Genomic DNA, 72,089 nt, shown 5'->3' on the forward strand with positions numbered 1-72,089 from the left:
ATGGATTACTGGACAGCGGTCAAAAGTTATCCTTAATAACTAGTGGACTAAGGAACTTTTCTCGATTATGGAGCTGTTAAGAGAGTTCGTCGTAAAGGGTTACGCTGATGCAAGATTTGACACTAATCCGAAAAATTCTGAGTACTAAACCGGATTCGTATAGTGGAGCAGTCATTTGGAATAGTTCCAAAATGGCACGTTGGTAGCAGCACCTACAGGATGACATAGAGATCTGTAAAGCACACACGGATCTGAAAGGTTCAGACCTATTGACTAAAAACCTCTCTCACAAGCAAGATATGATCAAACCCCATGGGTGTTAGGTTCATTACAATCACATAGTTATGTGAACTAGATTATTGACTCTAGTGCAAGTGGGAGACTGTTGGAAATATGCCCTAGAGGCAATAATATATTATTATATTTCTTTATTCATGATAATCGTTTATTATCCATGTTGAAATTGTACTGATTGGAAACTCAAAATACATGTGTGGATACATAGACAACACATTGTCCCTAGTGAGCCTCTAGTTGACTAGCTCGTTGATCAAAGATGGTCAAGGTTTCCTGACCATAGACAAGTGTTGTCACTTGATAATGGGATAACATCATTGGGAGAATGATGTGATGGACAAGACCCAAACTATGAACGTAGCATGTGATCGTGTCAGTTTATTGCTACTGATTTCTACATGTCAATGTATCTATTCCTATGACCATGAGATCATGCAACTCCTGCACATCAGAGGAATACCTTATGTGTTATCAAACGTCGCAACGTAACTGGGTGACTATAAAGGTGCTCTATAGGTATCTCCAAAGGTGTCTGTTGGGTTGGCATGGAACAAGACTGGGATTTGTCACTCCATGTGATGGAGAGGTATATCAGGGCCCACTCGGTAATACAACATCACAATAAGCCTTGCAAGCAATGTGACTAAGGAGTTAGTCATGGGATCTTGTATTACGGAACGAGTAAAGAGACTTGCCGGTAACGAGATTGAACTAGGTATAGAGATACCGACGATCGAATCTCGGGCAACTAACATACCGAAGGACAAAGGGAATAGCATACGGGACTAACTGAATCCTTGACATAGAGGTTCAACCGATAGAGATCTTCATAGAATATGTGGGAGCCAATATGGACATCCAGGTCCCACTATTGGTTATTGACCGGAGAGTGTCTCACGTCATGTCTGCATAGTTCTCGAACCCGCAGGGTCTGCACACTTAAGGTTCGGTGACTTTTCGGTATAGTTGAGTTATTGGTGTTGGTGACCGAAGGTTGTTCGGAGTCCCGGATGAGATCCCGAATGTCACGAGGAGCTCCGGAGTGGTCCAGATGTAAAGACTGATATATAGGAAGTCCTGTTTTGGTCACCGGATAAGTTTCGCGCTCATTGGTAGTGTACCGGGAGTGCCGGGAGGGGTGCCGGAGACCATCTGGAGGGGTGTCACGCCCCAAGGGGGCTCATGGGGCTGTGGGAAGAGATAAATCAGCCCCTAGTGGGCTGGAATAAGTTCCCACTAAGGCCCATAAGGTTTGAGAAGGAAAAAACACAAGGTGGAAAGAGTTTCCAAGTGGGAAGGAGGAATCCTACTCCAAATGGGATTGGAGTAGGACGCCTCCTCTCTCCCTTGCGCAAGATTGACAAAGAAGGCTGCCCTAGGGCGCAGCCCTCTCCCTCCTCTCCTCCTATATATACTAAGGGTTTTGAGGGTTTTTGACACAACAGAAAACTGCCACGTGCTGCCCCCTCTCTCTAGATCTGTTTCTCCTCTAGCTTCAGCGGTGCTTAGGCGAAGCACTGCTGGAATAGCATCACCACCACCACCACCACGCCGACGTGCTGGAGAACTCATCTACCTCTCCGCCCCCTCTTGCTGATCAAGAAGGTGGAGATCGTCATCGAGCTGTACGTGTGCGGAACGCGGAGGTGCCGTCCGTTCGGCACTTGATAGGTACAGATCGTGAGACGGTTCATGGGATGGTTCGTGGGACGGATCATGAAGACATACGACTACATCAACCGCATTTATTAACGCTTCCTCTTAGCGATCTACAAGGGTATGTGGATCCTATCTCCCTCTCGTAGATGATCATCACCATGATAGGTCTTCGTGTGCGTAGGAAATTTTTTGTTTCCATGCAACGTTCCCCAACACTCAGGGCATGCGGCCCACCTGGGAGGGAACCGGCCCAGGCTGGGCGCTGGCGAAACCAGCGCAGGCTCGTCCTCCTCCCAATCCCGCCTGGATCGAGGGAGTTTGGACCGGCGGCTGCACGGGGCGCCAAGGGGGTGGTCGGACTGTGACAGCCCGATGCAAACGTTCCAGAAGATTCCCTTCTATTCCATTTTCGTTGTGTGTCTATTTTGTTTGTCGCATCATCATCGCATCATGCGCATCATCAGCATTGCATCGGCATCCCGTTGCCCCCAGTTTTCAAAACTTGCATCCGTTATTAGTTGCCGGTTCTCGTTGTTGTCCGTTCTGAGCCCGACCACACACGCACGCGCCCGCGGCATCGTTCGAATCTTGTTTTTAAAAGTGTGTGAAAAACTTTCTCTGATTGGGTTGAAATTTGATATGCGGTGTTATTAGTTATAGCTAGGCCGCCTATCGAATTTCGTTGCGGTCGGAGTCCGTCTAGTACCCGAACGGTCGACCGTAGCGGCACCGTATTTGGTATATCCTCGGACGTCTGTCGGTGTTTTAAAAATCGTTGTCGTGCCGCCCATTCTCCCTCTCATCTCCGGATAACCACTCTACACGGCCTCGTAACCGTTCCCGCGTTCGGAATTATCCGAATCCGACCGCGCGGTTGGAACCGGGCGGAATTCCGGTTAACCTAGCCCCCGGGTATTATTTTTTTGACAAACCTCTTCTTCCAGCTCGAAATCTGTGCCAAACCCTAACCCTCTCTCTCCCCTCAGCCTCCCACCAGCCTCGCGGGCCCGCCGAGCCCATCCGAGGCCCGCCCGCGCCCGAGCCACCGCTGTCCATGTTCTGCCTCCCGAGCTCCTCCCGAGCGCTCCAGCCTCCTGCCCGTGCAGCCCCGAGCGCCACCAGCCGACCGTGCACCGCGCCTCGAGCCGCCGGCCACCGCCTGCCCGGGTCGCCGCCGCCGGCCTTCCCCTGCCCCGTACCTCGCGCCTTGCCCCGCCGCCTGTAGCTCGCCTTGCCGGAGCCCATGCCCGCCGCCAGATCCCGTCTCCGCCGAACTTTTCTCGATACCACCGGGAACGGAGCCCCGGTGGTCGGATCCATTCCCGCCGCGGGTTCCTCACCGGGATCCCCTCGCCTGCTGAGCGCCCTCGCCGGTGTCTCTTCCCGGCCGTCGCAATGGCTCCTCACGGGAGGACGAGGGAGCCCCCGGGAACGACGACCGAGCCTCCCGCCTGGGCCCCGCAACCGCCCAGATCGGCCTCCCGCAAGGCCCAGCATCGGCAGCCAGGCTGCCTCGCCCCCTCGGCCCATTCTCCCTCCTGCAGGCCGGTCCCAAGGTAACCTCGGCCTCTATATTTTGCTTAGGCGCATTTTAGTTGTTATGCGCCTCAGGTTCGGCCCGATAGAGCTTAGTAGATTTTTTTCGATTAGTAATATTTCAGGAAATAGACGTATAATAAAATGTCCATATATTTTAAACCGTGAGTCAGTTCGCGATGAATTACATATAGTTTTGGTGTAGAATTTCGTGTAGAATACGATTTTGCAACTTGCATATTTTTTTGACGTTGTTTGACGTGTCGAAGGCATAGGTTTATGTGCTGTCCCAATAGGATATAGCCCGTAATATTTTTTCGCGCAAGACCGAATTGCTCGAATGTCGTAGTAGAAATGTTCATGTTTTAGGAACCACTTTTCCATGTATTTCAGAGTAGACGTTGGTATTTTTGCGTGTAGGGATTTGCCGCTAGATTATTTTCCGTGTCTAGGCCATTATCTCGCATTTATGTGTGGTATTATTTTTGTTGTGCAACCCCACATATTTTATATGTTTTCGGGGTAGAAAAATCCATGGGATTTTTCTATGCAACTAGTTTTAGCTTTTGAGCAAGTTAGTTCGCGCGATATTTTTGCCATGTTGCCCTCTTGTTTTTTCGTAGGATTTATTCCGTGCTTCGTTTGATTAAGTTGTCAACTAGGGAGTTATTCTTTGATGTTTAATCTAGCCCCTGGTATTTTTAGTTGCAATAGAAATGCATGTTTAGGTGTGGTTTGCTTGCTCTCAAGTTGCTAGAAATAGTGCTGATTTGGAGGTGCTGAAATATTTCTAAGTCTGAATCTGTTATATTTTGTTGTTGTCTTGTCTTGCTTGTATCTTGTGATTTGTAGCTCTTTTGATGTTCGTGCAATGGAGTAAGTTGTAGACCTTGTGATTCTCTAGCAAGCTGTGAATTTTCATGCCATTTGGAGTCCTGTAGCTTATGGTTTTGCTGCTGTCAATATGGCTTCAGATCGAAAACTGCACTTTCATGAGGTGTAATTTTCACTAAGTCTGAAATAGTGTGTGGGAAGCCATGTTGTGACTTCTTTCCCTAGTGATCCATGATGCCATGCTAGTTGTTGTTGGTTGTATGTTGTAGTGCTTCTTGCCCTCTTTCGTGTCATGTCTTGGTTGATTATATTTGAGTTGAGTAGCTCGTAGTTGTGGGGTGTAGAAAATGCTATGTGGCTGTTTTTGGCACATTGTAGTGATATCTTGTTTTGCTCGTAGTTTTTGATCCGTAGCTCCGATTTGATCGTCCTACGTGAAACTTGGTTAGAATCTCGTGTAGTTTCATTTTTCTCTTGCTGGTTGTATGTTGTGAAGTGCTCGTGACCGTCTTTGCAAACATATTGCATTCATGCCATCATATCTTGCGGTGCTTGTATCTTTTGAACCGTACCTCCGTTGGAGAAGTTATCTATGTGTAAATTGCTTGTAACGACGCGTAGAATCACGTGAACCTATTTGTTTTGCTGTTTAACAACTAATTAAATGTGTTAGTTCAGATCTGGACATAATTGTAAATTAACATGTGAGGTCGTTTCTTAGGTGCTATATGTCATTTCCGACCTCATTTAAAATGCCTAGATAGGTAGATTAATTTACGCTTCACCTCTTGCCATGTTTGACAATATTTAATATTACCATGTGTATAATCGGGATAGAACTAAATAAAGTAACGTGGAGTTTCGTCAATGTGCAACTCGTTGCATATTCAACTTCACTTAATGTGTAGTGTTTGAGTGCGTGAATTGTCATGACGTGTCTTGCATGTGTTCAGCTATCCATGCATCATATGTGTTATGTATCATGTGGTGAAAATCGTGTGTTGATTTGTGTTTCCGGTTTCCTTCCTCTCGATAGAGTTCCGCAAGTGTGTCGGATTGTGAGGACCCGTTCGACTACATCGGTTCGTCTGCTTCACGGAGGCATTCTTCTTCCAAGAGGGATCTCAGGCAAGATGACCATTTCCCCAGATACCATTACTATCATTGCCATGCTAGTTATTTCGATGCTATCGATTATGTCTCGTTGCCTACCACATGTTAAATATCAGCCTCTCAACAATGCCATGAAAACCTTCAACCTGTTCGACCTAGCAAACCACTGATTAGCTATGTTACTGCTTGCTCAACCATGTTGTTAGCGTTGCTAGTTGCAAGGGCAGTTGCTTCCATGTGAAAACATGGGTTCCTTGTTATATCACCATATTAATGCTATTTAATTTAATGCACCTATATACTTGGTAAAAGGTGGAAGGCTCGGCCTTTCTAGCCTGGTGTTTTGTTCCACCTTTGCCCCCTTAGTTTCAGCTACCGGTGTTATGTTCCATAATTGAGCGCTTCTAACAAGATCGGGGTTGTTATGGGGACCCCCTTGATAATTCGTTTTAGATTAAAGCTGGTCTGGCAAGGCCCAACATCGGTACTACATTTTCCCAACATAATAATTCTGTTAAATTGAAATGCATAGGGAGTTAGCGCTACCCGAGGAGTAATTCTACATAATACAGGGAGAGTGAGTGCTGATGGTGCTGGTCCAAAATAGAGCACCCTGCGGGGCCAACCCGGGGCAACTCGGGAGATTTCGATCAGGCCACCGTACGCTTCGCTTATCCGTCGTGTCCTGAGAACGAGATACGCGGCTCCTATCGGGATCGTCGACACGTCGGGTGGCCTTGCTGGATTAGTTTTACCTTTGATGAGATATCTTGTGCATCGGGATTCCGGTGATGCTTTGAGTAATCTCAGAGTTGAGGTTTTCCAGTAAGGAATCCGACGAGATCGCGAGTGTCATGATCGAGGATTTCTATGCGGCTTGTGGTAATTTGTGATGGACTAGTTGGAGCACCCCTGCAGGGTTAAATCTTTCGGAAAGTCGTGCCCGCGGTTATGTGGCAACGTGGAAACTTTGTTTAACACTGGTTCTAGATAACTTGAAGTTAACTTAATTAAAATATGCCAACTGTGTGCGTAACTGTGACTGTCTCTTTCGTGAGTTCCTTCTCCGACCGAGGACACGGTGGGGTTATGTCTGATGTAGGTAGGTGTTCAGGATCATCCCTTTGATCATCAGTAGTTCACGTACGCTATGCGTAGACCTTCCCCCTCTTATTTCTTGTACTCATAAGTTTAGCCACCAAATATATGCTTAGCCGTTGCTGAAACCTCACCACTTAACCATGCCTCACCTAATAAGCTTTGCTAGTCTTGATATCTTTGGAAATGAGATTGCTGAGTCCCCTGTGGCTCACAGATTACTACAACACCAGTTGTAGGTACATGTAAAGGTTACTTGACGCGAGCGTGTTGATTGTTCATTTGGAGTTGCTTCTTCTTCTTCTTCTTCGATCTAGGATGGGTTCCAAGCCGACAGCCTGGGATAGCAAGGATGGACGCCATTCTTATTTTTCTCGTTTGTTTTCGTCCGTAGTCGGACCCTGCTCTTACTCTTGATGTTTATGTAATGTACCGAAGTGACTCTGATGTAGCTTGTGGCGAGTGTAAGCCAATTCTATATATATATATATATATATATCTTCTTTTCAATACATGTACTTGTAACGATATCCATTCTTGCGACACGACGAGATGCGCTTCTATCCCTGACGAGGCCTTCGTGCCAAATTAAGGATAGGGTCGCATCTTGGGCGTGACAAGTTGGTATCAGAGCAGTACCGACCTAGGAGCCCCCTTGATTGATCGAACTTGGCCGAGTCGAGTCTAGTGAAAAAACTACTTTGAGTCTAGTTATATATCAGAGAGTAGGATTCTTTTTTCTCCTCTTCTATGCTCTGGTGAGGAATCTTGACGTAATAATTTATTCTACTCCTCTTCCCACCCAAAAAAAATTTAGGATCACGCGGATATTTTTGGAATCTATATGATGCCGATGTGACGGAGTTCTGTCTTGGTGCCTCCTGTCTGACTTGATTTTCTTCCGGGGAGTTGAGCTCCAGGGGATTCTTGAGCACATCGTTATCATTCAGATTTCTTAGTATCTCATAACGAAGGATGTTCGTAATTGCTTCAATACTAGTAGTGGCGAGATAACCCTAATGTCCCCCGTACTCGTGCAGATTGTTCGGGAGTACTGTCATACTTTGTATCGTTGTGATCACGAGGGTCTGTAGTAGATGAAGGTCCGAGATTCTGGTCGTGTGTTGACGGATGTGATACAGGTGACGGGTTAGTATAGGAGTTGTGTGATATTACTCCTTGTATCCGTGTACCAGATTGCATGACCAGATATTTCGGGAATTCGTAGGTGGGAATTCAAGTAGTTGCTTATAGGACAATCTTCCAACAAATGCATGATGTTAGGTTGGGGTTCGACATCTAGTGGATTCGTTTGTTGACGGTCGACTTACAGCAGTACACGTTGTGTCTTAAAGAGTCCTTGTAGCTTGCTACGACTTGGGAACGCTTCGTATGTCGGGTGCACTACCTTGCACTTGATGGCTACTGTAAGGTTTGAGCCCGTGGGATCCTGTCCACAAAAATATTAGACGAAATCTTTCTCATGAGTTTGTTCTGGCTATTTGCAAGCCTCACCCGTTGTTTTGTTGGAATATGGTCATCCAAGTTGCTTCGATGTCAAGTGGTCATTTCAGATCTTTCCAAGAGGTGTTCTCATATTTTTATGTGAATGCTAATTCTTTTGCTCAATCAATTGTCTTATCAATTCTTGTCAATCGGAGTCGCCATATTAATTCTTTTTCAACCGGCGTGTTTCTCTCCAAGTGGATTCAATCCTCTTCAATTTTTGCAAGATCATTCTCTCATTTTATTCCGGAGTTCATCTCATCTAGCCCAAGTTATCTTTGTTTTTCCCCACCCTTCTGCCCTTTTTCTCAGTGATTCAATTTCCATCCAAGAGTTTTCTTTTCATTGTGCTTCCGCTGTGTGTTCTTTTCTCTCTTACCCGGTGATTCATTGTGAAGATTCTCAGGAGCTTCGTGTTCATATTTATTCATTCTTGTCATCTTTTCCGGTGAATTCAATGCAGTTATCCATGTTCATCATATCCTTTTCATCCTCTAATTCTTTCCTGTTTTGGAGATTCTTATCAACCTATCTTGTTACTCTTTCATCTATGATCCATCCAAGGTGTTGAAGATATCTCAGAGGTTCTTGTTTCCTATTCTTTCAATTATTTCGAGGTGCTCAACCTCATCAAGTTTTCATTGTACCGGTGCGGTATCTTTCTTTGTTAGCTATTGTTTCAACCGTGATTTCTTTGAGTGGGCCCATAACCCGCAGGTTTTCCCAGGATCTTATCTGGTCTTGTATTCTTTCCTGGAGATCCTTAATTATTTTCAACTATGACGTAAGTATGATTTTCATCAGTCATATTCCTTCGTCAAGATCAATTTGAATTAATTCTCTTATTTGGCTCAACCTTTCATTCTTCTTGGTTCCGGAGTGTCTCAGTAATTCTTGGTGTTGTTTCTCGTCATCATTCTCGCCTTGCGAATTCGAAGGAGTGTTTCTCTCAAATCTTGGTCCATTCTCTTGAAGATATCATTTCAGCTTCGTGTTGTCTTCTCAATTGTTGTCAATCATGAGTAATCCCTTTCTTGCTATCCGATGCATTTCTGAGTTGTTTTCATTCTCGATCCTCCGAAGGCCATCATTTCAGAAGATTCTTCGTTCTCAGCTTTCAGCTTTCATCCTCGATTCTTCTCAATTGTTGTCTCTTCGTTCGTCTCTCGATTATCCGGTGCCTTGTTCTAGTTTTCTCTCAGGTGTCTCATGATCTCTTCTTTCTCATGTATCTCCAGTCATTCATGGTTGCCTCATTCATTTCTAATTCTCACTGGTGCCTTTTTCAAGATTTCTTCTAGTTTGTGCTCATATCTCTCCTTAATCATTTCAAGAAGAATAAGTTGTATGCTAGATCCATTGCTTGTCATCAATTTAATTTGATGAAGGATGGGCACAACATAATTCTTATTATTGTCCCTCCAAGAGATTACAATTCTTCTTCCGGAGGGCTCATGATATCAATTCTTTTCTCAAGTGCCTATCTTTGTTTTCCGGAGTTCCAAGTTCATTTAAGTATCTCTTTGTGAGGCTTCATCTAAATTTTGGCAAGGTCATAATCTTATTCTTTTCTACCTTCATATCGTTGCATCATTCATTTGTATACGGTGGTCGTTCATGGTGGTTCATCAAGGTTTCAATCCATTCTCAAGTGTTCTTCAAGATTCTTATTGGAGAACCTCAAGTTTTCTTCTCTTGCATCTCCAAGTGCAATTGTTCTTCCTTCATCCTTTGAGGTGGTATTATAGCTTTTTTGTTAGTGTAGGAGCCTCTAAGAGTTTTCCTTTCAAGAATGAGATAATTAAACCCAATAATTCTATGATCATGAGTTATGTTTCAACCCATGATTTCTTCATTGAGCTATCTTGGTTTGGATTTCACCTAAAGCTTTTCCATGGATTGTTGCTATCATGGTGCTTGTCATTAATCCAAGTTCTCAATGTATCCTCTTGGTGTAAGTAATTGTCCATATCTTGTTTCTCCCAATCAATCCTTGTTTCTGTTAGTGGTTGGTTGTCACTTCATTAGTTTGAAAAGGTTTCCATAAGCCCACTTCTATCTTGTTCTTTTCGTTGTTGTTTTTCCAACAACTTCGTTCAATTCTTCTTGCAAGGATGCTTGATAAGTTCATTTGAGATAGTAGTTGTCATTCTTTTCTTCATTCTCTTCTTCCGTATGAGCTAGTTCATATTCTCTTCTTCCAGAGGCATTGTGATGTTGCTCTTTTGGGTCAATCTTGTTGTTCTATCAAGATCATGGTGTTCCCCTTGTTCTATTTACTTGTTTGTTATGAATATTGTCTAATTCTCCTACCCTTTTCGAATTTTTTGTCCCATTTTCCTACCGAAGTGCTGCCGAAATTTTCCGTGAATTCTTGCTTCTTTCTCATATCAGTCCTCATCTCTTTGCAACCTTCAAGGATCGTTGGTTTCACTCGTTTGTCAAAGAAGCGACTAAGTTTTTACCTCTTGTTCTTTCTCATCCTCTCCCCCTTTCATTCTTGGATCTCGGGGCGAGATCCTCTTGTAGTGTAGGAGAGTTGTGACAGCCCGATGCCGACGTTCCAGAAGATTCCCTTCTATTCCGTTTTCGTCGTGTGTCTATTTTGTTTTGTCGCATCATCATCGCATCATGCGCATCATCAGAATTGCATCGGCATCTCGTTGCCGCCAGTTTTCAAAACTTGCATCCGTTGTTAGTTGCCGGTTCTCGTCATTGTCCGTTCTGAGCCCGACCACACACGCACGCGCCCGCGGCATCGTTCGAGTCTTGTTTTTAAAAGTGTGTGAAAAACTTTCTCTGATTGGGTTGAGATTTGACATGCGGTATTCTTAGTTATAGCTAGGCCGCCTGTTGAATTTCGTCGCGATCGGAGTCCGTCTGGTACCCGAACAGTCGACCGTAGCGGCACCGTATTCGGTATATCGTCGGACGTTTGTCGGTGTTTTAAAAATCGTTGTCGCGCCACCCGTTCTCCCTCTCATCTCCGGATAACCACTCTACACGGCCTCGTAACCGTTCCCGCGTTCGGAATTAGCCGAATCCGACCGTGCGGTTGGAACCGGGGCGGAATTCCGGTTAACCTAGCCCCCCATTTGTCTATAAATAGACCTCCGGGTATTATTTTTTTGACAAACCTCTTCTTCCACCTCGAAATTTGTGCCAAACCCTAACCCTCTCTCTCTCCCCTCAGCCTCCCACTAGCCTCGCGGGCCCGTCGAGCCCATCCGAGGCTGGCCCGGGCTCGAGCCGCCGCCGTCCACGTTCTGCCTCCCGAGCTCCTCCCGAGCGCTGCAGCCTCCTGCCCGCGCAGCCCCGAGCGCCACCAGCCGACCGTGCACCACGCCTCGAGCCGCCGGCCACCGCCTGCCCAGGTCGCCGCCGGCGGCCTTCCCCTGCCCCGTGCCTCGCACCTCGCCCCGCCGCCTGTAGCTCGCCTTGCCGGAGCCCATGCCCGCCGCCAGATCCCGACTCCGCCAAACTTCGCGACCGGCTGCTGCCTCGAGCCGCCACCACCGGGAACGGAACCCCGATGGCCGGATTCATTCCCGCCGCGGGTTCCTCGCCGGGATCCCCTCGCGTGCTGAGCGCCCTCGTCAGTGTCTCTTCCCGGCCGCCGCCATGGCTCCTCACGGGAGGACGAGGGATCCCCCGGGAACGACGACCGAGCCTCCCTCCTGGGCCCCGCAACCGCCCAGATCGGCCTCCCGCAAGGCCCAGCATCGGCAGCCAGGCTGCGTCGCCCCCTCGGTCCATTCTCCCTCCTGCAGGCCGGCCCCAAGGTAACCTCGGCCTCTATCTTTTGCTTAGGCGCATTTTAGTTGTTATGCGCCTCAGGTTCGGCCCGATAGAGCTTAGTAGATTTTTTTTCGATTAGTAATATTTCAGGAAATAGACATATAATAAAACGTCCATATCTTTTAAACCGTGAGTCGGTTCGCGATGAATTAGATATGGTTTTGGTGTAGAATTTCGTGTAGAATACGATTTTGCAACTTGAATATTTATTTGACGTTGTTTGACGTGTAGAAGGCATAGGTTTATGTGCTGTCCCAATAGGATATAGCCCGTATTATTTTTTTCGCGCAAGACCGGATTGCTCGAATGTCGTAGTAGAAATGTTCATCTTTTAGGAACCACTTTTCCATGTATTTTAGAGTAGACGTTGGTATTTTTGCGTGTAGGGATTTGCCGCTAGATTATTTTCTGTGTCTAGGCCATTATCTCGCATTTACGTGTGGTATTATTTTTGTTGTGCAACCCCGCATATTTTATATGTTTTCGGGGTAGAAAAATCGTTTTTCTGTGCAACTAGTTTTAGCTTTTGAGCAAGTTAGTTCGCGCGATATTTTTGCCATGTTGCCCTCTTGTTTTTTTCGTAGGATTTATTTCGTGCTTCGTTTGATTAAGTTGTCAACTAGGGAGTTGTTCTTTGATGTTTAATCTAGCCCCTGGTATTTTTAGTTGCAATAGAAATGCATGTTTAGGTGTGGTTTGCTTGCTCTCAAGTTGCTAGAAATAGTGCTGATTTGGAGGTGCTGAAATATTTCTAAGTCTGAATTTGTTATATTTTGTTGTTGTCTTGTCTTGCTTGTATCTTGTGATATGTAGCTCTTTTGAGGTTCGTGCAATGGAGTAAGTTGTAGACCTTGTGATTCTCTAGCATGCTGTGAATTTTCATGCCATTTGGAGTCCTGTAGATTATGGTTTTTCTGCTGTCAATATGGCTTCAGATCAAAAACTGCACTTTCATGAGGTGTAATTTTCACTAAGTCCGAAATAGTGTGTGGGAAGCCATGTTGTGACTTCTTTCCCTAGTGACCCATGATGTCATGCTAGTTGTTGTTGGTTGTATGTTGTAGTGCTTCTTGCCCTCTTTCGTGTCATGCCTTGGTTGATTATATTTGAGTTGAGTAGCTCGTAGTTGTGGGGTGTAGAAAATGCTATGTGGCTGTTTTTGGCACATTGTAGTGATATCTTGTTTTGCTCGTAGTTTTTGATCCGTAGCTCCGATTTGATCGTGTCCTACGTGAAACTTGCTTAGAATCTCGTGTAGTTTCATTTTTCTCTTGTTGGTTGTATGTTTTGAAGTGCTCGTGACCGTCTTTGCAAACATATTGCATTCATGCCATCATATCTTGCGGTGCTTGTATCTTTTGAACTGTAGCTCCGTTGGAGAAGTTCTGTATGTGTAAATTGCTTGTAACGACGCGTAGAATCACGTGAACCTATTTGTTTTTCTATTTAACAACTAATTAAATGTGTTAGTTCAGATCTGGACATAATTGTAAATTAACATGTGAGGTCGTTTCGGAGGTGCTATATGTCATTTCCGACCTCATTTAAAATGCCTAGATAGGTAGATTAATTTACGCTTCACCTCTTGCCATGTTTAACAACATTTAATATTGCTGAGTATCCAATCGGGATAGAACTAAATAAAGTAACGTGGAGTTTCGTCAATGTGCAACTCGTTGCATATTGAACTTCACTTAATGTGTAGTGTTTGAGTGTGTGAATTTTCATGACGTGTCTTGCATGTGTTCAGCTTTCCATGCATCATATGTGTTATGCATCGTGTGGTGAAAAATTGTGTGTTGATTTGTGTTTCCGATTTCCTTCGTCTCGATAGAGTTCCGCAAGCGTGTCTGATTGTGAGACCCCGTTCGACTACATCGGTTCGTCTACTTCACACAGGCATTCTTCTTCCAAGCGGGATCTCAGGCAAGATGACCATTTCCCCAGATACCATTACTATCATTGCCATGCTAGTTATTTCGATGCTATCGGTTATGTCTCGTTGCCTTCCACATGTTAAATATCAGCCTCTCAACAATGCCATGAAAACCTTCAACCTGTTCAACCTAGTAAACCACTGATTGGCTATGTTACTGCTTGCTCAACCATGTTGTTAGCGTTGCTAGTTGCAGGTGCAGTTGCTTCCATGTGAAAACATGGGTTCCTTGTTATATCACCATATTAATGCTATTTAATTTAATGCACCTATATACTTGGTAAAAGGTGGAAGGCTCGGCCTTTCTAGCCTGGTGTTTTGTTCCACCTTTGCCCCCTTAGTTTCGGCTACCGGTGTTATGTTCCATAATTGAGCGCTCCTAACACGATCGGGGTTGTTATGGGGACCCCCTTGATAATTCGTTTTAGATTAAAGCTGGTCTGGCAAGGCCCAACATTGGTAGTACATTTTCCCAACATAATAATTCTGTTAAATTGAAATGCATAGGGAGTTAGCGCTACCCGAGGAGTAATTCTACATAATACAGGGAGGGCTAGTGGTGATGGTGTTGGTCCAAAACAGAGCACCGTGCGGGGCCAACCCGGCGCAACTCGGGAGATTTCTATCAGGCCACCGTACGCTTCTCTTATCCGTCGTGTCCTCAGAACGAGATACGCGGCTCCTATCGGGATCGTCGACACGTCGGGTGGCGTTGCTGGATTAGTTTTACCTTTGATGAGATATCTTGTGCATCGGGATTCTCGTGATGCTTTGAGTAATCTCAGAGTTGAGGTTTTCCACTAAGGAATCCGACGAGATCGCGAGTGTCGTGATCGAGGATTTCTATGCGGCTTGTGGTAATTTGTGATGGACTAGTTGGAGCACCCCTGCAGGGTTAAATCTTTCAGAAAGCCGTGCCCGCGGTTATGTGGCAACGTGGAAACTTTGTTTAACACTGGTTCTAGATAACTTGAAGTTAACTTAATTAAAATATGACAACTGTGTGCGTAACCGTGACTGTCTCTTTCGTGAGTTCCTTCTCTGATCGAGGACACGGTGGGGTTATGTCTGACGTGGGTAGGTGTTTAGGATCATCCTTTTGATCATCAGTAGTTCACGTCCGCTATGCGTAGACCTTCCCCCTCTTATTTCTTGTACCCGTAAGTTTAGCCACCAAATATATGCTTAGACGCTGCTGCAACCTCACCACTTAACCATGCCTCACCTAATAAGCTTTGCTAGTCTTGATACCTTTGGAAATGAGATTGTTGAGTCCCCTGTGGCTCACAGATTACTACAACACCAGTTGTAGGTACAGGTAAAGGTTACTTGACGCGAGCGCGTTGATTGTTTTGCTTCTTCTTCTTCTTCTTCTTCGATCTAGGATGGGTTCCCGGCCGGCAGCCTGGGATAGAAAGGATGGACGTCATTCTTATTTTTCTCGTTTGTTTTCGTCCATAGTCGGACCCTGCTCTTACTCTTGATGTTTATGTAATGTACTGAAGTGACTCTGATGTAGCTTGTGGTGAGTGTAAGCCAATTTTATATACATATCTCTTCTTTTCAGTACATGTACTTGTAACGATATCCATTCTTGCGACACGACGAGATGCGCTTCTATCCCTGACGAGGCCTTCGTGCCAAATTGAGGATAGGGTTGCATCTTGGGCGTGACACGGACCTTGGCCGGAGGCGGGCCAGCGGCGAAGATCCACGGCGGAGGCGGAGTAGACTGAGGCACGGGGCAGGGTGCTGCATGCGGGGGCACCGAGGGAAGGCTCCAGCGGCATGGGCCATGGCGCACCGGCGACCTGCGGCCGCTGGCGGGGCGCAGAGACGGCGGCGTGGGGACCTGCGAGAAGAGCTGCGGCTCGTTTCTTGGGGAAGCTGGGGCTTCTACTGCTTCTCGGGACCTCGGGTTGCAACGCAGGAGCTGCTCGGGGGCTCCTCCCCTCGGGCAGCAGCTCGGGGAAGCCGACGGTGGCTGGTGCTGGCCCGGATCGGGCCCGGGCGGGCCAGATCTGGGTCCGGCGGGCTGGATTGACTGGAGGAGGTGGGAGAGGCTGCGCTGCTAGGGTTGGTGGGGCGCAAAAACCGAGGGGTTAGGGTTTGGGTCCGAAATAGGCAGGGATGGCTCCCTATATATAGACACGGGGGGCTAGGTTAGGGGTTTTGGGTGTTTTCGACCCTCCGATCAGAGAGGTGGTTTTGTTGGGTTGTAGTGGCTGTGTTAGATAGGCTAGGTGGGGACGAGAGGGAGACTGGTGGCCCAGCGACAGAGTTTTAAAACACCAAACGTCCGACAATTAAACCGACTATAGTGCTGCTATATAATAACGGTACGGGCATCAAACAAGCTCTGATTACAACGAAAATTGGCAGGCGGCCCACCTACATTATATAGAGACCGCACGCCAAGTTTCGACCCAATCCGAGAATATTTTTCGGACACTTTAGAAAACAATATTTTAACGATGTCGCGGGCGGGTGCGTGTGTGGTTGGTCTCGAAATGGTCAACGACGAAAACGGAGAGAACCAGGAACTAATAGCGGATGCAGGTTTTGTAAACTAGCGGCAACGGAGTGTCGATGCAATGCGGATGATGCGAATGACGCGAAGATAAATGCAACAAACAAATATTAACCTGGCGACAACGGAATAAAAGGGGAATCTTCTGGAGCGTCGGTCTCGGGTTGTCACACATGTCCTACACCTATGGTCCTCGCATGTTATTGATACGTCTCCAACGTATCTGTAATATTTGATTGTTCCATGCTATTACATTATCATTCTAGGATACTTTTTGGGAGTTTATTTACCAATTAATATTATTTTTATCACTAACCTATTAACCCAGTGCCAGTTCTACTTGCTGTTTTCTGCATGTTTTTGGCTTTTCAGTACCAAACGAAGTCCAATTGCTACGAAACTTTTTGATGATTTTTTCTGGACCAAAAGACGACCTGGAAGCTTCGGAAGGAGTCCATATGCCTCACGAGCGAGGCACGAGCCAACATGGCGCAACCAGGGGTAGGGCGCACCCTCTTGCCTCGTGCTCCCCTCGGCTGCCTCCTGGCATTCCCCTTCGTCCAATAAATTCACATATATCCCAAAACCCCTAGAGATCCACCCAAAACACTTTTTCCGCCGCCACAAGTCTATGTTCCATCGCGCGCCCATATGGAGCCCTATTCATACTTGTGATCTGCGTTGGGCTTTTCGTGAAGAGGAACGGGTAATTAGAGTACAATACGGGTAAGTATTTCCCTCAGTTAAGAAACCAAGGTTTATCAAACCAATAGGAATATCAATCCTCAAGCGTGTTCAGCAGCTGCACACAAAAGAGTAAACAACTCGCACCCAATCCAGGCAAGAGGGTTGTCAATCCCCTTGATCTCGTTATTTGCAAGCGAGTGAGGTGTGTAAATAATTATAGATAATTGTAAAATGCAAAATAAAAAGGAAGACAAATAAAGGTAGCAAGGTAAAGATAAGTTTTGTAAATATATAAGAGAATAGACCTGGGGGCCATAGTGTTCCCTAATGGCATCTCTCATGAAAGCAACATATGGTGGGTAAACAAATTACTGTTGGGCAATTGAGAGAATAACGGATAGTTATCATTGTTCACGGCAATGATCATGTGTATATAGGCATCACGTCCATAAGAAAATAGGTCGAATCATGCCTTTACCTACTACTATTACTCCACTTCAGGAGCGCTTCTATGCTTGCCCCTCTACATATTAAGTTCATGACAACAGAGTAATGCTTGGAGAACGATGACATGATGTAGACAAAGTAAACTCAATCAATATGAATAAACCCATCGTTTTATCCTTAGTAGCAACAACACAAAGATGTATCTTGTCCTCTTCTATCATTGGGATATAGAAACCCGTCAGGTTGAACCCACTACAACTCACCCCTCTCACTAAAGAACTATCAATCTATTTGACCAAAGCAATTCAATAGATCAGAGAGTTTTATGAAGTTATGATGATCATGCAATTAAGAATCATAATAATCATAGGTGACTCAAATACTTTTCATGAATAATCTGGACATAAACCCACAATTCATCGAATCCCAACATACGCACCATACAAAAGTATTACATCGGATGGATCAAAGCGAGATGTGATGATCATTGTATTAAAGATCAAGAGAGAGAGAGAGAGAGATCTGTCTAGGTACTAACTACAGACATGTAGGTCTGTGGTGAAGTACTCACACATCATCATGAGGGCAGCAAGATTGATGAAGAGGCCCTCCGTGATCGATCCCCCTTCGGCAGGGTGCCGAAATGGAACTCGAGATGAGATCACCGTGGAATAGAGACTTGCACCGGAGTAAAAAGTGTTTCAATGATGTCCTTTAGGGTTTTTGGAATATATGTGAATTTATAGGCGAGTAAACGAGGGTAGGAGGGCCATCAGGGAGGGATAAGCCATCATGGCGCGGTGACCCCCTGGTCACGCCCTGTTGGCCTGTGCCTCCCTCGTGTGGCCTCCGGTCTTCTTCCAAAGCTTCCAGGTTTTCTTTTCGTCCAGGAAAATCATAAAAAAGTTTCTAGGCAATTGGACTTCGTTTGGTACTATAAACCTAAAAAGTAAAAAACACGTAGAAAATAGCAACTGACATTAGGCACTGGGTCAATAGGTTAGTGCTCAAAAAAATATAAATTGGTAAATTATTGATTAAAAACTATCCTAGAATGATAATATAATAGCATGGAATAATCAAAAATTATAGATACGTTGGAGACGTATCAAGCATCCCCAAGCTTAATTCCTGCTTGTCCTCGAGTAGGTAAATGATAAGAACATAATTTTTGATGTGACATGCTACCCAGTATGTAATCTTTTGCATTTATGTTCACTGAGAAACGGTGAATTAACAAACATCAACATAGTAATATTTATAAGCACAAGCAACAAAATCATGAATCTTTCAAAGTATAGGATCCTAAAAGAATGTTTACCCCTATTCATCTGATCATATTAGCAAGGCATGGCTCCATCTTCACCACATTAATAGAAAAGTCAAACACCACGGTGTCCAAGTTAGGCAATTGGATCGTACTTTTTCAATGTGCATCAACTTTTTATTCTTCACGCAATACATGAGCGTGAACCGTGGGTATAGCATAAAGGTGTAATAGAATATGGTGGTAGATATCAAAGGGGTAAAACGTGGAGAAGATAGTCTCAAATCAACTAGCCGTACCGACGGGCTATGGAGATGCCCACCGATGGATGTTAATGCAAGGAGTAGGGATTGTCATGCAAATGATGCACTAGAGTTATAAGTGTATGAAAGCTCAACTGAAGCTAAGTGGGGTGTGCATACAACTTGCTTGCTCATGAAGACCTCACGCATTTGAGGAAGCCCGTCATCGAAATATACAAGCCAAGTTTGTAATAATGAAAAAATGATTCCCACTAGCATATGAAAATGACATAACATGATACTCACTATATGAAGAACAAGGTGCCACTTTGAGGCACAAGTGTGGTAAACGATAGTAGCAAAGTCCCTTCTCCCTTTTTCTCTCATTCTTTTTTATATTATGGTGGACTCATTTGGCCTCCCCCATTTTTATTTCCTCACTCGGACAATGCTCTAATAATGATGATCATCACACTTTTATTTACATACAACTCAATGAAAACTCGATATGAAGAATTATGAAGCAATATGACTCAATATGAATGCCTTTGGCAGTGTACCAGGATGTGCAATGATCTAGCATGACATGTATCAGCAATATGATGAACGGTGGATTTGCCACAAATGCTATGTCTGCTCTATATGATCATGCAAAGCAATATGATGATGAACGAACTAGTCATATGATGTAACGGTGGAATTTGCATGGCAATATATCTCGGAATGGCTATGGAAATGCCATAATAGGTGGGTATGGTGGATGTTTTGAGGAAGATATAAGAAGGCTTATGTGTGACAAAGTGTATCACGCCACAGGGTTTGGATGCAATGGCGAAGTTTGCACCGATCCTCGGGGTGAGAATGGACAATGCACGGTACCGAAGAGGCTAGCAAAATCTGAGGAGGTGAGATTGCGTACATCCATGGTTTCACTTTTGTCATGAAGATATCATATCATTATTGAAAAGGTTTATTAGTTTTATTACAAATTGAAGCACTGCTTGCATGCCCTGAGGGAGGGGGTTGGGAGGAGTTAACCATCGCGCGCCTCCGACTCGAAAGAACATTAGGATTTTAACGAGGAATAGAAATGCTCACACATCCCCACCATGCCTTTTTAATATTCAAACAAACAAGAAATTAACACCTCTTAATACCGATACTTCTACAAGTCAACAATGATGCACTCACACCTTTTTCATATTACCACATCAATATCATTACCCACAATTTCTCTTTGTGTGCTACATGATGGTTTTGATTATCACTCATTGAATACATATTATTTTGGGACTAGCCATATGACCCATTAAAATTAACATTACTATTCATTAACTCTCAAACAAATATAAGTGAAGAACTAGAGTGCAAATATTTCTCTAAAACCTATACTCCACCGTGCTAAAAAAGATATAAGTGAAGTACTTGAGCAAGTGCTAAGCTCAAAAGATATAAATGAAGCACATAGAGTTTTCTAGCAAAGCATGATGAAAGTGTCTCTCTCTCAAATAGGTGTGTCCCACAAATTATGATTGTGGCAAACTAAAAATAAAAGCAAACGACACTCCAAGCAAAACTCATATCATGTGCCGAATAAAAATGTACCTCCAAGTGACATATCGATGGATTGAGACGAAAGAGGGGATGCCTTTCGGGGCATCACCAAGCTTAGACGCTTGAATCTTCCTAAAATATTACCTTGGGGTGCCTTGGGAATCCCCAAGCTTAGGCTATTTCTGATCCTTTTTCCTTGTCCGTCATGATAACACTCAAAACTTGAAAACTTCGATCACTCAAAACTCAACAAAACTTCGTCAGATCCGTTAGTATAAGAAAGATATCAAATACTTTAGGTACTATTATAAATTGATTCATATTTCATTATTGCATAATAGGTAATGTATTCTAACTTCTCCATGTCTTATACCCCCGATACAATCCATAGCATGCATCATCGAAACAAGCAAACTATGCAAGCAAAAACAGAATTTGTCTAAAAGAGAACAGTCTGTAATGATCTGTAAAGAACATATACTTATGTAACTCCAAAAATTATCAAATATTAGGAACACTTGAGGAATTATTACAGAAATTCTGTATAAAAAAATTCAGCTTAAAAGGAAGTTCGAGTAAAATCACAAAAATTCTGCACTTGACGTCAAAGTTTATGTTTTTGCACCGTATCAATTCTAATTATCATACAAGTTATCCCAAGGGCTTTACTTGGAACAAATACTAATTTAAACATGAAAACACAATAATTACAGAGGCAATAATCATGTCATCACAACAAAATAGAAGGTAAAAAACAAAAATTAAGATAACTTTTGGGTTGCCTCCCAACAAGCGATATTGTTTTATGCCCTTAGCTCGTCATAATTCATATGATCAAGTGTTGTCATCTTTGACACTCAACCCATAAGTATCCCTCATTATGGATTCATAAGGTGGTTTGATTCTCTTTCTAGGGAAGTGTTCCATCCCTTTCTTTAATGGAAATTGGAACCTTATGTTTCCCTCTTTCGTATCAATAATTGCACCTATAGTTCGTAGAAAAGGTCTTCTGAGTATTATTGAACAAGTAGGATTACAACAAATATCAAGCACAACGAAATATACAGGAACATAATTCTTATTTGCAATAATGATAACATCAATAATTCTACCTAAGGGTTTCTTAGTAGTAAAATCTTCAAGATGCAAATTTAGGGAACAATCTTGAATATTAGTGAGACCAAGCACATCACAAAGGGATTTAGGTATTGTTGAAACACTATCATCAAGGTCACATAAAGCATTGCATTCATATTTATTTGTATTTATTTTGATATTAGGTTCCCACTCATCATGCAAATTTATAGGAATAGAAACTTCAAGTTCAAGTTTCTCATCTTAAGCTTTTATCATTGCTTCCACTATATGATTAGTGAAAGCCTTGTTTTGTTCATAAGCATTGGATGAGATAATAATGGTTTGTAAAAATGAAATACATTATAATAAATAGAAACTTTCATAATTAAAGTCCTTGTAATCCAAAATAGTGGGTACATCACTAGTTAAAGTTTTAACCTCTCCCAACCCACTTTTTCAGTTTTGGTATTAGAATCATCACCCTTCAAGCAAACAGGGTGCTCTCTGGCTAGAGTTGACTCATATTCAGTCCCTTTATCATTTATATTTAGAAATTTAAATAAGGATTCAATAGGAGAAGTTCCAATCATTGTAAGATCTTCATCATGGTTTCGGTAAAAAAACGAGTGGGAGAGCCTTTTCTAGAAATTCCTGCTTAGCTTTCAACTTAGCGGTCCTCTTATTGCTTTCATAAATAGATATTTGGATAGATTTAATAGTCTCGTTAAAATCATTCTTGATTGGCAAAGCTTTACTTTTAAGAGTTTCTACATGAACCTCAATTATATCCGTGTTTTTAGCCAAACTATTGATTGTATGTAGCTTTTCCTCTACTATAGTATTGATTTTTTTATAGAATTGATGAATTATTAAATTGTGTTTTCATGATGAGAGGATAACTTATTATTATTGGTAGAAGTATTTCCATAATAATTCCCATAAGAGTTTCCATAACCATTAGAGGGATACCGGGGTATGGCCTAGCATTGAAATTACCCCTATAGGCATTGTTATTAAAATTATTTTGCGCGATAAAATTCAAATCAATGGCATTATTATTTTTCTCAATCAAAGTACACAAGGGCATGTCATTAGGATCAACATGAGCTTTTTATTATCAACCAAATTCATAAGAGCATGCACTTTTTCACTCAAAGTAGCGATTTCCTCGACAGAGTTTACCTTCTTACCAGTTGGATCTCTTTCGGTATACCATTGAGAGTAGTTGGTCATGATGTTGTCCAAAAGTTTAGTGGCCTATCCTAAGGTCACCTACATGAAGGTACAACTCGCGGCAGAATCTATAATATTTCTAGATACGAAGTTTAGTCCAAGGTAAAAGTTTTTGATAATCATCCACAAGTTTAAACCATGAGTAGGGAAATTTCTAATCATCAATTTCATCCCCTCCCAAGATTGTCCAACATGTTCATGATCATGATGTTTAAAATTCATTATTTGATTTCTGAAGGAGATGATCTTAGTAGGAGGAAAATACTTGGCAATAAAAGCATCTTTACACGTATCCCATGTTCCAATACTCTATTATGTTGTAAAGATGAAAACCAAGCCTTAGCTCTATCTCTTAGTGAAAAAGGAAATAAATTTAATTTCACAATATCATTATCCATGTACTTTTTATTTTGCATATCAAAAAGTTCAACAAAGGTATTGGGATGAGCAGCGGGGTCCTCATTAGGACTTCCCAAAATTTGTTCTTTCATGACAAGATTCAACAATGCAGTATTAATATCAAAAGCCTACGCACTAGTGGCGGGTGGTGTAGGAGCACTAATAAAATCGTTGTTATTAGTATTTGAGAAGTTGCACAACTTAGTGGTATCTTGAGGCATGGTTACCGAGCAAGCAAGGTAACAAGCATGGTCATCGATCCCCTTCGCGCTTTCCTGGAGCTGGACGTGCACGGCTTCGCGGTAGGCAGGTGCCTGACTGGCAATGCGAGTGCGGATGGTGAGGCAACTGCCTCGCTCCCGGTGACGTTGCGACTCGCTTGACAACGATAATGGTGGCACGAGGAGTAGAGTCACGGCTGGTCCTTCGTCATCAACCGTTCGACGTGTATTTTAGTGTGAAGTCGGAGCTGTAGCGTTGCAGGGCGATGCGACGGCAACAATGCCGGCTGAAGTGCAGGTCTGGCTATGTTGGTGCAAGGCGTGCTTCTTTCTTCTGCGAGTCTACGACCGAAGTCGGAGCTGCCTAGTCCTCGATGCGTTTGGCCAACTTTTTGGCAGAGGCCGACTTTGTTCGCCGTTTGTTCGGAGTGGTCTTGTTGGGTTGCTCGTGAAGAAGTCGGGGTCGTTTGCTCGAGGAGAAGTGATGACAATGACATTGTATGCAACTTCGACGGTGTCCTCCCCTCGGCGGTGTGCGTGGGTCATGTGGGTGCCCTTTTCTGTGGGCATGTTGTAACGAATTTTGTCCGGATTTTCGTAATTAACTAGACAATTTTCTTTGAATTTTTTTAATGAATCAGGCCCTAAGGAACAGCGTTTCAGAAAAAAAAACACTACAAGGAACAGCGTTTCAGAAAAAAAAACACTACAATCGATGCAGGCCTTGGTATTCCTTTGCATTTCCAGTGCTACCTTCTAGGATCTCATGGGCATCATCTCAAGCTTCTCAATCTCCATCGACCCCACAAGATGTGTGGTTGGCAGCAGGAGACGAAGCAGTGGGAGCATGGACACGCCTGTGGGGGCTCTGTGCTTTATCTTTTCAACTGCGTATGCCACACCATGGGGAGGTGGGATGCTATACCACTGGAGATACCAAGAGAGGAGCACAACATCGCTTTGGGCATCCGGCCATTTGTGGCAGTTCCCTCGGTAGTGTGTCCTAAGCTAGTTGTCTTGGAACAATAATGACATGGACATAGTGTTTCCGAGGTTCAGGCAAACAAACGTGGGGTACCAGAAAGTCGAACGAACAAAAATGTAAAATTGTTGAAAATAGATAAAAAGCACACAAAATGTTAAAAATCAGGGCATCAGAGCCCCCCGGCGACAGAACCCACACTATTCAACCTCGCTTTAAGAGGGGGAGGCCCTCGCGACTTTCCTATAAGAATATAGTGAATCGGAACACTCCTCTTTTCTTTTCCTCTGGAGACCAAGGTTTTCTTTGTGCTTGAAATGTTACAGCTATCCATTCGAATGACAAATGCTGGGGAGAATGTACTGAATCAGAACAGTTCCTTCTTTTTTCCCTCTAGCGCCAAAGGCTTTCCAAAATTACATGCAGTGCAGGGAATAAGAACATTACAGCAACCTTACAGTCGATGCAGGTCTTGGTATTCCTTTGCATTTCCAGTGCTACCTTCTAGGATATCATGGGCATCATCTGAAGCTTCTCAATCTCCATCAACCCCACAAGATGTGTGGTCGGCAGAAGCAGACGAAGAAGTGGGAGCATGGACACGCCTGTGGGGGCTCTGGGCTTTATCTTTTCAAGTGCGGATGCCACAACATGGGGAAGTGGGATGCTATACCACTGGAGATACCAAGAGAGGAGCACAGCGTCGTTTTGAGCATCCGGCCATTTGCCTGTGCCCAAGTAACGGGCAAAGTTGGCCTTGAGGTTCGGCAATTCCACAAAGATGTTATCCACACGCTTTATGAGGGATTCCAAGAATGTGGCCTGTATTATGCCTCCACTTGAAATCCTACCATCAACTAATGCTCCACTGTAGGCCAAGGCAACCTGCATATTCAAAAGGAAAAATATGATATACCATTACCATAAGTTTCCAAGTAGTAGGTACAGGCAATCAGCAGATACCAGAAATAACGATGATGTTAAACTAATAGCCATGGCATATGGTAAATTCACCAGTTGCCAGCAGTGTCACAAACCAAGAGGGACCAAGGTTACAAATACTGGCCAGCAAGCTCATGGTAATTCTGGCCTACACAGGGATCTCTATAACATATTGACATGAGCAATCTATGTGTAATTACGATGACAAGGAGGAATATGTCTGTCTCACATGCCTGGGAGATGGAAATTAACTAAATAAATGGGTCATCAAGGCAGTGCCTGACACCCTAGTCTGGAAATGAAGCACAGACGGTATACTCCAGGGGGGCAATTTGGTCCACCTCCTGGAAATTGACGCGGAAGACCTGAGCAACCACTCCGTTTGAAGTTTTTCCATATGGCTGGCATTCCCAGGATAGATGTTGAACAGGCAAGCATTCTGCAGCATGCCTCCGCATGTATCCTTTGCGACCAAACACTCGAAAACAAAGGACATCTTCTGGTGTACTGTTCCTTCTTACGAGCAACCATGGCGTGAGGAGCTTTCTTGGATCTGATCAACGGCATGACCTCTTAACAGTTGGAGCCCGGCCATTGACCGTCACTGAAGGGCTTATCCTCGATGATCGGAAAGCAGTGAAACGCTGCCATCTTCAACAGGGAGAGACAACGCAGGAACAGACGGCCTCCAGGCATCACTAACGGCAGAGCCTAGTGCTTAGGGGCATGGCTAGTGTTTGTGGTTGTAGGTTGTCTACTTGTAGAAAAGGCAACCTTACCCTGATAGCCTACCACCACCCCCACCATTGTAAAAAAAAAAAGGAACCATAACAGAACATGTATAGCCAGTTTCTGTTACGGTGGCTGGACATTATCTTGGAACAGTTTTCACAACCCCAAAAGTAACCAGCCTAACCTGGTAACAAAGAGGAACAAGTCATATACAGAGCACTAAGTACAAACCTTCAAGCTGGAAGGGAAAAGAGAGTCGTAGAAAGGAAATTGCCCGATCTTCAGATGCTCCCACATCGACTCAATTATTGAGTAGAAACTGATATAGACCTGGAAATGAAATATAATAATGACCAAACACACAGGAGACAATAAAGCACAAAAAGAGCCAAGAAAACTGGAGATATGTTACTGCAAGAAACCTGTAAAAGTGCTGGTCTATCTTTGCTCATACATTCATACAGTACTTGAGAGCAAAAATCTTGAAAATTGCCATTAGATCTGCAATGTGAAGTTATATCACAAAATAGAACAAAGACAACCCGGCCAAGTTGAATGTATACAGAACCAGCTATGTGTTATTCACTGCATATATAAATAAACAAGAAAAACATCAAACAGAATATAGCACTTGCCTGTCCTTCCATGATTCACAACAGAGTTTTGCGAAAGCTATCAAGCTTGGATTGGCAGAGAATGTGCTTACTAACTGATCAACTCGAAATGAACTATGACTTGCACGGTTTACTTGAGTACTGCAGCTTGTAGATGGAGTATCACAAACCTGAAAATCAATCGAATTACATGGCAATATATACTGGACCTGAAAGATGGTAATATATACTGAGCCAGAAACATGTCAGAAGTGTAACAAAACATTAACCTCATGCATTGCCCGGGAAAGCAAAGATTGGCATCCAATTGGATCATCTGAGTAGGAGCACGATCCAACTTTTCGCTTTATATATAGAACTCCGCCATTGAATGGATCAGGATCAGTCTTGTCTCCAGATCTCCACCATGGCTTGTCTATTCAAGTGGCATGAAATAAAAATATCATACAGATATTTTCTCAAAACTGTGAATTACTCAGAACAAGTTTGTACCTTCTGGTGTAATTTTTATCAGCTGAGGCCAATATCGAGGCCCACAAACTCGGACGCTCTTCAGCTGCAACATAATTAGCCATTTAGACTGCAATTCATGTTCAATATTGATTGTGTTCCTAATGAAGAAAAAACTAAAAGGGGTTCTGTTAAACAGTAACAACACGCAATTTTAATAAGCTGTGTTTGTATCTCCCAAATAATACAAAGCTAATTATGGAAGTCTGTGACCATAAAATGTCCTTTCTGCAGCGGTCAACACACCATCACATTTTGAGAATCTTTGGGGTCATGTGTGCGGATCCAAGCAAGTTTACAACATAGTAGAGATTTGCACCCAATATTCGAGGTATTTGCTATTACTAACATTTATTAGCTCCTTTTTTACTGGATATAATGACAGCAAATGGGTGCAATGAAGAGCAGTGAATTCTGGCATGACTGCATACGGCTTTGGAAACGCTATTAGATCAATGTGACATGCAAACAAGGGGATCAGGAGTTGGGGGAAGATACTCTCGGCAAAGTGTCACAATTTATCTAAAGGTCAACATTAAAATTTTGAAGAAAAAGACTAAAAATAAGTTGCTGCCTAACTACTCCTTCCGTCCCATAATATAAGATGTTATTACATCCAATATGTGAGTATATTCAGTTGTAATAACATCTTATATTATGGGAAGGAGGAACTACTAGTTAAATTTTCACTACGAGATCTAGTTTTTATCCTACGAAACTACTCAGAGAAGGAAGAACAAATCTAACCCTGATACACTACTTTAGTTTGGAAGATTGGGGCAGAATGAAGTGCAGAAAGAGGGCAGGCGTGATCATCCAAATATTGAAGCACTTTTACCTATGAACAGTAATAATCGTCTTGGAAGTACCAAGACAATGTGAAATAACAACTATCTACTGCCTAGCTATACCAGAAATAGAATGTTATTTCCAATTGCCCTGCATGCATTTAGTTGCTTGACAGACCAGTAGGTTGGCTCCAACTTATTAGTTACTCCCTCCGATCCAAATAAGTGACGTGGTTTTAGACCACGACACTCATTCTGGATCAAAGGGGGTATTAGTTATTACAAACTCCCTCCATCCCAAAATAAGTGTCTCACTTTACAAAGTTGAGACACTTATTTTGGGACGGAGGGAGTATTATACAACATGTGGTATGCTATATTTCTTATTCAGCATATGTTTTGCTTGTGTGAAAGGTATATTTCTTATTCAGCATATCAGTCCAATAAAAAGTATTATTGGAGTCAAACATACATACCACTGAGCGTTCTGGCAGAAGACAAGGGGTCACCTCGCAGTGATTAGTCTCATCATAATACTCTGTTTCAGCGACTGTCACTTCAAGTGGGCAATACACTGGAAGTCCTGTATCAACATCTACTGTTTGAACCCGTCGAGGTTCTGTGGCTATAACATACAGGTGTCTGAAGGCCTATACAGCGCCATAAAAAGAACTTTAACTTGTTTGCCACAAGAGAAGAAACCATATTGCGACAAGCCCAGAACTCAGAAAGTAAAAAAGAAAATACCTGGAGATGGCAGCGATTGTCATTTGGTCCAGTAGGCAAACGCGGGTAAAGTGTGATCAACAGTGCAGCAATTGCACTGTTTGAAGTTGAAAATGAATGTGTGCCACCCCCAAGGAATAAGAACCCTATAGCCAAGCTTACCTACATCCCAAATAAACCAAGTAAATCATCTGACAGATTTACCGATGTCCTCAGAAACCAAGCTATTGTCATATGAAAATGGGCATGAAATTTCTCAGTAATAAGCAGAATTTCTTATTATTTTCTTTAAAATGGTAAATATGCTAACCATATGATATATTCATGTAGTTTGCAAACTTGAGCATTATTCAACCAGCTGTGGTAACCTCTACCAAAAGCCTTGACCAGAATCAACACAATCAAATGAAACTTGTCTTTAAATTCTTTTACAGCATTACAACATTAAATTTTGACATTTGTTTTCCGTATCTTTATGAATCATTTTATTTAGTGTCGCTGGAAGCAGTATTCAGCACATTTCTCGTATGAATGTACCATCAACAAGTTATCTTTTTGACAAGAAACGCATCCAAAATTTACTACTTAAGAGTCAAGAGCGAAATTTAGGATCCCAGAACCAGAGTCAATCCTGGCCCATGCTGTTAGAGCACTATATATATAGCCATGTAACCTTTCATACTTACCCCATTATATAAGGGGTTTCCTGCATATTCTTTATGCAACATTTTATTTAGTGTAGCTGGAAGCAGTATTCAGCACATTTCTCATATGAATGTACCATCAACAAGTTATCTTTTTGACAAGAAACGCACCCAAAATTTACTACTTGAGAGTCAAGAGTGAAATTTGGGATCCCAGAACTAGAGTCAATCCTGGCCCATGCTGTTAGAGTATTATATATATAGTCATGTAACCTTTCGTACTTACCCCATTGTATAAGGGGTTTTCTGCATATTCTACACATGTACATGTATATATACTGGCCTATGGCCTCCTGAAAATACAAGTTGCATATTTCCTAACATGGTATTAGAGCCTTAGGGGTTTTGTTTGGGTGCCGCAACTCGCCCTCCCGATCCAATCTTCTATTCCGCGCCACTGCCTTCTCTCGCTGGACGTCCATATCTTCTCCACCGCGTGGCTCTTGCCGAGCAGCCGCTACTCCTTCTACCTCGCTGCTGGACATCCCGAGCATATGTGGCATCGTCTTGCCGGTCCGTCTCGTCAGCCTCCTGCTCGCCGTTCTCCTCTGCTGCAGATGAGCTCTCGTCTCACTACAGATCAGCTCCTTACCCAAGTCAACCCCATCACCAGGTCTCCTCCAATCGCCCAACGCTAGATCCCGCTGCCATCCTCACCACCACCAGCCGTCCTCGCCGGATCCCGCCGTCGTCTTCGCCACCAGTCCTCACCGGATCCTGCCGCCGTCCTAGCGGCCATCGGCCGTTCTCACCGGATCCTGCTACCGGCCGCCATACCTTGTCGCATCCCGTCGCCAGCCGCTAGATCTCACCGGCCCTCTCTGCTGCCAACTATTGGCACTACCTGCTGCTGTTGTCGCGCGATAGCCGATACTCGTGCAGTTCTGCTCCCTGCTGCTGCCTGTTGATTTTTTTTAAAAAGGAAAAAGAAAAGAAAAAGAAAGAGAGAGATGTTTTCACCAGGTCCGCATGTCCCTCACTGCCCAGTGACTCCTGATGGTGTTTTCTTCCCTACAATCGTCTCGCATATGGGACGTTTCTCGACGATTGCTGCTCGTTCTTATGTCACGTCGTCCCCTTCGATGACTTTCGCAGGCTATGCTGGTAGCTCTTCTGCTGCTCCTCCTGCGAGCTCCACATATGATGATTGTCGCTCTACACCGACTTCTTTCGCGACTTTCATCGGTGAATGTCGCTCTTCCCCAACACCTCTCACGACTTTCACCGGTTGTACTGGTGCATATGACTCCATCGACTGCGCTTCGCACACTCTTCTTCCCTTGGCGCTTGGTACTTGTCTGCATACGGTCTCGTCTTCTTCACCGGCCTTTGCGGACGATACTGGTCATGCTACACCGCCACATTTAGCGGCTTCCACAGGTTGTGGTGGTCTCTTCTCTCCCAGTGCCACTACATCGCCTACTTCAGTTGTGTACTTCACCGAGGAGGAGATTGCGCGACTTCGCGCCCTGCTGCTTGCTTCAGACTCTCTATTGTCGGGTCCATCGACATCGACATCTTCAGTTGCACCACTGACTGAGCAGGAGATTGTGCGATTTCGATGCCTGCTAGCTCCATCTTCTGGTTCTTCATCGACAGGTTCTACTGGTTCTGCTACGGACTCTTCTGGCATTGTGAGACCGCCTTCTACACAAGCAGGTACATATCCATGGATTCTTGATACTAGAGCGTCTTTTCATTTGACTCATGATTCATCCACTCTGTGGTCTACTCAACCCCTAGATTCTCCTGCTCATGTTCTTACTGTTGATGGTACCTCTCTCCCGGTTACTGGTCGTGCCACTCTTAACACTTCATCTTTTCATGTTGCCGATGTTCCTCATGTTCCTCGGCTTACCATGCAGCTCATTTCTGGTGGTCAGATTGTTGACTTTGGTTGTAGGGTCATTCTTGACCTTGACTCATGTTCCGTTCTAGTCCGTTCTGGTCCGTCACACTGGTGCTCTTCTTGGTGCTGGCCCCCGGTGCCGTGATTCTCAGGGTCTCTGGGAGCTTGACTGGCTTCCCCTTCCATCCGCTGCCATCACCGCCAGTCTCTCCACCTCTGTTGCCTTGTCTACCAGTTCTTTTCAGCAGTGGCATCATCGCATTGGTCACTTATGTGGCTCTCGTCTCTCCTCCTTAGTTAGACATGGTCTTCTTGGATCCGTCTCCGGTGGTGTCTTTAGACTGTCAGGATTGTCAGCTTGGTAAACAGGTTCAGTTACTTTATCCTCATAGCGAGACTGTGTCTCAGTGTCCTTTTGACCTTGTTCACTCTGATGTCTGGGGTCCAGCTTCCTTTGTCTCGAAGGGAGGCCATCGCTACTATATTATATTTATAGATGATTTCTCTCAACATACGTGGATATATTTCATGTCTTCCCGTAGTGAGGTCTTATCTATCTATAAGCGTTTTGCTGCCATGATTTACACTCAGTTCTCTACGTCTATTCATGTGTTCCGTGTTGACTCTGCTAGAGAGTATATCTCCAAGATGCGTGGATTTCTCACTGAGCAGGGTACTCTTGCTCAGTTCTCTTGTCCTGGTGTTCATGCTCAGAATGGCATGGCTGAGCGCAAGCATCGTCACCTTCTTGAGACCGTGCGATGATGATCGCCACCTCTCTTTCGCCTCACTTTGGGTTGAGGCTGTCTCCACTTCCACGTATCTCTCATCAACCTTCAGCCGTCAACTGCTTTGCAGGGTGGCGTTCCTTTCGAGCGTCTCTTTGATCGTTCTCCCGATTACTCGGCGCTTCGTTTATTTGGTTGTGTTTGCTATGTTCTTCTTACCCCTCGTGAACGCACCAAACTATCCGCTTAGTCAGTTGAGTGTGTCTTCTTAGGTTATAGCGATGAGCACAAGGGCTATCGTTGTTGGGATCCTGTCGGTCGTCGGATGCATATTTCTCGGGGTGTGACTTTTGAAGAGTCTCATCCCTTCTACCCGCGTCCATCTTCCTCGACCTTTGTAGTGGAGGATATATCTTTCCTCACTTTTCGTGACACACCGACTAGTCTCATTAAGCCATTGCTCGTCCGTCCTACTGCCCCTGCTTCTCCACCTGTTGTAGATTTGACACCATCAACTCCAATGGTTTCCTTCCCTCACTTATCACAGGATTCTGCACCTTCATCTCCCATGTCTTCTTCATCACCTTCGCCTACTCCGGAGATCCCTCCTCGTATTCTTCCATCTTTTCCTCAGTATTATACTCGTCGTTCACGTAATGTGGATGCGTCTAATGATGTGTCGTCTTCCTCGTCTCAGCCTACGTATGGCTTGCGTCCTCATCAGCTTCCGCCTGTTGATCGCCTTGGTTTTTCAACCGCTGGTGCTGTTGTTCTTGAGACGACTTATCGTGAGGCTATTGTTCATCCTGAATAGCAGTTTGCGATGGCAGAGGAGATTGCTGCTCTTGAACGCACCGATACATGGGATCTTGTTTCTCTTTCTCCAGGTGTCCGTCACATCACTTGTATGTGGGTCTACAAGGTTAAGACTCGCTCTGATGGTTCTCTTGAGCGTTACAAAGCTTGTCTTGTGTCTCGTGGCCTTCAACAGGAGCATGGTCGTGATTATGACGAGACTTTTGCTCCTGTGGCCCATATGACCACTATTCGTACACTTCTTGTCGTGGCCTTTGCATGCCACTGGTCTGTATCTCAGCTTGATGTTAAGAATGCCTTCCTTAATTGTGAGCTGCGTGAGGAGGTATATATGCAGCCACCACATGGGTATTTTGTTCCTGATGGCATGGTATGTCGTCTTCGTCGCTCTCTATATGGCCTTAAGCAAGCCCCCCTCGCCTGGTTTGAGCGTTTTGCCTCTGTGGTGACTGCCGCTGGTTTTTCAACGAGTGCTCATGATCCAGCATTGTTTGTCCATCTTTCACCTCGTGGTCGAACTCTTCTTCTCTACGTCGATGACATGATTATCACTGGTGGCGACCCCGAGTATATTGCCTTTGTAAAGGCCCTCTTAGTGAGCAGTTTCTTATGTCCGATCTTGGACCTCTTCGCTGCTTTCTTGGGATTGAAGTCTCTTCTACCTCTGATGGCTTTTTTATATCCGAGAAAAAGTATATACAAGATCTTCTTGCTCGTGCTGCTCTTACTGATGAGTGCATTGTTGAGACTCTCATGGAGCTCAATGTTCACCTCCGTGATACTGATGGTGACCCCTTGCCTGATCCGACGTGTTATTATCATCTTGTTGGGAGTCTTGTCTATCTAGCTGTCACTCGTCCGGATATCTCTTATCCGGTTCATATTCCATGTCAATTTGTCTCTGCTCCCACTTCGGTTCACTATAGTCACCTCCATCGTGTTCTCCGATATCTTCGGGGAACGATCTCTCGTCGTCTATTCTTTCCACGCTCTGGTTCATTACAGCTTCAGGCCTATTCAGATGCTACGTGGGCTAGTAATCCCTCGGTCGCCGTTCACTTTCTGCTTACTGTGTTTTTCTTGGTGGTTCTCTCAATGCCCGGAAGACGAAGAAACAGACTGCAATTTCCCGTTCGAGTGCAGAGGCTGAGTTGCAAGCTATGGCTCTTTTGACGACTGAGGTGACTTGGTTACGATGGTTACTTAAGGATTTTGGTGTTTCTGTCACTATACCTACTCTGCTATTATCTGACAGTACAGGTGCTATTAGCATTGTGCGTGATCCTGTGAAGAATAAGTTCACCAAGCATATTGGTGTTGATGCTTTCTATGTGCGCGCTGGTGTGCAGGATCAGGTTATTGCTCTTCAGTATGTGCCTTCCGAGTTACAGTTGGCGGATTGTCTAACGAAGTTACGCTCAGACTAGAGCGCAACATGGCTTCTATCTCTTCAAACTCATTGTTGTTCATCCACCATGAGTTTGAGGGGGTGTTAAGAGTACTATATATATAGCCATGTAACCTTTCGTACTTACCCCATTGTATAAGGGGTTTCCTGCATATTCTACACCTATACATTTATATATATTGGCCTATGGTCTCCTGGAAATACAAGTTGCATATTTCCTAACACATGCCACTTCCTGAGAACTAGGTAAAGGCCAGCAGATTGCCCCTTTAGACTTGTCAAATACATGATAAAGTAGCTTGTCAGCTCATGGTCTTCCGGCCAGCATTTCAAAGAAAATATAGTTCATGACAACTAGTAACAATACTCACAGCCATCTGCAGTCCGTAATTCACTTGTCCTTCTGCAGAACTTCTTCCCCTAAGATAGCGCAGCAAGCGAAAAGTTTGTAAATGTCCAGACCCTGCCATTACCTTATAAAAGGAGAAATGCACCAATTGTAATCCTTCATAAAAAGTGCATGAGACAACAACTATGAGGATGTACATTTCTAAATAGAATCACAACACATGAGTTATCACTTACCACAGATAGAGAGAGAGCAATAAGATGCAAGCAAAGCTCAAGAGTTCCACGATCGACATATTGCAGCAATCCCTTTGGCAATATACTTGGAGTTCGAACAGATATGTGTTTAATCTATGTAAGAAAAGATTAATTATACTACCACAATACCATATGAGAATTAAGATTGAATAGGCATATATGTACCTCATTGAGAAAATGAACAGTGTATGAGTAGAGTAGTTTTTGAGCATCACCGTTTCTGCTGCCTGCATACTTCAGACCTGGAACCATTGACAGTTAAAGTCTGCTAAGGCATATGGATATTTAATGTGGTGTTCTGATGGTTAAACAACATGCACAGGCAACTTTTAGTGAGCTTAAAATTCATTATAAATGAAACCATTGTATTATTTGATGTAATGCAGCGAGGGTTGAAGAGTCAATATATAGACCACATGAGGCACATAACCAAGACTCTAAATAAGACAGGAATATATATACCACATGAGCTACATAACCAAGACTCTAAAATAAGATAGGAACTCAATGAGTCAGCAGCCATCGGAGCTTCTGGGCCAGGTTGAGGAGGACCAAATCATAGTGATGGCAGCGAGGATGCAGACACGTGAGTCATCATGTCAAGCGACGACAGAGTGGCAGTGGTCAGAAAAGCAGAAACTTCAGTAGCAATGGCCAAGAAACACATTGGGAGAACAGGAGCAGACGAAGACTTACTCATGTAGTGCAATCACAAATTGTGAAGACGTTAAGAGCATCTCCAGCCGCGCCCCCAACGGGCCCCCCAAGCCATTTTTTCGCCGGCGGAAAAAAAAGGCCCAGGAGCCCGTTTTCCCCGGCTAGGGCCGAAATTGGCCCCGGCGGTCCCAGGCCAAACCCAGCGCGCTGGGGAGCGCCCGGGGGCGCCGGCGGAAGGAAAAACGGCGCGTCGGCCCCCTTGTCAGGTGGAAAAACGGTTCTTCCTCCTCCAGATTTCTTCACCCCTCGCGCACTACACCTTTTGCCATCGTGCCGATCCCGGCACCGCCCACCTATCTACCACCGCTACAAAGGCCATCTCCCCGTCGACGAAGGGAGGGTACACCGCGGCTTCGCCCCCTCCTGCCTCCCCCTGCTTCTTGGCGGGTTTTCCCGGCCCTCCGGCCACACACGCGGTTGCTCGTCCGCCATGCCCGCCAGGTGTTCGACGATTAGCCTAGGCGATGGACTCCGACGACGAGGACGCGTTCGCGGCATTAATGGAGGAGGAAGCCAACGCTGACACCCAGGATAAAGAGCACCTCATGGTCCTCGCTGCTCTAGCCGGCCTGTTCGCGAGCAATGCAAAGCCGAGGCGAGGTGGCTCGGCGCCGAGCCGGCTGAAGGCAAAGCAGAGGCATCGACTGGAAGGCTATTGCTTGCTCTACACCGACTACTTCGTCGACGCTCCTTTGCACGGCGACAAAGTATTTCGGCGCCGTTATCAGATGAGCCGGAAGCTCTTCCTCAGGATTGTGAATTCCATCAGGGAGTTCAACAGCTACTTCAAGTGCAAGAAGGATTGCAACGGCACACTTAGATTCACCTCACTCCAGAAGTGCATGACAGCTATGAGGATGCTTGCATACGGAGCTCCCGATGATGCTCAGGAAAACTATGGACGCATGGCCGAGTCCACCACCATTGAGTGTTTGTACAAGTTCTGCAGGGTAGTGATGGCAGTGTTTGGACCTCAATACTTGCGATCACCCAATGCTGAAGACACTGCTCGGATCCTAGCACAGAATACATCAAGAGGATTTCCTGGGATGCTTGGAAGTATCGACTGCATGCATTGGAAATGGAAAAACTATCCATTTACTTGGCAGGGGATGTACAAAGGCGCCAAAGGAGGTTGAAGTGTGGTACTTGAGGCAGTGGCCGCACATGACCTCGGGATTTGGCACTCCTTTGGTATGCCAAGAACTCACAATGACATCAATGTACTGCAGTGCTCAAATGTCTTTGCCAAGCTTGTTGAAGGTCATGCTCCTCCAGTTAACTACGAGGTCAACGGGCACCACTACAACAAGGGATACTACCTAGCAGATGGCATCTATCCGAGATGGTCACACTTACGAAGACTATCTCAAATTCTTCACCAGGAGGCAAGAACTCCTACTTTGCCAAGCGCCAAGAAGCTTGCAGGAAGGATGTCGAGCTGGCATTTGGTGTGCTTCAATCTCGTTTTGCCGTTGTCCGCTACCCCGCTCAAACCTGGTCGAAAGATCGAATGTGGGAAATCATGACTTGCTATGTCGTCTTGCACAACATGATCATTGAGAGCGAGCAGGAGGAGCCAGTATTTGACACTGAACCATATTACAGGCAGGGTCCTCTTGCCCAAGTTGATCACCAGCTACCGACAACCTAGACTGCCTTCCTCAACATGCGTCAAGAGATCCGAGACCCACAGGTGCATCAACAACTGCAGGACGATTTGGTGGAGCACCTATGGAGGCTCAAGGGCAATGCCTAGCTCGATGTGTGATGAATTATGAGTTTTTATTTGTTGAACTATTTTTTATTTGTATTGATTTCGATGAACTATGTGATAAAAAAACACCATTGTTTGTTCAATTTGTGCCAAAGCATGCCGAATATGGGCCAAAAGTGGGCCAATTTGCGTCGAAAATGGGCCGAAATCGGCGGCTTGGGGACGACCTTAGGGGCGGCTGGGAAGCCGAGCCCCCCCCCCCTCCCGCGGCCGATTTTTCCGTTGGTGCACCCCCAGACGGCGCTATTTCACGCCCCTGGGGGGCCGAACGGCTAGAGATGCTCTAACTAGGAAGATAGTCATGTAGTGCAATCAGAAATAGCATGGACAGCTTTGGGGTGGTATTTAGGGTTTTGTACGGAATGCATTGAACCAAATGAAAAGAAGATAGCCATGTAGTGCAATCAGAAATAGTGAAGACGTTAACTAGGACGGTTTAATGAGCCTATAATCAACATATACGGAATGCATTCAACTAAGGCTGCATTTGGCATTGCGGTGGATTATGACAAATCCCGTTTGCCTGACAACCTTTTGCCAATTTTAGTTTTTATTTCACCCCCTTTTGCCTACTTCTATGACTAATAAAATAATCAGGACACGACACAGTTCAGCAACCGCAAACTGAGCCTAAGCAAATGGTATTCTAAACCAACAGAATATGTTGGTCAACCAGCAGTCATGGGCTCATCGCACAAAGATTACCAGCTAGCAATGCATTACTGGACTAGCAGGTCACTGTAACTACCAGTACAGTAATATTAGCAGGGATATATGGTATAAAGGACCTATAATCAACACATAAGGATGTGCTCGAATAGGATGTGCTCTAACACAAGCAATCGTTCAGCTAAGCAGATTGCATTCTAAACCAACAGGATGTACCCGAACAGAAGCAGTTGTGGCATAATGACCACCAGCTAGCAAGGCTATTACTGCACAAACAGGTCACTATAACTAGCCATCATTACAGTAATATTATCAGGATATGCTAAAAAGAGTGATTCGAAAACAAACACTGGTTACCCACCAATTGCAATGCATGCTCCGGTCACAATATTAACATAAGCTTGAAAAAGGGCTTCAGCATCAAACTCATCACAATCAATAGCCTCTTCGCTCATACTGAGAACACCAACCTTAATAGTATCAGGAATTTGAGATCCAATCCAATCTAAAGAAGGTTGTATTCTGCAAAACCACATCACTATTTAACTTGTGCTACTATTTACTGCAAGTATGTTACTCCCTCCGATCCATATTAATTGTCGCTGATTTAGTACACTAATATGGATCGGAGGGTGTAACATTTATCATAAAATCATATCGAGCCTTCAGATCAAATTAGTAACATTACCTGCTCCACAATATCAAATTCCGGGCTATAATGTGAAGCATAACAAAATCAGGTCTCACGTATTGCAAATCGAAGTGAGTGTCGGGATTACTGAGTCTAGCAGCAATTTCTTCTGACTCTGACTGTAAAATATGAACATGGCAATACAAACCAAGTAGGTTATTGGTAAGATAATGCAAAAAAAAATGTGGGAGTAAAAAAGGATTAAGAGACCCAAATGACTAAGAAAACAAACCTTCAGAAATATTAGGGCTAGAGCAATTATTGCTCCAGGTGCAGTAACATCCACATTTATCTGTGATCCATGCATCATCTGTACAAATGAGAACATAACAGGACAAATGAATGCACAGTTCAGGTATAACCGATGGAATGTGTTCATAACACAATGAGTCGAAGATGACCTGTCCAGTGTTTCCGCTTTGATCATCCACGGCTACTGTTGCATTTAGGAATTTTTCCTGGAAATCTTATAACTATAAGTATATGCAATTCATCGGCCAAATTTAAGTGTTTTATGAAGTGAAAAAAGACGCAGATCAAGCCAAAAAAAAAACTTGACTAACAAATATGGCACTGGTATCTTTTAGAAGTAGCTTTTCAGTTAGGCCAAAGAGACACTAGATTAAACTAACAAATAAATAAGCAGACAACTTACTTCAGTTTGAAGCTAGTACCATAAAAGGTATAGAAGAACAAGCTCTGTGCATGTTGGACAAAGTAATAAAGAAGGGTAAAGATGATGGGGAAACAATAATAATGGGATCTACAGCCATGCGTACACAGTTGACCAGATTTTAGTGGCTCCATATAGTCAAGACCTACTGGAGCGTTCAATGCCACTTCCATCACTAAACTGGGTAGTTTATATAAAAAACTCGTTATCTAAATGTACCAGTATTCTGCCAAATACTCCTAAACAATACTCCCTCCGATCCAATTTGTGAGATTAAATTTGGTACATGCAAGGGTGGGCGCTTGAGTTTATGGTTTACCCTCCTGTGCATCTTCCAAAAAACTTAAAAAGTTCATAGATTTGCTTTTCTTTTGAACGGTGTGACTGCAACAGTCTTCTTTGTACATGAAATTTTGATCATATTTTTACACGAAGTTTGCAGCTCCACAAGTTTTAACATGATGCATTTTTTTAGAATTTTTCAAAATGCACAAATACCTAAACCCTAAACTTAAGCACCCACCCTTGCATGTACATTTGTTTTTCCCTTGCTCAAAACAGCTTGAAAACTAGCCTATTGCCAACACAAGTTTGAGAAGGAAGTTGCTGAGTCAGTACAACTGTACGAGGCAATTGAAAACTGGGTATAGCAGATCAATTCAGCCATGACGGCTTGGTAGTGAAAAGGTGTTTACTTATACCCACTTCTATTGGTTATCAGGAGGTGCCATTTTTTACCTGCTATCTCATTTCATCCTATATGTGTGAACATCTGATATCACAGACTTAAAAGTCAAATATTTGCAGCTATTAAGATGTGTCAATTCTGTGCTGTGAAAAAGAGCATGCACATAAACAAATTAATCATCAATCACTGTGGAGTAAGACACATCAAGACCGAGGCGCTTTAAGGGGCTCTTGAAACACTAAATATAGAACAGTACAGAGCTACAACAAAATCTTACATGGTAGACTTCTTTACTGCCAATATACTCAAAAAGCCGATCCAGAAAAGTGTCCATGGATCCAAATGCATCACTTCCACGACCTTCGGAGAGAAAAAACTGTCATTTCTGCCAGGATGCCAGTTCAAGGTACACAACATGTATTTTTGTCATAAAATGCAGTTCACCTAAGGCGACAAATCCTAATGCAGAGCCTGCAGCAACAGCATACCCTTCCCTTTCTAGCACATTATCACCACCACTCCTTCGGCCAATCTCACCCTGCAGGACATTCATTAGCACAGGCAATGTAGAACCTTGTAACAGTAAAGAAACTCAACAACAACAAAAAGAATCTATACTTAATAGGACATGCGGACAAGTTACCAGAAGTATCTTCATGGTTAATGCATGTGCTGAACCTTCATATAGAAGTCCAATTCCCATTACTGCAGCTGACTGGATCAACAGAAAATGGTGCGAATATAAGGACTAATTGATATGTAAAATCGCATGCTAGAAGTCATGTCAAATTAGCTCAAGTAGAGCATTTTAGAAAATGACCCAATACAAAGGATTACTACAACAAAGACTGAGTGAAGTTATTGTTAAATCTCTATGCAACAAAACCTCTACAAGACCAGACTAACAAAAATTGTTTGTCCATACTGTTAAACTCATTATAATGTATATAAACAGCCAAACCTGTACACAATTTCTGAAGATATGTTATAATCAGCATCTAAATACATTATAAATAACTGAGCACTAATCCAGCCCTCTCAGGCCATTAGCATTTTGAACCATTGGATCTGCTGTTCTGGAGATTTTTGGCCGTTGGATGCACCTTCAACCCCATTAGGAGTGCTACATGGGCTGGGCCGAGGCTCCCATAACAAAATCGATGATCAGGTATTGTTCGGGCCTGCTGGGCAAAGAGGAGCATGTGAGGCGAGCGACTCCAGCCTCGCTGCCGGCCTGGAGATGCGCCAGCTTCCCCCGTCCCTTTATTCCTTCCTTACCCTCTTCATCACTTCGGCAGGCTATTGCTTCATCTTCTCCCCTCGTTCTTCTCCCTCCTCTCTCCATCAAATTTGGAATTCATCTTTTATTGATTCTAATTTTTCTACTCCCTGAATGGATATGCTCTTAGTTGACCGATTTGAGATCAACTTCTCATGCGGAGCTGTGACAGGCGGCGACGATGGTGGGTGTGAGGCCACGGCGGTGGCGGAGGCAACTTGCCCGTTGGAGCTAAGGAGAGGCGATGAAGATGGTGGGCACGGGGTAACAGCGGCGGTGGCAGCTCCCGCACGAGGAGCTTCTTCACTACCCATGTCGCCGTCTCGCTACAGGTCTGAATGTCTGATTATTATATCCTGAGACTTCGAAGCAGCTAAATGTTTTATATTAAATCCCAATTTTCTTCTTGGTAGGTTATGTTGCCTGTGCTGAATGAACACAATGGCGTCCTTGATTCCGTGTGTCAATCCTACCAAGGCCACATCCTCACCACCGACTCCTATGGTTCGCGGGCAGCTGTTGCTGGTGAGGTCATTTGCACGACAGCTGCACTCCTCTTACATCATTCCTTCCTGGCAGGATAAGAGGATTGAGACCATGATAGCAGATACGAGACCACCTTACCACCGAATTTCAATGCTCCATGTGAAATGGGCCAATACAATGGTAAACAGATTCATCTCATGCCCTGTACCAGTTTATATAAGAACAATGTAGCCAAAAGAAAGGAACTTGTGAGTTTGTGTTCAAATCTGTTTCTTCATTGATCCTGTGTTGTTAAATGTTCCCTGGGACACTACCGCCAAGCCAGTAATTAGTATCTTTTGTTGTATACGTGTCTGAACTTACCAAAGTTATTCAATGTTAACAAACGTGGATCTGATCACCATCAACTGGTCCCAAAACTTTCTCTTCATTGACCCTGATATGGTTGAATAACAAATGTCCAATAAAATGCTCATGTTATCTGCCTAATACGTGCTACGGATGTGTCCCAATTTTTTGGGTTTTGTAAGATGGTACTAATATTTCCCACTTTGATTGTTAACAGGCAAAAATATCATGTTTTATGACTTGCACATATTCATGGAAATTCCTACCATTCATTTCTAAATGGACGGGCGCAGCAAGGCGCACCATCATGGTCTAGTACATATTCAGTACCAAACATTTTAACACATAGTTCTTAAACTAGAAACTGAATAGCAAGAAGGCATTGCCGATCAGTGTTACCTGCAGAAGTGTTGGTAGTTCCAACTCTGGTGTAGAAGATGGATGGCGAGAGGGAACATGGAAGTAGAGCATCTGAAAAGTTACCATAAACCATATCAATGTAAATCATTTCGAGTTACGGTACGGCAGCATATCAGATTATCCCAGAATTCAAATAACCATACAGCAGCAATAGCAGGTCAGACCTGAACTTTTGACAAACAAAGTAAACACAAGACAACCGAAATAACTTAGAAAGCAACAGGGCCAAGGCATGAGCTCCTTCCCCTATCCTTTGCTGTGATGGTCATGTCCAGTACTTTTCAGCTTCTAGGGGGCTCTTGGGTGAAAAGGAGACGAAGCCCACAAGAACTCGATTTGGACCAGCTTCTCGGGCCAGCCAAGCACAATTCCTTCACACTGGAATTCACCAACCGAGTGAAAGAATTGATGGGCTTATTTTCAACAGGGATAACGGTGGCTCATTTCCAATGTGAAGGAATTGGTATGCTTGGCTGGCCTGAGAAACTGGTCCAAACCCTAAACCCTAAACCCTCACTCAAAAGTCCCCCTAGAAGCTGAGCAGAACTGGGCCTAAACTGTCCCTAGGTGTGTCCCCATCAACAGTCTTTTAACAACACAGCAACCAAGCAAACAAGCACATTCTTGACAGAAAATAGACATCAAAGTCCCCACATCAACCCAGATCAGAAGCACAGAATAAGGCCCAATAAAGTGGCATGCAGTACCTTCGAAATTGCAGGGTGCATTGTTCCCCTATGAGATGTTGCCAAACCAAGTAATAAACCAAGTGTAGTTATATCATGCTCCTGCAATGAGATATTAAATAAAATTATGCCATACTCCTACTAAAAAATAAAGACTTGAAATTTGGCAGAAAATAATATCATAGACCAGTTTTCTCCTAAGACATCAAGAATAGAAGTGCTTAACAACTGATCAAGTAAATGAAGATGCCAAGTCATATGACATGTTTCAAGGGGGAAATGGATACATTAACACAAAAATAGGTAAATATAATTATCTTCTCGATGAACTGGACAATCAAAGAAGAATAATGAGTCAAGCTAATTATCTTCTTGATGGGCTGGACAACCTGGGAGAGATATCTATAAGCATCAGTCATTGTTAAAACTCGTAGATGTTCATGCAGACCGAATGCTAGAAGCAGACCAGCATGAGTAAAACTTGGTTCAGAAGGTCTATTGTATTGTATCCAGGTTCTCAGCATTTTCTCCTGAAAAAACAGGAGAATAAGATTGAGTCATAACTAAAGAAAACACAACAAAGAAGCAACAAACATTTGATCGAGTCTGCAAAAACTGTGCAGTATTTTTTTTCAAATAGGAAGAAACTTTGCAGTTTTTGCTACAGCTGGATAATCACTCTGTGGGTGCTAGTTTACCTGAAAAGGAGCAAGCCTCAGGCCAGCAGCTACACCATTATGAAACTCAGCCCAGGAACTGAATTCTGAGACACTTCTGGTCGTTAGGTCAAGATTAACCTACATAAAATAGTATAACATAGAACAAACATAAGTGAGAATTAGGAAGCTACATAAAGCAATGTTGTAGAAAGTTGTGTGACTTGTCCCAACTGTAGTAGGACTTGCTATACACCATTCCACACATATACATCCATATTACAAATTTGGTGATGAAACAAGGTGAGGTAGAAGTATTAAATCTCTTCAAACTGTGAAGTGTATTATGTATATATAATAAACTTGGCACGTTTGTACCATCTAGTCCAGGGTTGGCCCAAAAAAGTCATTTACTACCGTATATACATTCAGTTGCTAAGAGCAAGTACAATAAGGTAATGTAAGCAGGCTGTAAGGAGTAAAGTATTATATTTTTTGCTGAGTTGGATGAGAGAGAAGGGAAGCGGGCTGTAGATTAACAGACAGCTGCAGCACACACTCCAAGAAACATTGTGAGTGTAAGGTGGGCCATGCATTAATAAAGTAGTATTTCTCACTAATTAGCTACTATACGTGTTGGCTATTAGATTGGCTATAGGTGACGTGACAACTCCATATAGGTGACGTGACAACTCTCCTTCTGTTCAATGAAATGAAACACAAAGTCTTTGCGTTTTCTCGAAGAAGAAAAAAACTCCATATAGCCGGCTGTTGGCTACACTATTAAACATGGTCTAATGGAATCAGAAACAAGTGGTCATTTCCTCTCTTTCCCTAACACAAATAGTTTTGAAGGAACAAAACAAGTTGATTATAGACTATTAGCACAGTATTAATAGTAAGTGGCATTAACAGCGGCATTGAATTTATTTATAGGATGGCCCACTGTTATGATGCTATGAAGTGAGATCAATACTGCAGATAGAAAAATCTACAACAACAAACAAAACAAACTGAAATTGCAAGAGAAACAGAGATGTTACTGTTGCATTCTGCTGTGCAGGCAACCGACCAGCCAAAATAATCTTTGGAAAAACTAGAGCCTGCAGGGAAAGCAAATGGTACCATAACAGGAGTGAGTACCAGGAGTGCAAAAATGTTGAATAAAACACAAGTACCAACAATCCTAGATATCATGGCACACTGGTATGAACTCATACCTCTGTCAACAAAGTGTAAGTTGTAGCCAAAGTAAAAGCACCACGTCCAAATGGTAAAGCTGTTGTTCTTTGTGCAAAATTCCATAGTTGTTGCTGAAATACAGGAAAGAACATGGCAACAAGGACATTTATAACCAATGATATCCAGAAATGTACACATATACCCTGATAAAAATGGCTGATTTTGTGTTTTTCTCTTGTGATATACTTAAAAACAACGAAACAATGTGATGAAGAAAAGAAAGGTCTACATAGGAAAGTATCAAGGGAATGGAAGAAAGCTGCAGTGGCAATCGGAGCACGATTCAGAACATTCAAAGTTGAGCTGTGAGCCTGTGGCGGAGTTGTCGTTAGGTGAACAATAGTTCAATATGATAATACATTATCCATGTAGCTAACACGTATACTGGAAGGTAGATCCATAGCATCCTGATCATCCATTCGCTAGATCGGAGGATGCAATTTAAAGTTGGTCCCTTACCCCCAAATGCGCCCTATACAATAATATTAAGAGTATTCAAAAGAACAACTGCCACAGCCCACATTCTATATATGATCCTGATTTTATGATAGCCTAATTTAGTCGAGTGCAATGGGCTAAAAGTCTGTGCTATCTAATCATGACTCATGAGCAAACAGCAAGAAAGAGAAATACCTGTTGTAGGTCCTGATCGGAAGCAGTAGGGTTAGTCGGTGTTTGTATGGCCACAGGTCTTGCTGAGCATAAGAGACGTCTAACCTAGTTGAAATAATATGACAGAATAAGAAAATGATGTATGACTATATAAAAGGAACTACCAAAGATTGAAGCAGGCTAATACTCAGTTCAATATGACAGAATAAGAAAATGATGTATGACTATACAAAAGGCATTACCAAAGATTGAAGCAGGCTAATACTCAGGCTAGTACATCTTAGACAAGCCAGGTAATATTTCAACCAGCCTTTTATTAACTTTAGTTCAGCAACAAGGAAAACCCTAAAGATGAGCAGATCCAACACTCAAAAAAAAAGGATGAGCAGATCCATGTTCAATTGAGGTTCATATATGTGTTATTATATTTACGGTGGCCTTTGGCCTTTTGCTTTCTGGCCTTTGGCCTCCCTTGTACATGTATATATGATGGTTTTTGCCTCCTGATAATATTAAGTTGCTATTCCTAACATGGTATTAGAGCCCTAGGGTTTTTTTTTTCGCATGCACGACTCGTGCTCTTCCGATCCAGTTTCTCGCGTCGGCAGTCGCAGCTCCTATCTCCGGCTGATTGCTGCTCTGCTATCAGTATTGCACGGGACCCAGTGAAGCATGAGCTTATCAAGCATATTGGGGTTGATGCTTTCTTTGTGCGCCCTGGTATGCAAGGCCATGTTATTGCTCTTTAGTATGTGCCTTCCGAGTTACAGCTGGCGGACTTTTTCACGAAGGCCCAGACTAGAGCGCAACATGGATTTTACCTCTCCAAACTCAGTGATGTGGATCTACCATGAGTTTTTTGGGTGGGGGGGTGGGGTTGAGCTATATTTATGGTGCCCTTTGGCCTCCCCTGTACATGTATATATGATGGCTTTTACCTCCTGATAATACTAAGTTGCTATTCCTAACAATATGTACCCAATGTAGAACATGTTAGGTGCAAAATAAAATAAAGATCACATTGTACTGACTGCACAAAAAGACGAAAGACTGTATTCCTCTTATGTAGTAACATATAAGTCATTTTTTTCTCCTTTTTTATACATTGCACATATGATCATGCTTGTGCACAAATTTCTGTATGAGCACATATTCGTATGTGTGCGGAACATTTATGCATTTAACAAAAAATGCAGAAAATTCATTGGTGTAGAACATGTATACTGTGCATCTGCACCGAAGCGTGCAAAAATATGATCATACTGCACTGTAGGGAAAAAAGACAAAAAATCATAAACATTGTTTGAAATATAAGTCAACTTCTTATCCTTTTGTACAGTGGACATGCATTTTGCATATATTGCACATAAGATAACATTTTTGCACGCGCACATCTTCTAATGTGTTCAACTTCACAAACCAAAAACGGACCATTTGAAACTGAGTTCGTAAAACCTGATCTTGATAACTGTAGGTTGGCTAACATGTAAAAAACACTTGAATTTTAATACTCCCTCCATCCATATTACTTGTCGCTCAAACGGATGTATCTAGACGTATTCCTGTGCTAGATACATCCGTTTGAGCAACAAGTAATATGGATCAGAGGGAATACATGATTTGATCAATTAAGAACAAACTTTTGGTACAGAAAAACTGAACAAACCTCATTTAAACGCAGATCACGACCATATCGCAGTTGTGTTGTTGAGGTGAAGATGTGTTCCATGCCATCCTCAACAGATCTATAGACAGCATCTGTATCCTCAGAACTCAAAACCTCTGATGTAGGGACGTCAGATGCAGTTGGTACAGTTACAGGTTGCAAATGCAGCATATATGGGACTGAAATTGATGTCAAATTATCATTGCTCCCAAACGCAGTTTCTTTCCTTGCTGAACTCATCTTTGATGTAGCTAGATCTTCTCTGCCGACAAGAACATAAGCAGATGCAGGCCAGTCATCTGGAGGAGACTCACGGCATTTGTCCAGTGCCTGTAACATGAAACCGTATATTAAAAGAAACCCCATAGCATCATATAACAAATGGCAAAGATAGCACACACACATGGCGGAGGACGAGAGATATGCCAATTGGTAGCAAGTCCAATTGCTGACGCCCAAACTTTTCAGCAACCATAGCCAGAACAGTAAGCTCCTCTGTATTTCTCGCTGAACCGTTGGCAACTTCACAGTATACGCCAGATGAGAGATTTCTCCCTTGCCTTTCTGCTCCTAGTAACAAACTATAAAACGACACCACTTTCCTACCCCAGCTCACAGCAGATCCTTTCTGTTTGCACATTAGAGCAGGAATGTCATCTAAATTCGACAAGTGACAACCATGATGCAGGCAGTTTTCAAACCAACGAAACAGACATGGTGGAGTTTTCAAAGCAGTAGCAGAAGCTAGGGAATGGAAGTCAACCAAGTTGTGGGGAAAGTCCCTGCAATAATAATCTACATAACTACTTTCGTCCAGGGATGAAGCAACCCTACATAACAAGGAGGCAAGACATCCTAGATCCCTGCAAAGACAAACCACAGAGCCAACATAAGTTAAAAAAGTCGTAGAGAGTGCTGCAATATACATGACATATATGCAAAGAAGTCTCAAGTCATTCAAGATCACACTGAATCTCAACACAGTAATCTAAGGAAATTAGCATCACCAGTGCACAGAAACCTAATAAAATTTCTCACTAGAGAGTACATACAATTGTAACTGCAGCTAGAACAAACTCACAGAAATGGTTTGATCTCATTTACATAGTAATTGGCATACGAAGTTGGGCACTTCAGAAATAACTATCATGGATTACTACTGTTACAAAATCAACTTGCACAGGTCAACATACTATAAACTATGAATACCCTATACTCCCTCCGTTTCATAATGTAGTGCGTATAGATTTTTTGAGAAGTCAAACTTTGCAAACTTTGATCAAGTTTATACAGAAAATTATTTATATATACAATACCAAATATATAAAATATGAAACTACATCTTATGATGAATCTAATGATATATGTTTGGCATTTTAGATGTAAATGTTTTTCTCCGCAAACTTGGTCAAAGTTTGTGCGGTTTAACTTTTCCAAAAAATTATATGCACTACATTATGGAACGGAGTGAGTATCTAGGAGTCTACACATGAAGATTTCCATTTTTCCTCATAATTGTATTAACTAAATTATTAGCTTCAGGGAGAATAAGGGACATAAAGAACCATAATTGTAGTCTATGAATTTGGTTTGTCACACTATAAGAATGAAATACATTATACATGGGATGAAAGATATGGCTAGACATTTACAGTCTCAGAAGATATGTATACCAAAACAAGCATCAACTTGGTTGACATTTAGATAGGTAAAATAGCCTGTTTAAGAAAAAAAGGAATAAAAAGGACTTACTGTTTCCGCAAAACATTCAGCTTCAGGTTCTCATATAGGGCATGCAATGTGTCTAAAGTTTCTCTCATAAACCGAATATAGAATGACGCATCTGAACTATGTTCATCTTGGAGGAAAGAATGAAAGCCTGTCCTGCTAGTACCATATGACATGGGCAAAAATGATGTGCCCGATATTGGAGATCTTTTGCAGTACTGCGCATGGTATTTGCTGTCGATCAAAAAGTCCCAAGCAGTACTAGACGATGTGGATGATTTAGTTGGCAAAGTTCGTTCATATCTCGCGCAAGCTTTTGATATTTCATAGCTGAAAGATTCCCACTCTGAATCCACATGAGAGCTCGAAGACAGGCAAGCAGGATCATTATCACCCCAGAGAAGAGAAATAAAATGACTGTAAAAACACATCTGCAGGCCCTCTGACATAGCAGTTATGCAGTCACTAACCAAAGAAGATGAAGGATATTTGCGTAATGAACATCTGAGCATCTGCAGAAAGAAAATATGTAAAATAAACCATAAGATCAACTGAATAGTAATAACAAAGCCGTACAAAATCAAAAACAACAGTGAGAGGAACATCACAATTAATCAAAACACATGTATTAAGTTTCAGCTATCCCTTTGTACATTAGAGTAACTTAACTGATACTCCCTCCGTCCCAAAATAACTGTCTCAAGCTTAGTACAATTTTGTACTAGAGTTAGTACAAAGTTGAGACACTTATTTTGGGACGGAGGGAGTATTATTGTAGCAGTTCACATAGCAGCTGATGAACTACAGAAAATTCAAAAACACAAACTGGAAATCAAAATATCTGGTAGACTAGAAGATCCACGTGAGATACAACTTATGCTGGAAATACGAGTATTACCCTGACTATGAAGGCAATCCTAATTATTATAGTAAACGATTAACTATGGAGGCAACATTGACAAGGAGCTATTCCCACACAAAACCCAGCCGCAATCAAGCACCCACAGGCATCCCACCCCCCACGCAACCTCCTGCCCCAGCTACCTCTGTTAAAGGCTTTCATGGCAGGCATACATTGCTTGCCAACCGCATGACTTGGCTTTGGGTCCACCACATTCCTACAACCTCTGTTGAATGATGTAGATGTTGATGATTCGCAGATGCCAAACAGCTCCAGCTCTGAGGACGACACAAGGCTGGGTGCAAGAAGACAGTCAGGTACCTAGGGCGTGTTTGGTTTCTTGGGTTGCATGTGGCTCGCACCCGCCATGCAAAACCTGGATCGTTTGGTAGGCCGCATTGACTCTCCAGCCTGGCCCGTGGATGCAAAAGGAGGCTTCTCAGCCAGGCTCAGGGAAACGCAAGTTTCTTGTGTATCTCGCATGCAGGCTCTCGCTGGTTCGTTTTTCGTCTTCTATCTCTCGTCCCTTCACCGCATAGACCAACAGCCGCCGTCCTCGTCAAGCCCTGCCGTCGCTTGTCGACCACCACCAAGCGCCGCCGCCGCCGTTCTCGACCAAACGCCGCCGTCCTCGACCAAGCACCGCCGCCGCCCTCGTCAAGCCGCCCCATGCCAGATCCGGCCGCCTAGCGCCGCCGCACGTCGGATTTCGCCGTCCGCGTCGCCCCGATTTCAGCAAAATTCAGAAGAACATGGAGGATCCAACTGAGCCAAAACCCATCTCTACTCCTGCTTGCATCAGCCCAACCAGGCCATGCTCATCCAGGACCCCTCATGGAATGCAGCCTGTTGTAGCTACCCAGGGAACCAAACACGCCCCTAGCGCACCAGACTACCCGTTGAGTCCATCCACCCATGACTGTCCGCAACCCTGCTCTCCATCCAGGCACCATGGGACACTCATGTATGGACCAAAGCCGCAAGAGGCTTCCCCACCATGCACTTCCTCCCCATCGGAGAACACGGTACTTGCTCCCCGCAAGGGAACGACAACTTGGGAAACTTTGAGCATCGGCCAGCTTGCAATGTATATTTGCCATCGACACCGTGAACGGTAACGCGACTTGCTCGGCCTGTCGGTGTCGGTTAATGAGTTCTTGGGCCACTGTCATATGCTAAGGATCCCCCCCCCCGACTCCCCGAACATACTAATCTTGCAGATGACCATGGCCAATGTTAAGCTTCATGCACTAGCCGACGCAACCAAAAGTATAAATTGATGGAAAAGGCTAGGCAATCCACATATACATTTTAACGTTGACACGGGAAGTCAACACATGAATAGACTCAAAGGTATGGCTCAAGAGGCCTATGTGAACATAGGGGGGGCAACAACAATTTTAGGATAAATTGTGAAATCCAAGACGGACTTGAACTCAAGACCTTAGGCCTTGATACCATGTAAAGCTCCATGCACTAGCCAACACAACCACAAGTCCGGACTGATGAAAAGGGCTAGGAAATCCACATATACACTTCAATACCACATTTCACGTGTGACGCAGGAAGTCAACACGTGAATAGACTCAAAGGTATGGTTCAAGAGGACTATACGTGAACACAGGCTCTGATACCATGTTAAGCTTCATGCACTAGCTAACGCAACCCAACCAAAAGTCCAAACTAATGGAAAGGGCTAGGCAATCACAGATACACTTCAACACCCTCTTTCATATGTGACGCGGGAAGCCAGGACTTGAACTCGAGACCTTAGGCTCTGATACGATGTTAAGCTTTATGCACTATCTAATGCAACCAAAAGTCTGAGCTAATGGAAAAGGCTAGGCAATCCACATATACACTTCAAAACCCTCTTTCATGTGTGACGCAGGAAGTCAACACGTGAATAGACTCAGAGGTATAGCTCAAGAGACCTATACGTGGACACTGAGGGGGCAACAACAATTTTTGGATAAATTGCGAAAGCCAAGACTTGAATTTAGGACCTTAGGCCCCGATACCATGTTAAGCTGCATGCACTAGCCAACGCAATTAAATGTTTGAACTAATGGAAAGGGCTAGGCAATCCACATATACACTTCAACGGCCTACATGTTGCAGCAGCTCACAGCACACGACATCACGATGAGTGATATGTACACAACTGACGGTCCTATTTTGTCACCCTTCGAGTGACAATCCCATCCGTCACCCAAGGGATCTCGAAGCTCCTTAGCAATGCATCTAACCTCCACACTTACTTCGACAAGAGCCTGGTTAAACCCACCAATTGCGATGTTAACAAGATAGAGATCACTCACTTCTTTGAGTACCAGATTATTGGTTTCAAACTCAAGTACATAGGAGCTCCCATGTCGCATGTTGGATGTCCTCTTCCAATAAGCCCTTGTCAACTGCAAAGCGTACAAGCTGCCACCAAAAGGTATGGTGCCTTGGACTGATGAAATCAACTCTCTCGGCTATCCTAGTGCACCAATTGCTACTTGCTAAGTCTTCACCCTAGAGAAACTTCGAGCAGATTGACAAGGATCAACAAAGACCAGTTGTGGGCATTGTCACGTCAACTGGAGCAAGATATGCGGCCAATCCATCTATCCATCTCAGGGGACTTGGCAGCCAAGATCTACCACGGATGGGGCTTGCGCTACAGTTTGTTGGCTATGTCGAAATCACATCAACGATACAGCATGATGCCTAAGTGTAGGGGCAAGAAATGAAGTGTGGCAACAGCAATCGAGATCTTGGGCCAAGGTCATCCACGGTGTTATAGGCATGGCGAGATGCAATATGCCATGCTTTGGCAGGCAGTTTATGTGGTTCAGCTTATGGGTCCTAGCACCCTTCACTGGTGATGGAGCGTGAATGGGGAATTGTCTACTTGATTGTGCTACTAGGTGCCCTTCCACGGCTATCTAGTCCACCTCGTGGAACCTAACTTGGAAAACCTGGGCATGTCAAGTTCTTTTGCTAGCTTTGCTCGGACTGCTGCTCGAAGGCCGGGAGGCTAGCCAGAAGAAGCTCAACATACAAGAAAGAATGATTGCCATGTGACCCGTCTGAGGCAAAGATGTGGTACCTCTTGGTCGACTGTCCATTTTACTACCAGGTTGGTCCAAGTTACTTTCCCGGACAAGACCAATCTCTACCACTCGGCTTATGGAGAGGATGTTGTCAGCCGATGGGCTTACGATAAGGACTATTACAGTATATGTGGATTGCACTAGCCCTTTCCATCAGTTCGGACTTTTGGTTGCGTTGGCTAATGCATGAAGCTTAACATGGTATTAGAACTAAGGTCTTCAGTTCAAGTCCTGGCTTTCGTAATTTATTAAAAATTGTTGGTAACCCCCCTTTGTGTCCACGTAGAGGCTTCCTGAGTCATACGTGAGTTTCGCGCATCGTCGTTCTCTTTCGGTTGCACGTGTTGACTTGTCTTCCCCGTCACACATGAGAGGGGTGTTACAGTATATGTGGATTGCACTAGCCCTTTCCATCCGTTTGGACTTTTGGTTGCGTTGGCTAATGCATGAAGCTTAACAAGGACCTCATCTAGTAGTACAGCATGCACGACGCACTTGAGGAAAAAGATTGCATGAATGGCCCTTAGCCACTTGGTAGTTCTCGAAGGGCCTTAAAGCATGGCCTCTTGGCACCACACGTCCTGAGAGCAGAAGCTTGAACCTTTGATACACTGAGGCAACGTGCTTGAAGTTTCTCATGCCATAGGATGTTCTTGTAGCTTGGTCATATGTGTGTATTAAGAGTGTTTCTAAGGCCTAGTTTAGGCTTGTAGATGAACCTTTTATCAATGCATAAGAACACAGAGGTTTGTAGAATTTTCTCAAAGATAAAATTATTTAATCAACTACACTACTTGATGTACACCAAACTTTAAACCATGAGGTAGTGTCATCACCTATTGACTTAGCTACTCGCTTATTCTTAACAAATACTCAACCGAATTTATCTGCATTTAATTTTATTTCAAAAGAAGAGCAATATACTTTTCTGAATTCCTATCTGCTGCAATTCAAAACATAAAGCACAGCGCAGTTCAGCAATCACAAACTGAGGCTTCCTCCACATGAAAACTTGCACCTTAAGAAAGAAATAAAAGCATAGAAGACCCATCGTGAATAACATGGAAAAGTATACTACCAAACACATAGCATCAGTATTTCACTATTTCTCCATTGTATAATATACAGCACAACCATACAGAAATCTGAATATCATGCACATCACACCTAAAGATCTAGCGCGGAAGCTAGCAAGCTTCTACCAGAAGCAAGATCACCAAAATGATTTACTAAGTAAACTGAAAATACATGCTGAAATAACAAATAAACGAACATAAGAAAACCAGAAGCTCTGTCGAACATATAACCAAAACACGGCTAAGGATCAAAAGCTTCTAAATAATACTGATTGTATCAGTAAAAGAAAAGGAGAACTAGCATAGTGCTAGACTAATATGCGTGGGGCAAACCAAATGAATAATTTTGACATCGAAATACAGAGGGGAGGGGTGTATGGACAAACCTACCAGGCCATTGCTGCATGTTAAATTTACACGACCTTCAACAGCATCTGCTATGCTTGTGATCTTCACACTGGAGTACAAATTTTTAACCTCGGAATTTAGCTCATAATTTGATGATATGCCCTTTCCAAATTCAGTAGGGAGACTGTAGCTGCAGAGGCACTGCTTTCCAGACTGCGTTTCACATATAACAGGTGTAAGAATTACTTTTGATATTCGAACAGCTGCTGGATGACAAGATTTAAAAAGCAATGCAATCTAACAAGAATAAATATGTTTAAAATTACATCTTGATAAGAGACTTGTGGGAGAGTGATGTTATGGAAGTCCTAGCAGTGTCCTTTTTCATTAAACTTTATGACCATGATACATTTACACACACTCCGAGTATTTTATTTGCCATATAAGCCAACAAAAGGTATTATGTTCGATAACCAAGCAATGAGAGTTGATCATTTTCATAATCTCTTGCTTACTGAGTAAAATTTCAACATTCACCTCAGACCGGAAGGTCCAAAGGTCGAGTGTGTGAATGACGGAATGTTAAACAATAACATCAATAGTCCCAGGAGACCAGAATGCAAATCAAGGCCAGCTGGGCATCATTCAGGATAGGAAGATAAAAACAGAAGAAAGTTGACTTTATAATCATATCCATGTGATTAAAAAGAAGTGCAAAGCTTGCAGTGTGATCACAGAAAATATATGCATATATAGAAAATTGAAAAAAAGAACATACATAAAGAAGTAGATCATTCTCAGGAGTAAGAATTAGGATGTCTGTAAAGGGAAGGAGTCCAACCCGTGCTCTGCAAGGTACAAAACAGTAATATTAATACTAGTCGATTGAGGATCCAAAACCATGTGCTAAAATCTACCTTGAGCGAGTTACGACAACTGGTGCAGCAGCAAATGCAGGGATGTTCCAACTCATGTGTGATTTAATATCGCCAAATGCTTCTTTATTAGTCTCATCTACTTGAATCCTTACAGCAAGCAATGTTTTTTGTTCATGAAGTAAAAAACAAATTATTGGCATCCCATCAATATCAGTTGCCAAGAACACCTGGTAAGAACAACTGAAGTCAGTTTCAAGTAATAACAAAACAAAAGATGTTGCTACTGCAAATATCACAAAGTAGAACACGAAAGAATAAGGAAACTGCGGAGACAGATATAAACCATCAGCAAAACAGGTTTGAATGTCTCTTATTCTCTTGAGTTAAATTTTATAAAACATGCAACAAGCACCAAGGAAAATGGGCGGCCTATACATCCGACTGATCTAAGTGGTCATAAATAATTACCCACTAAGAAAGGAAAGGTTAAATTATCATACAAGAATTGCAAAAGCATAATAGAGCAGAACCATTTACATGCTGTATTAAAAAAATGATGTTGATAAAATATAATTAAATTCTTAATACTCCCTCCGATCCTATTACTTGCCTTAGATTTGTTTACATACAGATGTATCTAGACACGTTTTAGTGGCAGGAAGGGGATAGAAGTGACCACAGTAAAATAATATTGGCATGCCTAGTTACGAAAAAAAATCAAAAGTAAAGCCTTTTGGGTGTGAGAAAGTTGTACCATAACTACAGTTCAGTAAATGTTTGCTCAACAGAAACAGAACTAAGTCATGTGCCATATATAATGGCAGGAAGGGGACAGAGGATATAGTGAACACCAGAGGAAGCAACAACAACAACAACAACAAAGCCTTTAGTCCCAAACAAGTTGGGGTAGGCTAGATGTGAAACCCATAATATCTCGCGACATTATCAGCATGCTCCAATCCTTTAGATCTCTCTTTACGGACTCTTCCCATGGCTAGTTCGGTCTACCCCGGCCTTGCTTGACACTATCAGCATGCTTTAGCCGTCCGCTATGCACTGGGGCTTCTGGAGGCCTGCGCTGAATATGCCCAAACCATCTCAGACGATGTTGGACAAGCTTCTCTTCAATTGGCGCTACCCCAACTCTATCTCGTATATCATCATTCCGGATTCGGTCCTTCCTTATGTGGCCACGCATCCATCTCAACATGCGCATCTCCACCACACCTAGCTGTTGCACATGTCGCCTTTTAGTCGACCAACACTCAGCGCCATACAACATTACGGGTCGAACCGCCGTCCTATAGAACTTGCCTTTTAGCTTTTGTGGCGCCCTCTTGTCACAAAGAATGCCAGAAGCTTGGCACCACTTCATCCATCCGGCTTTAATTTGATGGTTCACATCTTCATCGATATCCCCATCCTTCTACAATATTGACCCCAAATATCGAAAGGTGTTCTTCTGAGCCACCACCTGCCCATCAAGGCTAACATCCCCCTCCTCCTCGACCAGAGGAAGCAGATAAAGATAAAATAATTACGTAATATCCTAACTTAATTGACATCTAGGATTAGTTAATCCAAAACTAGGATGTATAAACATTCAAAAAAGAAAAGTGAACTGTGGTTTTCAATCATATAATATTTCATGTCCAGATCTTCTTCTCAATTTGGTACATTGAATCATGTTGCAAGATAGGTACGCTATGTGCACTAATTTGGTATACACCAAAATGATCGCTACAGGTACCCCTTTTAGATCAATGCTCTTACCAGCACCAAAAAGGATATATATATAATTCAACTATTTAATGATGCAGAAAATAAATAAAATAACATGCCTGAAAATTACACCAGCATTTAAGAAAAATGGGTAATTTCTGAGCTCTGATTAAGGCAGATCTTTTTCAAGCAAGGTTAAGCAGCATACAAGAAAGAATACAAGGCGAACAAAAATGAAAAATGTGCTATAGATAGGAAGCATGACAAAAGTGGAATTTTTTAAACATATAATTAGAATGGAGCAACCTTACTAGCAGCAGACTGGGAGCATTTTCCCTGCCATATCTTACGGAATGCAAACTTATGCTGGGAAATGTCACGGGGAATTGATAGCATCGCATTGTCATCCATTGCTTCCTGGTAAGTTGCACCATCAACTTGCCAAACAGAATGCTGAAATTTTCCTGCACAAGAAAAGACAAATGCATATCCGGCCATAAAAAGATGGAAAAGTACAGCTCACAAAGCCTAAAACACTACCTTTATGATATGATGCCATTAGTGGTATTCTATCACTTGTCCATATGGTCTTTTCATCAAAATCTTTCATCATACTTAATCTGCTCCTTTCTTCAAAATATGTTGCCTGAAAGTGGTTGGTCAATTACGTAACGAAAAACCATTGTGTTAAAAACTGATCATACTCTTATTGATGACAATCTATCAAAAGCTATCCAGCCAATAATCTATGGATCAGGTAGTATATTTCTACGGTCTGCACATGCCCTGATGTGATAGGCAGTAATTCCCTGCTAAAATGCTATTACATGAGTAACTATGTCCACCCTCGTATTTTTCACATAATGGTAATTAGCAGCCAATCCCTTTTCTCAAGGGAGAGAAATCAATCCCTTGACAATCCACCAAGTGTATATGAAGTATAAGGAAAACTAAGTTCATAAATATACCTGCGGCACTTCAAATGGATGTTTCAAAATGAGATGAGAAGATATAATGGCCCCATCAGATTTATTGACCGAGTCCAGTGTTTGGGCTTGGCATGCAGCATTGTAGTTCAACCCAAATTCCTTGTTAGGACGAGTTAAATCCCGTGCATTTAGCAGTGAACTAGAGGATGATACCATGCGGCTTCCATCAGAAGATTTCTGAAGTAGAATACCGAAAGGAAGAGACCATATTGATGAAACAGCATATGGTAGTGGAATACTAACAACCTCGCCTGCAACATAAAATGTTTATACTATAAGCACGAGAGTATTAAACAGTTCAGTGCTATGACATTCAGCGTTATAGTAAAACAGGATAGTCTTACCAGTTACATCATATATAGATAAAGTATCAACTTGAAGAACGCACAAAAGGGCATCACTAAGTGCCTCCATACGACACCAGCAGGCCTACATTTCAGGTTAGCATGGGAAAATGAGCACCTATTGTAAGAAGCATGATTACAATTCAATTTTCATCACTAATTAAAAGTAGTGTGGAGTAGAACTTAGTTGATGAGTATCTCCTTCTGTAGTAGACAGTTTAACATTGCAAAAAAATTGAGGTGCAGAAGAAAAGTTAAATATATAAGTATGCTGGTAATAAAAAAATGTCAAGTACATTGGAGGGGACATTGCATGAAGAACCACATCCAGCAGAGAATTTGAGTATCAGTCATTACCAGCTCAGCTTTGTTATTTCTAATCGGACAAGAAATAAACAACTATATGGAAAAAAATATAGGAAAACTGTAATTTGTTAAACAAGGAAGACAACAAAATCAACTTACCATTATGACTGTGTTTGGAAAAGCGTATCTTTTGTGAACTCGAGAGCCATTACTCCATATAATCCTACAAGACAGGACAGACATAAACAGGTCTTACTGACTGTAAAAGAATTCAACATATACAAAATGCAAGACCAATTAGACTATAACAAGTCTATCTAAGTTTGGCATACATTTAATGCCATTGGAGCTCCATGAGACCTTGGTTGATGAGTTTCGTCTAATTAACTGGAAACATGCAAATGAAATGGAAGAGATGCAAGCATGTATAGCAGCCTTTTGCTAGGATAGGAAAGGTTCATGCCACGCTTTTCGAAGAAATGCATCACTGTGCCACGCAAGCTCTTAGTGCTTGATTACCAAGTGCGGAAAAAAATGATTTGGTATTGGAAACAGGAAACCAGCCTGCTGGTGTTGAGACTGGTTATGCAGTCTGAATGCAAATCCTGAGACTGACTGCCACCGGTGCCATGACTTTGTTTGGTGAATGCGGGAGCTCCCGGACAGTTTAAGAACAAAACAATTTGGTGTCCTCGAAGAAGCCATAATAGAAAATAAAAAACAAAGCCGTGGGGGGGGGGGGGGGGGGGGGGCTACGATTACCTAAACAAATTATGTAGCAAAGTGAGTGGAGTTCAACAATGGTAAGACCTAATTCTTCATTTTCGACCTTCCCACCAGAATGTGCAGTCAGTAACGGGACAGAAGGGGGGGGGGGGGGGGGGGGGGGGCATACCGATTACCGCGGATGAAGAGCTCGTGGTCGCCGTCCGCGCCGGAGGAGGAGGAGGCGGCCTCGTCAGGGGCGGGAGCCGGGGAGGCGGCGACCGAGGGGTCGAAGAGGAAGTAGTCGTAGTCCTGCAGCGGCCGCGCCTCGGGGCCCCCGCCATCGGCCTCCTCGGCGGCCAGCCCGCGCGGGCGGAACTCCCGCAGCACCGTGAGCTGCCGCGACCCGATCGCCGGCGGCGGCATCGAGGAGGAGGGGAGGAGAGCGGGGAGGCAAAATGTGGTGTCGTCTCGCCTAGGTGAGGGGAAACCGAGCTCCATTGTCGCGCTCGCCGGGGGCTTCCAAATTATTTGCCGCGGCGAGCGAGGAAGTGAGGAACCCTAGTGGGGGGAACGAAATGTGGGAGGAAAATTGCGCGCGGGGCATTTGAGTTGGGCTAAGCCCGTTGTCCTGGTGGGCTGAAACGTGGTATGGCGCGCTTTTTTCCTTTCAACGACAATATGGGTGCTATCGTTGTCTAAACAAAAAGAAAATGGGTGCTACCGTGCAAAAGAAAAAAGTTAAAGAAAAAGACAATTGAGAGAATCGAAAAGGTCTACAATCTCACGAATAGTGTTCAAAAATTCAATATCAAATTCTATTTTTATAAATAAATAAAATACAAATTTAGTGTGAATACAAAAAAGACAAAGCACAAAAGACAAAAATACAAACACTATTCATAATTTATGGGATTTTGGTTTAAAATATTATGGTATTGTGGACACATGTATTTTTTATTGTTGACTATCCTAAGTTCTTTCATGCTACTATGCGATGGTAGCAGCCTTTTTCTCCCTACGAAATTATTACATTTAAATTTATTATCCAAACTTTCCATGATTATTTTGAAACTATGTAAAAATATATACTCCCTCCGTTCCTAAATATAAGACCTTTTAGAGGTTTTACTACGGACTACATATGGATGTATATAGACATCCTTTAGAGTATGGATTCGTTCATTTTGCTCCGTATGTAGTCCGTAGTGGAATCTATAAAAAGTCTTATATTTAGGAACGGAGGGAGTACATGTTCAAAGCAGTTTTTAAGAATCTGTAGCTTTTTTCTAGTGTAAATTTAAAAAGATAGAGTACCCCAACTTTTCAGCTTTCAGCTTTTTCATAACAACTAGTTGTGTGCCCGTGCGTTGCCACGGGTTAATAATAAATGTTAACGATCAAAGAATTGTTTCGCTTCAAAAACATGTGTCAAACATGATAACATTTAGTTTGTATTTATATATGACAACAATTGTCTCTCTCACACCTATCCTCCTCAAACCTCCTTCCCCTCAATCTTCATTCTCATCGTCGTGTTTAATCTCTCCTTTCAAAATATTTTTTTTCAATAGTCTATATTTTCCTACTCTTTTCGTTTGCAAACAATCAATTGAATAAATAGAGAGGAATAACTTCCCCTCAACCTTGATACTCATCACCGTGTTTAACGTATTCCTTCAAATTCTTATTTTTTAACCGTGTATTTTTTTATCAGCTCAAAAGATTCTTCTAATCTCTTTTTTCGCAAACAATCAATTAAATAAATAGAGAGGAACAATTACATTGTCGGTATTTTCATTTTTGTAATACACGTAAAGTTTAGCACTGACTTGGTATAAATTTGATCTAAACAATTTTACCAATAAGTATCAATAAGTTATGATTCAACTGCTGCCTTGAGTTCCTGTTTAACCCCATCAATGAAATGAGTTGTGCCAATGACGCAAAGGGCGAGAGCGAGCCAAGTATTGAAAGAATATTCAGACACCCAAGTCTCTACTGCTCGTACATAGATGCTTAGTTATAATGTGATACACAAGGAAAGTAGACAGGAAGATATACATTATATATGTGGTATGAAGCGATGAACAACAGACAGACCATTGTTGAACTCTTGATAGTGGTTATGGTTGGTGGTTTTCATTGCCCAGAGCAGAAATTCTTTCGATGCCATCGTCAAGGTTTCAGTAATACTTGTTTGTCTCTTGAAGTTTACATAAACCCTATAACTTCGTATATCCAATTTACATAAACTCAATAACTCTGTAAATCCAATTTATATATTTTGGCAATAAAACTGGCCCCAACTAACTATTCTATTGAGTAACACAACCAGTCATTGGCAGATTAAACATCTTTCTAAATATAGGACAACCTAAATAGTAACGTACTGAAAAATATATAGATTCCCTAAACAAAAAATATATATTTCATTTGTCTTGGAGAGTACTTCCAGAATACATGACCAAATGAAACCTACATGTTGGAGTAAGAGATCACCGGGAGGTTAAGCCCGCCAATTTGCACACGTTATATGCAAGGGAAGAAGGGCCCAACATGTACATCCACACCACCAGTCTTCTAAGCATGCACAGGAACAAAAAATGATGGAAGAGCAACATAAGTAAATTGCAATAAACTTTCTTCTCGGTCTTGCAACTTTGGGTAGGGAGACGACGATGTTGCTGGACTCGAAAGCAAAAGCATGTGTACGTTATTGATTCACATGTTGGTTTAAAAATATTTTATGACATCATAGACTGTCGGTTGATTGAATGACAAATACAGGAACCGGGAGTGTGCATCATTGAAGAAAATATAAAAACAACCATAACATAATCATGACTTTTCAAAACATCCCCACTTATTTCGTATTATCAAAAAGTAGAGCAATCTCTGCAACTAATGTACCAGCTCACCATGCTTGCTCAAAAAATTCCTTATAGTTTTGCTACTCTATAACATGTGCTTATGTTGACATGATAACTGTATTACTGCAAAGTTTGCGCTACATAAACATAGTGGAAATCAAAATCTGCATTCATCATCGGAGAAAATCTTACATATCACGAACTGTCGCTTATCTCTAAAGTGTGTCGTTGCTGGACGTTGGAGGTAATAAGGCCTCACCCTTACAGCTTCCTAGGAGGCAGCTGTGAGCATTACACATCCCATGGTGTAATAATTAGGACCTGCTTGACGGTATCAATTGAGCCATACAAAAAAAGAATTACACTCATTTTCAGATAATAAAGGAGGCATGTCAAATAATAATAGTTGGTATAACGTACTTGTCATGAACAAATATGGCAAAGAAAAGAAGTACCTTTTGAGAATGACCATATCTCATGAAACTCGAAAGCATTATTTCCCCGCAATAAAAACATCACCAGTAGTCATCATGCATGGCGCTACTCTCTGGACCTGCATATTCGAAATTCTTTTGGAAGTGGTTAATTTCGGAGTTTGTTAGATCAAAAGGTCAAAGAAAAAATTGTCCAAAAGTGAGAGAGAGGAAGAGGAAGACCATATGCGTGGGTGCGTTAGGTTTTTACCTGTCCGGTCCCTGCCCCGGCCACTCGCCGACGATGCGCGTGTGTAACCCACACACTTCTCATTGGCCCCATAGACGAACAAGCACACCGGTCATGTTGTCTCAACTAAAGCATGTGCGTGCAAAGAAGATGAACGGCTAACCACGCGGCACCATGGTAAAAGGAACGACAGTAAACAATGACAGTAACCTTTCGTGTTTTTCATCTTGTTCACAAGTCCCCTTGCTTCACTGGCCAAGTGCTCATTGCCGTGGGTGTTGTCCCATCTTGTGTGAAACAATGATCCGCTTGAAATAATGAGAACTATCTGCTAATGAGACAAAAAGATTAATGCCTTCTCCTAACTACCGACTATATTATGACATGAGAACTATCTGCTAAAGACAAAAAAATTGCATTGTGAAGCACTGAAACCTGGACAGACATGGCAAAGACATTGGCAAAGGAAACACTGTGAAACACTTGTACAACCATAACACTGCGTTAAATCTAAGAGGGGGGGAGGGACAACTGTTGTTCTTTTTCACTCAACACAAACAATAAAAGGTATTACGAAATGGATATAGGCATTCGTTATTAAGATATCAAATGGAGGAGTTATTGACCTGCGCTGCGCCAGATAAAGTAGAATGAAGCCATATTGATGCCACAAAAACATCTACCCCTAAATATATCTGACATTTCTCGATTTAATATTCGAATGAAATGAATTTCCCATCGGAGCAGGTTCACATGAATGGCTCATTTGTTTGGAATGCCTATATTATGTTTGCATTCACGACCTCAGTTACCAAATCTAACAACTTGATGAAGCTGGAAAGTGGAAAATGTCGCGTCCCGTATGGTAATGGCGATGCAAAGTGAGAGAGTGACAATGGATCAAATCCTACAAGGGAATACAACGGAGTGAGACTACTTTGGACAGGACTGGGTGAACTTGACCCTTTGTTTTATCGATGGGGCAAGTGGACGAAAGTGTTGATGTGCGATGAATGAAAAAAATGGGGAGTAGGAAGGGGTACACACTTTTTGGAAGTGTGTTTGCTGCTTCAAGGGTTCTGGCTCACGTACAACGCTAATAATCCATGAGAATCGTGTGGGACAAGCACATAAATCAGTTTAAAACAGAATTTTACTATAGTTATATGTGTAAGCTGAAGGGCGGCACAGTCTTGTTAAACTATGGAAGAAATGCTGAGACTGGCGAGGCTGGTCAGTTTAGCATGGCTGCATGAGCCTCGGCATAGTCTTTAAAGAATGCTTATTTGTCTGCTGCGTATTTCTCTGCATAGGCCTAAAAGTGTTGTAGATTCTCATGCAGTAAGTTCAGGAATTACTTCACTCCCATAAGATGTCAAGAACATACAATTTGAGCAAGTAATATCTTTCAGAAAAATTGTTTGAATGGGAGATGCACATGGTTTGACCGGCGGTTATCTTTAAGATTTTTTTTTCTATAGTAAAATGGCTTGTTTTATCACTTGTTATATCTTAAGTATGGAATGATAAGCGGATTAATTTGTCCAAGGGTCGGGCTGCAACCATAAATATGTTTTTTAAACCATGAATGTGTTCAATGCTATAAAATTATGCATCATCCCCAAGGGCTACTACAAGAAATATGTTTGAAATAAAGTACAGTCTTTTTTTCTATTTATTTTGTCCACAAAATTTTCCATGTATAATTTTTCACAACACAGGGTTCGGATCCTGGCACGCCAGTGTGTACTACATGTCTGGTCACTCTTGTAATCCCATTCTTATTCGTCACTTGGAACATTGCTGGGGCATGTTGTACTCTTTGTACTCTCTTTCTTTTATCAATGGAAGATATGCAACAGAAGTGTAGTACATGCTTGGTCCAAGAAAGTGCTATGCTATCCTACTGCAACGCCTTAGTGATAATATATTTATAGAGCTATTAGCCTTCCATTATGTATTTAAGTGAATGGTGAACTTGGTTTCTCCTGAACTTTAGTGAGCAAATGAAAATTTTGTTCTGGAAGCTTCACAAGTTTCCCAAATTCTAACCATCAACTCAGCTAATTGAACAACAGACAAAAGTGTACCATTGAGAAGTTACCTTTTAGGGTGTAATGATGAAGAAGTCGAGTGCTTGCAGGGCTCGGAGTCTTGCTTGACAATGTCGTCGGAGATATCACTGTTCTGTTTGGTCGAGACTGTGCCTGGTCGACTTCCCATCTTATCCTATCCTTCATCAGACATCTCGATGGAAGCAACCATTGCAACATAGTGTTGTGATGAGTGTCGATGGGGTCTTTTAACCCATGACTTTGATTGCAGGGAAATCAACCATAGTTTACATTTTTATTTCCTCGCCAAATCACTTGCATCCAAAGGATTCTGAATAAAAATACCATCAAGCATTCGAGATACAGGAGGTTTGTTATCATCCAATAACATATCAGATGACACTTGCATAAACTGTTGAAAACTCTGCTCCTCAAAATGTTTGATATTCTGCAACATTTCGTATCTGACCATCATGGGAGTGTAGCTAGCTTGACAATATTCATGAACTGAAATAACATGTCATATGAAGATGGTCCAGCAGAGCATATTAGATATTGAAACAGGAAAAAATGAAAAATGGAATTGCCAAGCTCCTTTTATAGTATTTTTAATTAATTTATGCTCAGCTATTAATAAACAGTTTAAAGTTAGGTCACAACTTGTAAGGAAATAACAACAAGCTAAAGTTTCAGAAATAACCCCATAGGAATAAGTAACTATCAGACTGAAAGTACAATAAACATGCACCTTCTCCCAGTTTTGTGCGGCCTTTCTTCGCCTCTGGAAACTGAGGCTTCACTTCTGCAAATATGTAAGATGCTCCCAGAATTAATAAACAGGGTGAAGAAAATAATCCTGGACTTTATGCTTTAAAGCAGATTCTGGAACCAACATAATAAATATCACATGATGGAGAAATGAATCCTGAAAACTAAGCCACACTCAAATAGAAATAGAAATATCACTGGCTTAAAATTGCCTACGGATTCCTGAACCAACATGCTACTCTTCCATTATATCCTATTCCTACCCATGTAAGCCTAAGGTGCCAAAATAAGAGAAACCCATAAACTACAGATATAAATACTTCAATGCATATATTTCGTAGGCCCCATATACATGGGGGATGTATACATGCTTAATAAATTATATGTGCATTTGAAACATATATCTGCCCTCCCCACTGAAATAGTAGTTGCCTAAGCTATGATATGGTCCTGAAACAAACAAACAAACCTTCCCAACTCTCCACTGATAGCAACACCTTCCTAAGGGACCCGATGCACTGATTCACCACTCTGCACCTCCCAAGCGACCCTCAGGCATACCTTGGTAGGATTTAGCCGGTGTGGCAACAAGCTGCATGTGGGGGTCAAAATAAGAAAGTATCATGGTGTCCAAGGAATATAAGGAACATGACGATCTACAGAGACTCACCAAGGAATATAAGGAACAGGTGCAGATACCGGCCTCGATATATAATCCCAAGAAAATGTGCATTAGCATCATAATTCAAAACTGAAGCGCAGATAGTAGGAACATCACAAGACCAAACAAAAAGGCTGGGTGGACATGGTGGTGTTTTTATCCACATAAACCTACACAAGAAGTGAAAGCAGAGAATGAATGCCGTGAGAACACAAACATACAAGCATGATCACCACACTTCAAGATAAGATTACACCATACCATGTTTATTTTTGGCCAATTAACAGTGAGATCTCAAACTAACTTCAAGATAGCAGCTGAAACCGGAAAACAAAATGAAATCTCCAGATGCAAAATGGAAAAAAGTCTCTACGGTGTTTGATGTTGACCTTATTCACTCAAATTCTTATAGGAGCAGGTACGCTTGCGAATCCAGGATACATTTATTTATTAGAGTAAAATTTAATTTATTTATGAAAATTCTTCATGCTACAAAGATATATACATGATAAAAAACCTATCCTCTCCAAACACTATTAATTGACTTATCATAATGGTCGTGCAACTCAAATCCTAATAACACATGATTCTGGAATTGCAGTGTGATAGGTAACTTCTATGGCGAACAATCCTGAATTCACCTCTATGCTTGTCATGGATGGGACACTCACCTCCATAACCAGCCGGTCTTTATGATGTCCTGATTCAGTTTTCATTTCATGTTTCTAGTTGTCTTGCTGGATTGACAACAGTTGTGGTGAATTCTTGCCATTTATGTGCTGATTTTGTACTGGACTCCTCATGCTCAGGTTATATTTCCCTGCCCTTGCTGATTAATAAATCTTGCGCTTGTCTCTGTGGAACCATCCATCAAGAATCCGTCATTCTCTGTTTCATGTAATGCGAGTACGAACATCACAACATGTTCATCTTTTGGTTGGGGTGGGGGGCGGATCTGGGATTTCTGCGCATATGAATTCTCAAGCTGATCAAATTAAGGTGTTGAACAGCTTCCACAACCTTTTTTTTCATAAAAAGTCAACGTGAGTAATAATAGTAGTGCAGAATCTAGCATGTATACTCATCCGGAGTACTTTTATTTCTGCACATATGAGTTGTCAAGCTAATAAAATTAAGGTGTTGAACAGCTTCCACATTACTTTTATTTTGCGCTGAAAACGGGAACTTTATTGATTAGGTAATAGAATTACAATCTGCCGGTAATACTACTGCTACACAATCTCAAATTCTTTTGTTCTTCAATAGATATTTGATAGTTCTTGGATACATATGCATTCATATCAATTGGTATTTTCTTGCAAGTACTATTTAAAATGAAACTATACTCTTCTAAAAAATTTGAACTTGGTTTGCACAGGGGGTTGGTAACTGTTACCTAATTTTGCTCCAAATGCCTTTTCTGTTTAAAGGTTGAGCATCATCGAGAGTTGAAGAAAACATGTTTTGGAGAAAGCAAGCTTCTCGTTGCGATTCAGATGATGCTCAGCAGAGGCAAGCAAAGGTATTTTTTGAAAAACAATATCATACTCTGGAACTTACCTTGTGGAACTATTATCATGCAAATTTCATGGCTTCTAGTTAAGTACATTACATTGTTGACCCCCCCCCCCCCCCAAATTTCATGGTGGCTGCAAATTTAATTTCATGGCTTCTAGTTAAGTACATTACAATGCAAATTTCATGGCTTCTAGATGTAGGATTATTATGGAATCTCTCCATGAGCAATAAGACCCGGTTGTGCATCTACAACCTATGCATGCATGTCAAGATTATGGCTAGCAGGAGATGCTCCTAAATGGGATGTACGACCAAGGCACCATGGGGCAAACCATCAGCTAGCAGGCTGCGTGAGTAGATGGTGTCTAGGAGCACGAGAGGTAGGAGAGACAGGGAACGAGATTGGCCGACATCGTATCCGAAGTAGCGGGCAGATCATGTGGGTCTGTAAGTTATATAAGTTAAACAAATGTCTTATAATAACATTTCTATATGGCCATGAACTATTATTGTTTTTTCATACTTTAAAACTTCTGTCTTATATTTCTAGTCAAGTGTTGTTTGTTGTAAAAAAATCATTATTTTTATCGAGCTACAAATTTATGCCATAAAAATCATTCATCAAAATTAAATCTGCATTTGCACACATAGTTTGATCTAATATTTGTGTCATTGCTCGACAATTCTTTGTGTACCCTATTTAAAAAAAAGAAGGATTACCCTGGCCTTTGTTTTATATACCATATTGGTTACATCATGTTTAATGAATACATTTCTTGCAAGAAAGTTTATCAAAGACATAATTGTCACGTCGATTCAGACCAAATAAATAGAAACATGTTCAAGATCACATTGTCATGCACTATTACAATGTTGTGGTGGCTGCAAATTTCAATGCCTTCTATTTACAATGTTAGTCATGGTGGCTGCATCTGTCTGTCTTGCACTTCATCCTTATATGCATTTGTAATCAAATGAAAACGATCAAACAGGTAAACTTCATTTAACCAAATAGCAGCCCGAAAGGTGTGAAGAAAAAAGGGTCACTATTTCGCATTAGTTGGGACTCAAACTGGTTTAAATTCGAATGATGCAGCATCCATTCTCATTTCCAGGGTGGGTAGATGATAGATTTGGTGGGGAAGAGGGTACCTTTGGTGGATTTATTGATGGGCCTTGGTTCTTCTCCTCCTCCATCAGGACCTGCAACCCAACCCATCACATCAGAGATGCATAGCTGCTAAGGAGAGGAAATCCCATACCTGCACCAGGGATTGGGAGAGGAAATCGAGAGAGAGAGAGGGGCGGACCTTGATGTTGTTGCTTGTCCTCGGACTGGGTATGGATCACTGGAGGAAGAAAGGAGCTTGACGAGCACAAGAACGACGTCCTGGGCAGAGGAGGATCTGCTCCATGACGCCTTCCTATAGATACGAGACGAGGTGGGTTAGACTTCAGAGAGGTAGGGAAGAAGAGGAAGAGGAAGAAGAAGAAGAAGAAGAAGGGGAGGGGTTCATACCGTAGCACCGTCGTCGAGCCCTCTTTGTGTGCAGTTGGTCGGTCGGTCGCCATGGCCGACAGCTAGGGTTTCCATCACGAGGAAAGAGGGAGTATCTGACCGTGGGCTGCGCTGCTCGAGCGGATCTACGGGGTGGGAGAGGAGGGGAGGCGCCGCCAGGAATGGAGTGGAGGCCGGGGTTGGGGGACGAAGGAGGCCGACGACGGCGATATGACATCGCAGTCAATACGAGAGAGAGGAGGGGATCGTGGGGCTGCGCTGCTCGAGCGGATCTACGGGGTGGGAGAGGAGGGGAGACGTCCCTGGCAATGGAGTGGAGGCCAGGGTTGGGGGACGACGGAGGCCGGCGACGGCGATATGACATCGCAGTCAATGCGAGAGAGAGGAGGGGATCGTGGGAGTGTTAGGGGGAGGGAGGTGCGTACGTGGGTCACGCGTCTTTTTTTTCTTTCTTTTTTGCCTTTTGTCTGTCTAGGATGGGAGAAGAAGAGCGTGGGAAAGGCAATCGCAGGTGGGAACGAGGAGGTAGAGGTTGAACCATCACGTTCGATCCTGCTTTAATAGTAGAGATTTTTTTAGAATCTGCAGCTCGACCAAACACAAAACTTCTCACCCTTTTCTCTTTCTACGAACTTGCACTTTTTTACTGTGTGCTCATCTAAGCAAGAGAGGTGAAGATTTTACAAGGCGCTTATGTTGAAAGGTCAATTGCCCACAAAGCCAGTTCGCACAGTGCTATAGACCAGCATTTTCCGCTGAATCACAAGGACTCCACTTGCCATGTTAGGCTGTTACTGTTATTGTTTACTACCCAAAGGTTGAGTCATTTCGTAAACAATAACATCATACCGGTGACTATAAACTCGCTACATGACCTATTCGTCTATACAAGCTTTTGAACGTTCAGCAATAAAATTCTTTCGGCACATTTTATTCTGAGAGCGAAACAGTGCGGCATCACTTTATTAGCAATGTTGTTATTGTTTATAACAGTTACAATCCTTTACAGACGAGAAGGGCGACAGTTTTACACCAGGCACTTGCCTCCCTGTAATGCTAGTCTAGCACAATGGCGAGCCGCTCCGTCGCTCCACACCTGCGATCTCAAATTATTCTGTAGGTCTTCTTCTTCTTCTTCCACTTTGATGGTGGTTCTTGGGACGGTATTTAGTTGGAGGTTTGCCGTTTGGGGCTCCAGCGCCATGTTGAACTGTGATGTGCATCATGAAGTGTACACAAAAGGTATGATTCATCCCCCACAGCGGCGGCTAGGGCATATATATCTATATGCATCTTACTGGTCCACCTCGTCAGGTAAGATGACGTTATCAAGGTAAACGAGCTGCATTTCGTCTCTCCAGATCTGAAAATCACGCCGAGTTAATTTTGTGATCAGAATCTTAGTTAAGGTTTATGGAAAAAGACTGGTAAAGCCATCCAAATCTGCATTACACAAAAGAGAAAAGGGAGAAGGATGTGCATACCAGGTCCCTGAATTCGATCCTGATGGTGGGCACATTCGTTCTGTGGATATCGTTCCCTGAGGGGCCTCTCTTGTAGTAGTTCTTGCCAATCCAATGTGCCTGCAAGAGATCAAAGGTCATTTGCCGTTTTCCTGTATTTACATTTATCGAATTTAGCAGGCAAGAATGTGCTCAATCTTTTTAATGAGAATTGTAGTCACGTATTTACATCTATCACCACAGATAATACTTCCAAATAAACCAAAAGAAAGGGGTCTACTTGCCTTGAGAGCATGTGAAAACCCTGATTGATACACAGAATTTCTTGCAATTTCACATAAATCACAAGAACTGAGCTTCCACAGCTGAAACAATACAATAATGATTATGAGCTCCTGACGCTTTTTGTGCATACCATATTACAAGTTCATGCAGACAGGCATACACGCATACTGAATTATACACATGTATGCACAAGCACATACACGTGTGGGTGAGTGCATGTACTTTTGCATGACATGAAAAGGAACGATAGTGAAAGAGGGGGGTACCGAAGCGGCAATGCTGTATTCCTCGACCAACGGCTCTTTTGTCAGATGAATTTGCAATGGATCATCCGTGGACAATGAGACATTCAGTCCTCGTTGGAAAAACATAGGAAAAGGGTTCCGATGGTAATCAAGAAACAAGGAGTTGTTGCTTAATGGGGACATTGCTAGACCGATCTGACAAAATTCAAAAGCAATTTGTCAAAAGGTAATTATACCATCAGTTGAACATTAAAAATTGTAAGCTCACAATATTAAAAGAATACAACCACGATAACAGGCAGTATTACCTGACCAAGATAGTACAGATACTGAAGCACAGGAGACTTCCTTAAATTGATTCCATGTGATATACTGTGACAAAGAAGAAATGTTGCTGCCAAGTGATCAACATCTCCAGCCTGCATGGCCATGCCAATTAGAAATAACACAAATCCGGAATGTCAAGAGTGGAAAACAGGAACATTGAAAATAT

General features: G+C 42.7%; 2 protein-coding genes across 4 annotated transcripts in view; both read right to left on the reverse strand.

Annotated features, from left to right (window-relative positions):
- Window positions 1-24,530: 24,530 nt before the first annotated feature.
- LOC123441002 (anaphase-promoting complex subunit 1) lies at window positions 24,531-60,100 on the reverse strand. 3 transcript variants are annotated; one of them, XM_045117538.1, is made up of 37 exons: window positions 59,738-59,988; window positions 59,002-59,065; window positions 58,537-58,621; window positions 58,172-58,443; window positions 57,744-57,849; window positions 57,510-57,667; window positions 55,521-55,708; window positions 55,382-55,451; window positions 54,646-54,816; window positions 49,202-49,689; window positions 47,853-48,312; window positions 47,450-47,779; window positions 45,805-45,888; window positions 45,150-45,242; window positions 44,973-45,032; window positions 43,972-44,070; window positions 43,663-43,803; window positions 43,295-43,375; window positions 42,567-42,638; window positions 40,698-40,769; window positions 40,499-40,592; window positions 40,332-40,414; window positions 39,095-39,151; window positions 38,926-39,003; window positions 38,691-38,812; window positions 38,364-38,524; window positions 35,005-35,081; window positions 34,819-34,932; window positions 34,605-34,706; window positions 28,750-28,890; window positions 28,479-28,652; window positions 27,197-27,260; window positions 26,974-27,119; window positions 26,726-26,874; window positions 26,513-26,591; window positions 26,322-26,420; window positions 24,531-25,301 (listed from the first exon to the last, which is right to left on the reverse strand). In XM_045117538.1, the coding sequence occupies exons 1-37, from the start codon at window positions 59,971-59,973 to the stop codon at window positions 24,921-24,923; spliced, it is 5,451 nt and encodes a 1,816-aa protein (XP_044973473.1). In that variant the 5' UTR covers window positions 59,974-59,988; the 3' UTR covers window positions 24,531-24,920. The 3 variants fall into 3 exon arrangements, with proteins under 3 accessions (XP_044973473.1, XP_044973475.1, XP_044973484.1); XM_045117540.1 differs by lacking the exons at window positions 57,510-57,667; window positions 57,744-57,849; window positions 58,172-58,443; ... (1 more) ...; window positions 59,002-59,065; window positions 59,738-59,988 and adding an exon at window positions 56,236-56,317; XM_045117549.1 differs by lacking the exons at window positions 24,531-25,301; window positions 26,322-26,420; window positions 26,513-26,591; ... (1 more) ...; window positions 26,974-27,119; window positions 27,197-27,260 and having other exon boundaries at window positions 28,560-28,652; window positions 34,605-34,653; window positions 59,738-60,100.
- A 10,436-nt stretch (window positions 60,101-70,536) lies between these two features.
- Window positions 70,537-72,089, reverse strand: part of LOC123441026 (probable AMP deaminase) — an 8,532-nt gene continuing 6,979 nt past the window's right edge. The window contains exons 15-19 of the mRNA XM_045117558.1: window positions 71,905-72,015; window positions 71,618-71,791; window positions 71,351-71,431; window positions 71,088-71,186; window positions 70,537-70,966 (exon numbers count right to left, since the gene is read on the reverse strand). Coding sequence (XP_044973493.1) covers window positions 70,898-70,966; window positions 71,088-71,186; window positions 71,351-71,431; window positions 71,618-71,791; window positions 71,905-72,015 — 534 coding nt within the window. The 3' untranslated portion in view covers window positions 70,537-70,897. The remainder of the gene's footprint in view (window positions 70,967-71,087; window positions 71,187-71,350; window positions 71,432-71,617; window positions 71,792-71,904; window positions 72,016-72,089) is intronic.

This window comes from Hordeum vulgare, chromosome 1H (genome assembly GCF_904849725.1).
Source record: "Hordeum vulgare subsp. vulgare chromosome 1H, MorexV3_pseudomolecules_assembly, whole genome shotgun sequence".
Taxonomy (NCBI): domain Eukaryota; kingdom Viridiplantae; phylum Streptophyta; class Magnoliopsida; order Poales; family Poaceae; genus Hordeum; species Hordeum vulgare.

Coding starts and splice junctions, on each gene's coding strand:
- LOC123441002 (XM_045117538.1), bottom strand. CDS start 59,973: ATGCCGCCGCCGGCGATCGGGTCGCGGCAGCTCACGGTGCTGCGGGAG. Junction 59,066..59,737: donor CTCTTCATCCGCGGTAATCG/GTATGCCCCCCC, acceptor CCTGTCTTGTAG/GATTATATGGAGTAATGGCT. Junction 34,707..34,818: donor TTGCTCTCTCTCTATCTGTG/GTAAGTGATAAC, acceptor TCCTTTTATAAG/GTAATGGCAGGGTCTGGACA.